The following is a 60,948-nucleotide window of genomic DNA, read 5'->3' as shown; positions in this document are numbered from 1 at the left end:
CCCGCGTCGGGCTCTGTGCTGACAGCTCAGAGCCTGGAGCCTGTTTCAGATTCTGTGTCTCCCTCTCTCTGACCCTCCCCTGTTCATGCTCTCTCTCTGTCTCAAAAATAAATAAATGTTAAAAAAAAAATTAAAAAAAAAAAAAAAAGAAAATTCTGTCCTTGGAAGAGCTACACACATCTAGAAGGACTTTGCGTTCAGATTGCTTCAAAGTGCCGTTTAGTTATTGCTCCACTTTAAAGAAACATTTAAAGAAATTATGGGTGACTTGTGAAAGGCAAGAAGTATCTATCACTCTAAGAAACACTTTGACCAGGGGCCCCGTCATCACAGAAAAAGCCCGAGTCTATCTCAAAAGATTGATAAAGCAATTTACATTTATTAAGTCTTAAGTTTAAACCAAAAAGAGTGGTTTATAATATGCCAGGAACTTACTTTTCTTAAACAAAACCGTGTGCTGTGTAATGCTTTACCATTCTGCATTTTAATTGATTTTTTTCATGTAACAACTAACCACCAGGCCCAACAGCATCAGATAAAAGGGCTTCGGGTGGGTGTGCAACCAGCTTTTCCTCTACAATATATTGAGACATTTTTCATGTGGTTATATATAAGTTTACCTTATCCTTTATAAAACTCGCCTCATAATATTCCATTGTACTGTCCATACATCCTAATTTACTTACCAAAGTCTCTATCCATAACTATTTCAATGATTTTCTGAAAAAATACTTTGAGCAGGCAATTGAGAGGACAAAAGCGGGTTACCATTTGCAACTTCGTGGATGGAACTGGAGGGTATTATCCGAAGTGAAATTAGTCAGAGAAAGACAAATATTCTGACTTCACTCATAGGAGGACTTTAAGAGACAAAACAGATGAACATAAGGGAAGGGAAACAAAAATAATATAAAAACAGGGAGGGGGACAAAACAGAAGAGACTCATAAATATGGAGAACAAACTGAGGGTTACCAGAGGGGTTGTAGGAGGGGGGGTGGGCTAAATGGGTAAGGGGCACTAAGGACTCTACTCCTGAAATCATTGTTGCACTATATGCTAACTAATTTGGATGTAAATTAAAAAAAATAAAAAACAAAATAAAAAAAATAAAAGAAAGTGGGTTAAAATAATGAATCTGGCAGTAGAACATAGAGTGGATTAAAGAGGGGGAATGGAGTGCTCGCTTCGGCAGCACATATACTAAAGAGGGGGAATGGAAAAGGGAGAAATGGTGAATGAAAGGCTCTTGCAATCATCCAGCTCTGAGATTAAACCAGGAAGTGGCAGTGGTTTCCACATCCAACACATGTTCTTGTCAGTCGGGAAGCCCTGCCACTTCTAAAAAAAAAACAAAAACAACCACACCATTCTTTTCCACCTCTATATTTTGGCTCATTTCAGTCCTCCTGCATTTCATCTTTGCCTGTTGAAATCCTGTTTTTCCTTCAAGATCCAGGACGAATACCACACCCTGCCATTATTAACCCTGGCTGCAAGTGATCCCTCACCTTCCATTTCTAAGAGCCGAATCCCTCCTTCCTTTCTTCCCTCCACAAAGCATTTTTCTCCCAAAGGCAGTACGGTTCGTCAGCTGAGTAACCACTTTGGACCCACCAACTTGCTATCTCGGTGAACTCTGCACCTGACCCAAACTCTCAGCGCCTCAGTGTCCAGACCTGTAAAATGGGGAGAAGCGTACACAGCGTTACGAGGATTAAATGTGCTAACAGGGAAAAGGCACACAGAAGAACGTCTGATGTGCAGTAAGCGTTGAATGACCCTGGGCATTCATTTTGATTGATGGTGGCGGGCAGGGGGGAGCGCGCGGTCCGCCCCCGCAGGCGCCGGGTCCAGGCCCGGGGAGCGCGGTCACGTGATTGGGTCAAGATGGCGTCGCCCAGCTGTTTGTGGCTTTTGGCCGTCGCTCTCCTGCCGGGGTCTTGCGCGGCACCTGCACTGGGGCATCTCGGCCCGCCGGTGCCGCTGCCGCTGGTCATCTGGCATGGAATGGGTGAGTGAGAGAGAAGAGAAGCAGGAGGGTTTGGCGACTCCTCTTTCCCAACCTGGGTTCGCATCGGCAGAGTGCGAGGTGGAGAGCGAGGACCGTGGTCGCACAGCACCAGGCTGGCCCGACGTCTTAGGATTTGGGGGGGCTCCTCTGCATTGGAAAGGGAGAGAGGAGAAGGGGCTGTCTTTTGGTGAGCTCTGGCAGAGACCCGTGCGCTGCGTTAGGGTATTTTGGGCGGTTCTTGCCTAATTCTCACGGCGCTGGCGTCAGGGTGCAGCGTCTGGCACTTGAGGCAGTCCTGGCTGTGGCTGCATGACCAGGACATCCATCCTTTTATTCATTCGCATGTAATATGTTTTAAATAAAATGGTGGCAAATGCAATGGAGAAGAGTAAAGCCGGGAGTGGGAGAGAAATGGAGATGGGGGCTTGCAATTTTATAAGCAGGGTCAGGAAAGGATTCACCCAGAAAGTGATATCTGTGCAAAGAGCTGAAGTGGATGAGGGAGGATACCCTGTGGATAGCTGGTAGAAGGAACAGCAAATGCAAAGGCCCTGAGGCAGAAGTATGTTTGATATGTTGGAGGAACAACATTCAGGTCAGCGGGGCTGGAACTGAGTGAGCAAGGAGAAGAAAATAGGGGTTTAGGTTGGGGTGGGTGGGGATGCTGGGGCCTACAAAGGGAGTTGGCTACAATGAGTTGGAAAGCCCTTGAGGGATTTGAGCACATGAGTAACATAATATGACTTACACTTTAAAAAGGACCACTCTAGTTGCTATATTAAGAATAGGTTGTAGAGGGACACAGACATTTGCAGGGAGACAAGTTAGGAAGCAATTGCAACAACTTAAAACAAGAGATGGTGGTGGCCTGAAACAATATAGTAATAGGGGAGATACTGAGAAGCGGTCAAAGTTTGTGTATCTTCTGAAGGTGGAACCAATGGGATTTATTAACGGATTAGATTTGGGATGAGCAAGAAAGAAAGGAGTCAAGGATGATTCCATGGTTTGGGGCTGGACAAGTTGAAGGATGAAGTTGTCATTTTACCAAAATGGGGAAGCCTGTACGATGAGCAAATTTAGGGTAGGGAGAAGATCAGTAGTCTGTTTTTGGACTTAATAGATTTGGGATGCTTGTTAGACATCCAGATGTTGTAGAGCCATTTGGAGTGTGGAGTCTAGGACAGAAATACAAGTTGGAGATTTATGTTGGGAGCCTTCAGTGTATGGCTGGCATTTAAAGCCATGAGACTGAGCAGGATCATGGGAGCGAGTGTACACAGAGGAGAGAAGAGGTGTAAAGATTGAGGCCTGAGGCGCTGCCAACATTTGGAGGTTGAGAGGAGGAGAAACTAGCTAAGGAGAAGGTGGTGGTGGAGGAAAGTCAGAAGAGTGCAGTGTCCCGGAAGTCCAATGAAAATGTTTCCAGAGGAAGGGAGTAATCAGCTGCATGGAATTTTATCAACAGGTCAAGTGAGAACTGCTTATTGGATTTAGCAATCTGAAGATCACTAATAACCTTAACAAACGCAGTTTTGGGGGTGCCTGGCTATCTCAGTTGGTTGAGCACCTGAGTTGTGATTTCTGCTCGGGTTACGATCTCACGGTCATGAGATCGAGCCCGGTCTTGGGCTCTGCGCTGGGCATGGAGCCTGCTTAAGAGTCTCTCTCTTTCCCTCTGCCCCTCTCTCTCGCTCGCACTCTTTCTTTCTGTCTCTAAAACAAATTAAAGTAAGTAAATAAATAAATGAAATCGTTAAAAAAAAAAAAGAAAGAAAGAAAAGAAAGAAAGAAAGCAAGCAAGCAAGCCCTGAAGAGGAATTACAGTCAGCAAATATAAACAGTTTTCTCAAAGCTCTGTGCTGGGTTCCAGGGCTACTACAGTGGAGTTAAAAGAAGTTATTATGAGAGAAATAGAGGATGCTTTAAGCCTCAGCTTTTCCTTCTTTAAAAATGAATTCTTAAAGTTCCTCTTAAGTTAGAAATGGGATGATTAAGCTCAAGATGGAAAATGATCTCAGCCTACTTCTCCAACTGAGCGGCCAGTCACTTTTCTTCCAGTTCTTGGTTTTAGTTCTTTGAAACAGGAAAAGAAACAGGGCTGGGAGTAGGACGAGGCAAAGAGACCCCTACATTGCAAAAGTTAAGAAGGCACTCACTTTCTAGCTCGTAGAAGTTCAGGGTCAGCACTTGCACGAACCTGCGAGTGAGTACCTCCTGAAATTTTGTGCCCTAGGCGTTTCACTTTTCTTTCCCTAGTCCTAGTCCTTGAGTTTGATTCCTAAGTGCTCTTGACTCTACTAACCCCAGATGTTCCAAATGATAAGGCAGGGTAATATGCACCTCTGCTTACTTTTCAGTTATGAATTCGGTGTCCCAACTGTATTGTGTGGGCTTTTGAAGTTTGTTATTACTTGATAAAACACGAGCCACGCAAAAAATGGTCTTTTTTTTGAGGTGAAATTCATGTAACCTACAATTAACCATATTAAGGTATGCAATTCAGTGGCAATTAGTGTATTCATAATATTGTTTTACCAGCGCTCCTCTCTAGTTTCAAGTTTTTTTCATCATCCCAGAAAACACTGTACCCCGTAAGTAACCACTCTATTCCCCACTCCCAACACTTCCTGTCCAATGTCCAATGTCCAATCTGTTTTCTGTCTTTATGGATTTGCTGGTTCTAGATATATCCTATATAAAGGGAATCAAACATTATGTGACCTTTTGTGTTTAGCTTTTTTCACTTATAATAATGTGAATTTAGTGTGAATTTAATGTGAATTTGGGTTCATCCACATTGTAGCATATGTACGTATGTATGTAGCATGTGTATTTCTTTTGTTTTTTATAGCTGAATAATATTCCACTGTATGTGTATACCACAATTTGTTTACCCACTCATCCATTGGTGGACATTTGTGTCACTTCTACCTTTTAGCTATTACGAATAGTGCTGCTGTAAACATTGAGGTACATGTTTCTGTATGGGCATGTTTTAATTTCTCTTGGGTAGATATCTAGTAGGGAAATTGCTGCATCCTATGGTAATTGTTAGGGTTACCTTTTTGAGGAACCACCAAACTTTTCACGATGGCTGCATCATATTACATTTCCACCAGCAATGTACAAGGGTTCCTATTTCTCCACATCCTTGCTTGCTACTTTCCAGTTTAAAAAAATTTTTTTTTAACGTTTTATTTATTTTTGAGACAGAGAGACAGAGCATGAACGGGGGAGGGGCAGAGAGAGAGGGAGACACAGAATCGGAAGCAGGCTCCAGGCTCTGAGCCATCAGCCCAGAGCCCGATGCAGGGCTCGAACTCACGGACCGCGAGATCGTGACCTGAGCCGAAGTCGGACGCTTAACCGACTGAGCCACCCAGGCGCCCCTCCAGTTTTTTAAATTAAAGCCATCCTAGTGGGTATGAGGTGGTATCTCATTATAGTTTTGATTTGCATTTCCTTTTTAAAATTATTTATTTTAGTGTTTATTTTTGAGAGTGGGGAGGGGCAGAGAGAGAGGAGGACAGAGGATCAGAAGCCAGCTCTGCGCTGACGGCATGGAGCCTGATGCAGGGCTCAAAGCTCACAACCGGAGCCAAAGTCGGTCGCTCAACTGACTGAGCCACGAGGTGCCTCGATTTGCAGTTCCTTAATGACCAGTGATGTTGAACGTGTTTTCATATGCTTGTTGGTCATTTGTATATCTCCTTTGAAAACATGTCTGTTCAAGTCCCTTTTCCATTTTTAAGTTAGGTTAACTTCTTGTTGAGTTGTAAGAGTTCTTTGTGTATCCTGGGTATTAAACCGTTATCAAATATATGATTTGCAAATATTTTCTCCCTTTTTATTTTTTTCCTTTTGCAAATATTTTCTCCCATTCTGTATGTTTCACCTTAAGAAAAATTTTTGTTTTTAATCTTTATTTTTGAGAGAGAGACAGAGTGTGAGCAGGGGAGGAGCAGAGAGAGAGGGAGACACAGAATCTGAAGCAGGCTCCAGGCCCCGAGCTGTCAGCACAGATCCCAATGCGGGGCTCGAACTCACAAATCGTGAGATCATGACTTGAGCTAAAGTCGGACGCTCAACCGACTGAGCCACCCAGACACGTCATGTTTCACATTCTTTATAATGCCCTTTGAAGCTTAAAACTTTTTAAAAACTATGTAACCCGGTTCATGAATATCTGCCATTGTCTTTGTTGTCTAGGAGACAGCTGTTGTAATCCCTTAAGCATGGGTGCTATTAAAAAAATGGTTGAGAAGAAAATACCTGGAATTTATGTCTTATCTTTAGAGATTGGGAAGACCCTGATGGAGGTAAGGCCCTTCACAGCTCTGTTCCTTTGAAGGTTTGCTGAGTGATTTCATAGAATATACTATTAAAATGCTTTGTCTTGCATTTTTAGCGGCAAATCTTGCAATGATACTTTAACTCTTGAGTGGCTTGTGTGCAGATAAACTAAACAAATTTGCCTTCTTAGAGAAGACACCAGTGGTGGTTCTCATCCCCATCCTTCCTCTGTGGCTCCTCTTTTAGGATGTGGAGAACAGCTTCTTCTTGAATGTCAATTCCCAAGTAACAACAGTGTGTCAGATTCTGGCTAAGGACCCTAAATTACAGCAAGGCTACAATGCTATGGGATTCTCCCAGGGAGGCCAATTTCTGTAAGTCCTGTTCTGTGATGTCATACGACTTACATGGGATTGAATTTTTTTTTTCTTTTATTCAGATCTAGCCCCTCCTCTAATTCTTTTGAGCTCTTCATCTATCTTGGAAGGAACACTATTCTAAGATGTCTCCATGTAAAAAGCTTTATGGAACTTTATTTTCTGTGAAAGAGTAAGGATTTGTTTGGCCATCTGGGGGAAATCCTGACACTCCCTGGCTTTGGGGAATCACAGAGAATGAAGTAGCTTCATCTGGGAAGTTGGTGGTTGATGATACATTTCCATCTGATAATCCTTTTCTCCCCCAGGAGGGCAGTGGCTCAGAGATGCCCGTCACCACCCATGATCAATCTGATCTCGGTTGGGGGACAACATCAAGGTAACCTTGGCTTCTTTGCCTGCTTTTTTCTGTTTTAATCCACACGACCACTTGATTTTATTTATTTATTTATTTATTTATTTATTTATTTATATTAAAAAAAAATTTTTTTTTAACGTTTATTTATTTTTGAGACAGAGAGAGACAGAGCATGAACGGGGGAGGGTCATAGAGAGAGGGAGACACAGAATCTGAAACAGGCTCCAGGCTCTGAGCTGTCAGCACAGAGCCTGACGCGGGGCTCGAACTCACAGATTGCAAGATCATGACCTGAGCTCAAGTTGGACCCTGAACCGACTGAGCCACGCAGGCGCCCCTATTTATTTATTTTTAAAAGTGTATTTATTTTGAGAGAGAGCACACACGCACACCCGCGTGTGCATGAGTTGGGGAGGGACAGAGAGAGAGGGTGAGAGAGAATCCCAAGCAGGCTCTGCACTGTCAACACAGAGCCCAGCATGGGGCTCGGTCCCACTAACCATGAGATCATGACCTGAACCGAAATCGAGAGTCAGATGCTTAACTGACTGAGCCACCCATGCTCCTTGTTTTTAAAAAACACAGGTGTTATTCAAATGCATGTTGGTAAAAACCTTATTCATTCAGTCAACAAACATGTATTGAAAATCTGTAAGACAGACAAGGTCCCTGTCTTCAGGAAATTAACATTCTAGTTGGGGGGTAGGGAAGAAATAGACAATGAAGCAAGGAAATAAATAAATACAGAGAGTGAAAACTATGATCAAGAAAAAAAAATAGGACAGGGGGTCCCTGGGTGGCTTAGTCAGCTAAGCGTCCAACCCTCGGTTTAGGCTCAGGTCATGATCTCACGGTTTGTGGGTTGGAGCCCCGGGTCTCTCTCTGCCCCTCCCCCAGTCGTGCACATGCCTGCTCTCCTTCTCTCTCAAAATAAATAAACATTAAAAAAAATAGGATAATACTTAAGAGACGGGGCAGCGGTTAAAGGTGTGGGCTCTAGAGCCAAACTGCCTGTGTTCATATCCTGACTCTTAGCACTTCGTATCTAACCTTGGGCAGAGTATTTCATCTTCCTGTTTAGAAGTCTCTTATCTGTAATATGGTACAAATAATGATTTCCTCTCTTCATGGTCATGAAGATTAAATGAATTATTGCCAACATATGGTTAGAACTATGCCGGGCAACCCTGAAAATGTTATTGATGAGGATGATGAAGGTGGAAGGTATAACTGGGGGAAGGGTAGGAATTGGGGTTAGGCACTACTTGAGTTAGGGGAGTCGGATGTGACTTCCCGAAGCTCCGACCTGAGAGATGAAATGAGTCCAACCACTGAAGCAGTGAGAGAGGAAATACATCTACCAGGGAACGGCCGGTGCCAAGGTCCTTAGGCAGAAAAGAGTATAGGAGCGTCAGGGGGAAGCTGGTTATGGTATGCATGCTCTACGTTATTTTCTTTTTTAAGTGTTTATTTATTTTTGAGAGAGAGAGAGAGAGCAAGCAGGGGAGGGGCAGAGAGAGAGGGGAACAGAGGATCCAAAGTGAGCTCTGTGCTGACAGCAGAGAGCCTGATGCGGGGCTCGAACCCATGAACCGTGAGACTGGGACCTGAGCCGAAGTCAGACGCTTAACCAGCTGAGCCACCCTGGTGCCCCTCAGTACATATTTTCTTGAGGAATAAGTGAACGAGATCAGAGGTTAGTTCAGGTCTGTTTTATTCCTCACAGTGCCTTGCACATAGTAGTTACTCAGTACACAATTCTTGAAAGAATGGATATTTGGCTTCTGCTCTTGTAGGTGTTTATGGACTCCCTCGGTGCCCAGGGGAGAGCTCTCACATCTGTGACTTGATCAGAAAAACACTGAATGTTGGGGCTTACAACAAAGCTGTTCAAGAACGGTATGTATGGCTGGCTAAAAAAAGATACAGAACTGTCATTGCATGAAAATATCATGCTGACTTTCAGGGTAGCAGTGATTCCAGGAGTAGGGGCCAGTGATATTCAAATGAGAGGCTTTTTATAAATATCTCTGTGCTATCTATTCAGTTGTATTGTAAACCTAAAACTGCTTTAATACTAATTTTAAAAAGGAAGGGAAGGTATTCTTTTAATACACATATATATAAAGTTTATTTTATTTATTTTGAGAGAAAGAGGGAGAGAGAGGGAGAGAGAGAATCCCAAGCAGGCTCTGCACCATCAGCGTAAAGCTCAACATGGAGCTCAAAGTCACAAACTGTGAGATCATGACCTGAGCCAAAATCAAGAGTCAGGCGCTTAACCGACTGAGCCACCCAGGGTTTTTTTAGGGTATTTTTTTTTAATATAGAAAGAATGTAATTAAAAACAAAATAAATTTCCATCTTAAAAAAACTAACAAAAGAGCCTTTAAAAAATCCCAAGCCCAAGAAATTACCATATATATTTTGGAGGACAGATTCTTTGTGTTGTCAGTAACGAGGGTTTAGCCTCCTATGTCAGTGTTTGCAACTACTCAGGTGTGTTTGGATATTTAAAAATGTACAGAATCACTTTTGGAGTGTATTCTTTTCAATTGTTTCCAAACTTAAATTGTACATCAGAACCCCTGGGAAATTCATTAAAATGGATCCTGGGGCTTCATTCCTGGGATCAGAGATTAGATTTGGATTTAGTAGGTGTGGAGTATTCTAAACGATAACAGATTTGGCATCGACTAGTAAGGCTCTGGTAGCTACCCTACAGGTTTTCTTTTTTTTTTTTTTTTTAATTTTTTTTTTTTTAACGTTTATTTATTTTTGAGACAGAGAGAGAGACAGAGCATGAATGGGGGAGGGTCAGAGAGAGGGAGACACAGAATCTGAAACAGGCTCCAGGCTCTGAGCTGTCAGCACAGAGCCCGACGCGGGGCTCGAACTCATGGACCGCGAGATAATGACCTGAGCCAAAGTCAGCCGCTCAGCCAACTGAGCCACCCAGGCGCCCCTACCCTAGAGGTTTTCAAAGCATATCATTTTTGTCTAATACCAATTCTTCAATACAACACTTCCTTGAAGCCATTTTCCAGGGTTCAGCCTTGCCAGTGACTCACATATGGAAACAACTACGGCTAGCTCTCTCTTCCTTTCCTACCCTTTGGCTACATGCACAGCGACAAAGCTGTGTTGGGTCAGTAGTGCCACCTGGTGGTCAGTGAAAGAAACTAAGATACTTTTTTTTTTTTTTTTTAAGATTTTATTTTATTTTTTTCAAATCCACCCAATGTGGGGCTCAAACTCATGACCCCGAGACCAAGAGTCACATGCTCCACCGACTGAGCCAGCTAAGCACCCTGAAACTAAGATACTTCTATGTCTCCACCCCCTTTCCCATTAGGCATCTCAAACCTCTGCTAAGCTTTACCCCTAACTCTGTTTTGACTAGTCACAGCTCAGTTGTCTGTATTCTACGTGTTCTCTCTGCTCATGGATATGTGTGACTTCTTTAAACTTCATTGTTATTTATTCTTTACTCATTATTCTTCTAACTCTTGCCCAGATGCCTCAGAAAAATTCAACGTTTTCTTTCTTTGTGTTTCTTTTGTGAACCAAATACAACCCTTGGCAATCAGAATTATTAGTGACTATAAATGAGCAGTCATGGCGGGGAGCCAGTCACATGTAACTGATTAAAAGTGGTAGATTGATGTGTTTGTCTTCACTTCCTCCTTTTACTGGAATAATAATCAACTAGTAGCAAAAGAATAAAAAGTAATAAACCCACAAGGGCAGAGAAAACAGGAGAGAAGAGACAGTAAAAGATGTCAACACGTTTTTAAAAGAAAGCAGATGAATGAGTGATAATTGTTTTAGCAGGAAACGTCGAAACCTTGTATTTCTATAGAAGGATGCACTGACAAAGAGGGAACAGGTTCACTTTTTATAGCTCCAGAAAGGGTCAGGAATGAGGTGCATAAGATCCTTTGGAAGGTAGAGATAAGTGCCTGGGGCTAAAAACAGGACTTTTTGTTGGGGAAAAATTTTTCTATATAAGGAATGATCAAACCGCCGTTCCCGTGAGTGCACATCCAAGTGATTGCTCCTCCCCCATTGTGACAAAAAAAGCAAAATTTATTCTCTGGAGCAATTTAACTAGAGAAGTGCCAGCCTCTGAGACAACAGGCACAGGATGGTGGTAAGACACCACATAGAAAACCCACGCCTTCCCCCTTCCCTCCCACTCAGTTCCCAGAATGGTAGCATTGAGGCTTCTTACCTGCGAGGGTGTCGTTCAGCAGCAGGCCCGTCTCTGGAAAACCTGACTGGCCCCAGAGAAAAGATCTACAGGTTGATGTTTTGGAATCCTCCAAGATGATAGGATTCCTCTTGACCCCCCTGAGGTGAAGCCACCAGGAGGTAGGCTCTGTTCTCACATGAGGAGCCTCCAGCCAGCTCTTGTGGTGTCTGTATAAACCATGAGCCCGGACCCCCAGTCAGACATCTGAGGAAAGCTTCTAAGGCGAAAGACAGACCAAAACCAACAAAAAGTATAAAAAGCAACTTAGAAAGAAAAGATGGCAGTTCAAGGAGCCAAAGAAAACCTTAAAAAAAAAAAAAGCCTATAATTATTATCTTTGGAGATAAAGAATTATAATCCAGGGCACCAGAAAAGAATGTGAATAAAATCACCAATCAGAGAGTAAAAGAGAGCTCCTGGAAATTAAAAATAAAACAACAACAACAAAAATGTGTGCGCAAGATGGGAATATGCACTTGAGGAAATCTCCCAGAAATTAGAACAAAACCTCGAAGAGGTTAAAAGGAAAAAAAAAAAGAGAGAACTGACAAAATGAAAGACATTTAGCTGTTTGGGAAGTCCAGTTTCTGACCGATAGGAGTTCTGAAAGTCGCCCAGAGGAAAAGGGTGGATTGGAATTATCAAAGAAACAATACAAGAAAATTTCTCCGGCCGACAGGACATGAGTTTCCAGACAGAAAGGGCTCGCTGAGTGGTTAGGGCAACAGTGAAAAAAGATTCACGTTGAGGTACGCTCCTGTGAAATTTGAGAGCACCGGGATAAAGAGGAGACCCCAGGGAGGCCACCCACAGAATCCGTACTACTGACCGCCCCTCCTGCCAGCAGCACTGCTAGCTAGAAGGCAGTGATGCAGTACCTTTGTGTCCTTATTTATGTACGTGTGTATTTATTTATTCATGAGGGGATGGGGAGGAACAGAGAGGGAGGGAGAAAGAATCCCAAGCAGGCTCTAAGCTGTCAGCACAGAGCCCAATGTGGGGCTCAAACTCACAATCCGTGACATCATGACCTGAGCTGAAGTCGGATGCTTAACCAACTGAGCCACCCAGTACCTTTGTGTTCTTTTTTAATTCTTTAAATGTATTCATTTATTTATTTAGGGAGAGTGAGTGAGCACAAGCAGGGGAGGGGCAGAGAGAGGGAGAGACGGAATCCCAAGCGGGCTCTACGCCATCAGCACAGAGCCTGATGCGGGGCTCGAACTCACAAACTGTGAAATCATGACCTGAGCTGAGATCAAGAGTCAGATGCTTAACCAACTGCACCACCCAGGTACCCCACCCACGCACCCACAGTACCATTGTGTTTTAAGGGAGAGTGATTTCCATCCTAGAATTCTATGCCCAACCTTCAAGGAGCAACCAGATGTGAAGGGAAAATAAAGACCTCTTCAGACATGGGAGAAAAAAAAGAATGCCCCTCTTTCTAGGCACCTGTTGGGAGACACTCAGTTCTATCCCGTCTAGTTACGTGGCCTAGTATGTCTTCAGACCTCCTCCTCTTCCCCAGCATGGAGTACGTGGTAATACTTCCCTGCACAGAAATTCGGTGCCGTGCTCAGTTCTTACCAAGTAGGCAGGTTTGGGCTGTTACCGCTAGTGGTGTTGTGTTGAAAGTATTTATTCAACTTGAACTTCCTGTTTCCGTTATTTATAAGTATTGCAGTGGTTTTGCTTTCTTTTAGTTGCAGTTCTAAAGCATTCCATTCATAGTTCCATCAGCTGTTGCACTGCAGTTTGCCAGGCCCTGTGGTAGGTCTGGCAGATAAAGGGAGAATGAGACCATGACGGTCCCTGCTGTCATGCAGTAAGCTGTCAGTGGGGAAAAGGAGGCTCCAAGTGAACAGAGGCAGGGACCACCCCTAACAGTGCTAAGGCCGTGCTGGAAAGAAATGGCGGAGGGTAGTGGAAGCTGTATCTACTCTGGACAAAATGGTCTTTGGAGAATAGGTATTGAGGCTGGGATCTGAAAGATGAAAGGGAGCACAGGAGGAGCTAAGGGAAGAGCCATCAGGCGGAGGGAGCAGTAGGCACAAAGGCCTGATCCTGGGACACCTTGGGCTCGTTCTAGGCCCTGGCAGCAAGTTTAGTGATAGACGGGAGAGTTGGCAGGGGCTACATCGGCAGGGACGTGCAGGTCACGTCGGCAGTTTGGGTTTCCTTCAAAACATCAAGAGAAGCTACTGGCAGGTTTTAAGCAAGGGAGTAACATGGCCCGATACATGTTTTTGGAAGGTCTCCACTGCTTTGTAGAGAGCAGATTGGAAAGTGGGTAGAGGAAAAGCAGGGGCTGTTGCAGCGTCTTGCTAAGAGGTGATGGTGGTGTGGATGCTCCGTGAGATGGAGAGAAGTGGAATGACACGAGGAAGTGGAATGACACGAGATATGTTTCATAATGTAGCTGAACTAGACTGCAAGCCAGGATACATCTCAGCATGTATCACATGGTTTCCCGGGGGAATGGATTCTGAGTTCTCACCAGTTCATTTACAGATTGATACTTCTCTAATTTTATGGGGTTGCTTTTTCTTTGTAAAGTTTATTTTATATTTCTATGTATATCTCCGGTTAGCAGATGGTCAGTATGAGATTTAAAGAGGCAGGTAGTCCCAGTAGAGAGGCGGGAAGGGGGAGGTGAGGGCGTAAAGGGACAGAAGGAGATTGTGTTCTCCTGGCAGTATGTTCCTAGGCTGCCCTTTTTACCCAGAAGGATTCTCGTTGCAGGCGAATAACCAAATCAAACCAAAGTAAATTTTTAAAGTAGTTCATAGTCTGTTGGTACTCAAGGTTTCAGAGGTTCTAGAATCAAGGAATGGGAGTCACAGACAGCCAGGTCCATCTCTCTCCAGCTGGCATTGCTGCTGCCTCTCTCCACGCACACCAGCCTCTCTGGCCACCCACATGGCGAAAGGTGGCCTTGCCTGGCTTCCAAGTTTTTGGGTTTGTTTTTTTTTTTTAAGTTTATTTATTTTGAGAGAGAGAGTGATTGAGCAGGGGAGGGGCAGAGAGAGGGAATCCTAAGCAGACTCTGCAATGTCAGCACAGAGCTCGATGCAGGGCTTGAACTCACAAACGCTAAGATCACGAACTGAGCCATGAGATTGGATGCTTGACCAATCGAGCCAAGTTGGATGCTCGACCGACGGAGCCACCCAGGTGCCCCAGCTTCTAAGTTTTTAATCGTCTCTGCTTAGGTTATTATCTCAGGCGAGGCTGGAATCTTCTGTCCCAATCCAGATTCTTGAGGAAGGGACCATGGCCCAGCTCAGGTCAGGTCTCTGTCATTGACTGTGGCCACAGAAGTGGGACCTTACATACCTGGTTACATACCTGTAACCAGGAGGGGCAGGGCAGGAAGGATACAGTTCCCAGACAAGGGAGGGTTGATTTTGACTTAGGCAGGGACCCCTCAAGATGTCTTCTACACTGTTGAGATCATTCAGCCTTAGCAAAGCAAATTTAATGGAGTACTCGGGAAGCTAGTGAGGGAGGCCTTTTCCCGCACCAGTCCCTGGCCAGGCTCAGTGCGGGCAGCAGTGAGGAATGGTGAGGGTGACTGTTCTCTCTCACCTTGTGGATGTGAAGTCTGCCTTCGAGTTCCCCTTTGAGAAGCTGGCAGCCCTTCCTGGATTTCTCCTTCTTCCAGTTTCCACCTCGCTATCCTGTGCCCATCCCTGCCCCAGGGAATACTGCATTGTTGCCCTGGCCTCAGCCTTGGCCTCTCCTCTTCCTCTGGGCCAGCTCTGCTCTCCTAAGTGGCCCTCCCCTTGGTCCGCGGCCCTCAGCCCTGCATGCCCAGTGCTTGGCAGGGCCTCTGCCCCCAGCAGCTCTCATAGAGCGCTCATCCACAGGTGTCCCGCTGTCCCCATGCCTTCACCCTCAACTTGCCACTTCCTTTTCTGGAAATACTGAGGCAGCCACTGAAGCTCCCTTAGGCACTTTTTAACTGTTCAAAACAGTATAAAGAGTAATGTAATCTGAGACCTAAAATTAATATTTTGTCATATTTGTTTCAGATATTTTAAGAACTGAAACATTTCAGATAACACTGAATTCTACATATCTCTGCCAGGTTCCGTTCTCTGTCCTCCTTCTCTGGTGACAACCACTGTCAAGAAATTAGAGTAGTAGAAGGGCGCCCAGGTGTCTCAGTCAGTTAAGTGTCCACCTCTTGGTTTTGGCTCAGGTCATGGTCTCACAATTTGTGGTTTCGAGCCCCACATCAGGCTCTGTGCTGACAGCTCGGAGCCTGATTGAGATTCTCTGTCTTCCTCTCTCTCTGCTTCAGAGTTACTAACTCCATTTCCAGCCCCCAGCTCCTCTCTGGAGAATGGGGAGCAGGGTTGAAAATCCCGAGCTTCAGATGGAGGTTTGGTCTTTCTGGTGACCAGCCCCTTCCAGGAACCACCTAGGAGCCCACCCAGAGCCTCCTGAGTAGGACAAAAGATGCTCCCAGTATTCTTACATTAACACTTAGGAAGTTACAAGGTTTTAGGAGCTCTGTGCCAGGAACCGGGGTTGGAGACCAATGTATGTATTTTCTATTACTTAGCAGTCCTCGTACAAGAATTTATCTACTAGCAGAATTCACATGTAGACTTTTAGTGATTCATTGGGTGATTTGGGGAATGCTCTGTAACGTCTCTGCTTTAATTCCATCATCTGTAAAACAGAGCAATAAGTATACCTTACGGATTGTAAAGAAGGTTAAATGAGTTAATAGGTGTGGAGTGTTTAACATAGTAACAGTACTTCGAAAACACTCAGTGCACCGAGCTGCTGTTTTGGTGGTTAGCACGTGCATTTTAGGCTTGACTGGGTATTGCCGAGGTGGTTGTACCAATTTCTATTCCCACCAACAGAGTGTGAGTGTTCCTGTTTTCTCCAGTCTTACTTTTTTTTTTTTTTTTTTTAAGTTTATGTATTTACTGGGGCTCCTGGGTGGCTCAGCTGGTTAAGCATCCAACTTTGGCTCAGGTCATGATCTCACAGTTTGTGAGTTCGAGTCCCATGTCAGGATATGTGCTGACAGCTCAGCTTCAGATTCCGTGTCTCTCTCTCTCTCTTTCTCTCAAAAAGAAACATTAAAAAAAAATAAAATTCTTCATAAACATAATTTTTTTAAAAGTTTATTTATTTTGGGAGAGAGGGAGAGTGAGTGCAAAAGAGAGAGCACATGCGCGTGCAAGTAGGGGAGGAGCAGGGAGAGAATCCCCAGCAGGCTCTGTGATGTTAGTGCAGACAGAGCCCGACGTAGGGCTCGATCCCACGAACTGAGAGATCGTGACTTGAGCCAAAATCAAGACTTGGATGCTTAACTGACCAAGCCACCCAGGCGCCCCTCGTCTTACTAACTTTTGATCCTATGTCACATGTCTGTCAGTCAGATGTGTGTGGAATGGTTTCGCATTCCAATCTGTATGTGCTGTTGGACAGCTTGAACATCTGTTCACATTTGTTGTCTGCTCAGGTGTCCCTTTTCTGTGAATTGCCTATTCTAGTTTTTGCCTGTTTTTCAGTTGGATGCTCTTTTTCTTACTGATTTGTAAGTATATACATGCATGTGCACATGTATTATGAATACTAAGCCTTTCTTTGTTAGGTATGTTACACTTAACTTCTCCCAGCCTGTGGGTCATCTTTTTACTTATGGTGTCTTCGTTTCATGTAACAGGTTTTTTATTTTATTTTTAGTTTTTTTTTAATTTTTAATTTTTTAGAGAGAGACAGTGAATGGGGGCATGCACTAGTGGGAGGGGGCAAAGGAAGGGGGAGAGAATCCTAATAAGCAGCCTCCACTCCCACATGGGGCTCTGTCCCATGACCATGAGATCATGACCTGAGCTGAAATCAAGAGTTGGATGCTCACCTGACTGCAGTTTGGTTTTTTAGACGGTTTTATTGAGCTACGATTCACATACCATACAGTTCTCTCATTTAAAGTGTATAATTCATTGGGTTTGGGTGTATTACATTACTTTTTTAAGTTGTGGTAAAACATATATATGTTTATAGATGTTTATACATAATATATTTATATTATATATAAAACATAAAAATTTGCCATTTGAATCATTTAAAAAATTTGTTAATGTTTTTATTTATTTTTGAAGGAGAGAGACAGAGAGACAGAGCATGAGCGGGGGAGGAGCAGAGAGAGAGGGAGACACAGAACTCAAAGCAGGCTCCAGGCTCTGAGCTGTCAGCACAGAGCCCGATGTGGGGCTCGAACTCTCGAACTGTGAGATCATGACCTGAGCTGAAGTCGGATGCTTAACTGACTGAGCCACCCAGGCGCGCCCCCCCCCCCCCCCCGTTTGAATCATGTTTAAGTGTACAGTTCAGGGGCATTAAGTACCTTCACAGTGTTGTACAACCAGCATCTGGGGCAGTGCCTTCTGACTTGGATTCAGGCCGCTTCATCAGTCCTTCTGACTGATGCACAAAGCTATTCTCCTACCCCATATTTTCCTCTCATTTTTTAAAAATGTTTTGTTTTTATTCTCATGCTCTTCATCTACCTGGGGTTTTCTATGCTTGAGTCTGTTTCTGGGCTGCGCTTCTGTTCCATTGGCTTATTTGTCTATTTCCACCCAGCGACCACGCTACTTCAGTTACTATAGCAACGTTTACCCAGTTCCTCTCCAAGTCTTGGCCGTGCTTGGACTTTTATTGTTTCATCTCGAGTTTATTTATTAAAAAAATTTTTTTTAATGTTTACTTATTTTTGAGAGAGAGAGACAGAAAGACAGAGCTTGGGTGGGGGAGGGGCAGAGAGGGAGGGAGACACAGAATCAGGAGCAGGCTCCAGGCTCCGAGCTGTCAGCACAGACCCCGACGCGGGGCTCGAACCCACAAACCGTGAGATCACGACCTGAGCTGAAGTCGGAAGGTTTCAGTGTGCCCCTCATCTGGAGTTTAAATTATTGTCAGATTCTACCAAAAGTCATCTCGTGATTTAGATCAGACCTTCTTAGCGTCTGGCCATCCCCTCAGCGCAAGCTCTGCTGCATTCCTTTGGCTCCCCTTCAGGCGCTTGTTCCTCTTCCTCTAGGACTTGACCAGCATTTCCCCTTGCGGACTCTGCGCGAGCCTGCTGGTAAGCAGCTGGCTTCAGAGCGTGGGAGAGGAGGGACAGAAGGGGATGGTGACAGGTCTGAGAGCACTACCTTTTGTGGAATTTGTGCCACGCGTGGACACGCTACCGAGCTTTACGGCTCTTGTTTAATTTTCACAACAACCCTGCAAAGAATCCGGCTCAAGGGGCGCCTGGCTGGCTCAGGCAGAAGAGTCTGCGACTTGATCTCAGGGTCGTGAGTTCGAGCCCAGTGTTGGGCATAGAGATTACTTAAAAAATATAATTCTAATCCAGCTCAGAGAGGCAAATACCCATGATTCCAACCTGGGTCTGTGCAATACACGGCTGTGGGTGCTGTGTGCACCCCACAGTCCGCAGAGACAGTACGTGTGTATCGTTAAGAGCAAGGCTTCGGGGCGCCAGACTGCCTGCTAGGCTATTCTGGCTTTATTACCTCCCAGCAGGACGACCTCGGGCAAGCTGCTTAATCACTCTGGGTATGGCTGCCTCATTTGTAAATACGAGGCTAATAATAGCATCTCCCCTATGGAATTCTTGTCAGGATTAAATAGGTTAATGTATGTCAAGTGCTTAGAAGAGGCCCAGTGTATGTAAGTGCTGTACTACTCATGCTTCTACTATTGTCTCTAAGCCACAGTGGCTAGAGCAGGCCTCAGGGATAGAGGCTCCAACTGGGGGTGGTGGGGAGTAGGGGGTGTGGGGGGGTGCCTGGATGGCTCAGTCAGGTGTCCCGACTTTGGCTCAGGTCACCCATCTCATGGTTTGCGAGTTGGAGCCCCACACTGGGCTCCTGGCTGTCGGCACAGAGCCTGCTGTGGATCTTCTGTCCTCCTCTCTCTCTTTAAAATAAATAAACGTTAAAAACAGAAAGATGGAAAAAAAGGCTCCAACTTCTGGGGCGCTGACAGCCTCGTGAGCCGGCTGCATTGGAAAGAGTGTGGACTCAGACAGATTTAGGCTCCTAGCTTACCTTGTCTGTGACTGTGTAGCGGTTTTGAGAGAGGTGCTTAACCTCCCTGAATTTGGCCCTTCACTGGTGCAAAGGAGATAATAATAACGAGCCCATGTTTCTTCTCTGCCTCCTGAAGAACCGTCTGCCTCCCCCCACGTCTCCACCTCCCGCAGCACTTCAGCTTCTGCTCAGCCTCAGGCCCTTCCCCCCGCTGCTGCCTGTGCACCCAGCTTCTCGCAAACCAAATGTCCTTCATTTCTTCCTGTTGCCCCTTCTTAGCTCTGCTTCCTTTTCACACAAAAAGGTGACCTAGGACTACTGCCTTTTCAGCCATTGGGCTCCCCGCTGTCATTCTGGGTGTCCGGAACCTGGTCTGGCAAGATCCAAAGACATTTGCATTTATTCACTTGACATTTAAAAAAAACAAAATTTTGGGGGCGCCTGGGTGGCTCAGTCGGTTGAGCGTCCGACTTCAGCTCAGGTCACGATCTCGCGGTCCGTGAGTTCGAGCCCCGCGTCGGGCTCTGGGCTGATGGCTCAGAGCCTGGAGCCTGCTTCCGATTCTGTGTCTCCCTCTCTCTCTGCCCCTCCCCCGTTCATGCTCTGTCTCTGTCTCAAAAATAAATAAAAACGTTAAAAAAAAAATTTTTTTTTTGAAGTTTATTTATTTATTTTGAGAGAGAGAGCACACACCAGCAGGGAGGGGCAGAGAGAGAGAGAGGGAGTGAGAGAATCCCACGCAGGCTCTGCTCTGTCAGCACAGAGCCCGACGTGGGGCTCGAACTCACGAACGGTGAGATCATGACCCGAGCCCAAACCGAGAGCCAGACGCTTCACTGCCTGAGCCACCCAGGTGCCCCTCACTTACCGTTTTTTGAAGGAACTCTGGCCGCCTGTGTGGACGTGTGTGTGCTCAGGCTCACCGCTTCTGAGCATTTGACACTGTTGAGCGCCCACTCCTGAAGCTTCTTCCCTTGTTCTCCTCACCGTCCTGCCTTCCCTTCTGCTCACATCTCCACATCCTACCCCTCCTTCAGCGCCAGCCGACTTGTTTCGGAGCTTGTCTGGCATCCCTGTCTCAGTCCCTTCCCTTCAGCAGAGCCGTCCTGCTGAGCGTCTGCTGTGTGCCAGCCAGCGTGTCGCTGCTGAGGGAGCTAGTCGTCCTTGGGGGGACAGGGAGCCAACTCGCACAGGGTGAGCAACCACAGTGTTAGACCAGTGTCGATGTCAGTATTTCATAAGTGGTCGGAGTTCATCACATGTTAAAAAATCAGTGAAAACTAAACATTGAGAGCACGTGCAGGGGAGGGGCAGAGAGAGAGGGAGACACAGAATCCAAAGCAGGTTCCAGGCTCTGAGCCGTCAGCACAGAGCTCGACGCGGGGCTCGAACCCACAGACCGTGAGATCATGACCTGAGCCGAAGTCGGACGCTTAACTGACTGAGACACCCAGGCGCCCCACTTCCCAAACATTTATAAAGAAATTATAGAACATCCCTCTGACTGCCGACGGGCTGACAGCGCCCCCCTTTGACCTCAGTCGCACCTGCCCTGAGCGTGAGGAGCGCTGACCTCTGCTGCTTCCACTGGGCTCTCATGCCCTCCTGCTCTGCTGAGTGGAACTTTCTGGATCATCACCTCCGAGGCAGCTCTTCCACTCAGGCTGGAGAGCTCGTGGTGTAGAAGTGTTTCTTTTTTCCCCTGCCAGCCTGGGCTAGAGAGCCCCACCTGTGTTCTGACTCCTCCTTTGCCCCAGAGGACTTTTCCCGTCGGGTTCATGCTCAGCTCCCGGTGGAAGTGCTGCGGTGTGGATCCTGGTGTGGATACAGGAACTGAGTGGAAGTGCCTGCAGGGAGGACTTGGGGAGGGGTCAGCGTGGGTGGGGGAAGGTCCGGAGGGGAGGGGAAGCAGAGAGACTGGAGGGAAAGTAAAAGGACGTGAAAACCTGTCTGAACTAATGCTATAAACAACACCAGATCCCTGCCTTTTGTCTTTAAAAATCGTGTGACCTACCAGAATCCTGCACACTAGTGTCATCGGTCAACGATAGGAAAAACGCTTTGTGATTGAAAGGTTAGACCTCCCTCCCAGCCTAAGGATGGCAAGGGGGGTGAAGAGAGAGCGATGGGATGGTTGGGTGCAGAAGAGACAGAGGTGGTGATGGCTGAGTCTCTCGGGAGGAATGGCAAGCAGAGGAGGGTGAAGGAGGTGGGGTTGTGGGCGGAACAGCCTGTGCCACCCTGACCTGGAGGTATAAGTGTGGTAGGGCTCACGGCCATGGTGAAACCAATATTACTGAGTCCTTTTCCTAACTCTGTGGGGCTCTTGTATCGTGCTAAATAGTACTTCCTTGCCTCCGGTGTCTAGTTAATGCGGCTCTTGAACTGTTTCACCAGTGGAAGGCTTGTCTGCTGTATTTACGGGCCAGGCCTGGGACTTGACGGCTCCGATCTTTCGTCCTTTTGAAGTCTCTTTGTGCACGGTCCCCTAGGCACAGGGGCATGCACCCAGTGCGCTGAATGACCTGTAGCTCGGTCCCCTTCACTCATTCCTTCTTCTTCCTGCAGCCTGGTGCAAGCAGAATACTGGCACGACCCCATAAAGGAGGACATGTACCGCAACCACAGCATCTTCTTGGCAGATATTAACCAGGAGAGAGTAAGCACCCATCCCAGGCTGCCGTCCGTAGCTGTGCATTCATTTTGCTTCTGGGGCAGTACGAACAGATCAGCTGTGACTGTTTACCCAACGTATCCTGGGCAGAACCTGGGAAGCAGAAGTCCTGTTTTTTGGGAGGCAGTGCTTCTGAACTTTGTTTCCTTTTAGGAAGGCTGAGATTCTTCTGGCTTTCTCCCCGTAGGTCCTTTTCCTTTCCTTGTGTTGAAGAAGCAGGGTAAGCTCAGCAGGTTGCTGGCTGGCTTAAGTGGAACTTCGCAGCTGCTGTCTTACTGAGGGAAGCCTTCTGAGTGGGTCCCTTTGGGGTCAGATTTTCTCGGAAGCAAGATTTACTTAGAAGAGAGACTGCAGAGTGGGTCCCAGGCATGAGCTTGGTTTGAGAGATTCTGGTAAACTACATGGCTCAATTTATAGCGGGCTTATCTCGAAATTTTTGGGTTTTTTAATTTTTTTTTTTTTTATTTGAGAGAGAGAGAGAGAGCGCGCATGTGCATGTGAGCAGGGGGACGGGCAGAGAGAGAGAGAGAATCTTAAGCAGGCTCTATGCTCAGCACAGAGACTATGACCTGAACTGAAATCAAGAATCAGATGCTCAACCCACTGAGCCACCCAGGCACCCATTTTTGTTTTTTAAAAATTTTATTTATTTTTGAGAGAGAGAGAGAGAGAGAGCGCGCGCGTGACAGAGCACAAGCGGGGGAGGGGCAGAGAGCGAGGGAAACACAGAATCCGAAGCAGGCTCCAGGCTCTGAGCCTTCAGCTGTCAGAGCCCAACGCGGGGCTCGAACCCACAAACTGTGAGATCATGACCTGAGCCGAGGTTGGATGCTCAACAGACTGAGCCACCCAGGTGCCCCCGATTTTTGTTTTTTATTTTTATTTATTTTATTTTTTTTTTTTAAATTTTTTTTTAATGTTTATTTATTTTTGAGACAGAGAGAGACAGAGCATGAGCAGGGGAGGGGCAGGGAGAGAGGGAGACACAGAATCCGAAGCAGGCTCCAGGCTCTGAGCTGTCAGCACAGAGCCCGATGCCGGGCTCAAACCCACGAACTGTGAGATCATGACCTGAGCCGAAGTCGGACGCTTAACCGACTGAGCCACCCAGGCGCCCCTGTTTTTTAAAAACAAAATTTGAAGGGCAGTAGGGGAGAAACAGAGTAGTATTGCAGAGCCACTCAGAATGTGTAGTTTCTCATTTTGCCTTGGCTTTCTCTGGGTAGTAGCCTTTAACCTGTGTGATGGATGGCTATAGGGTGCAGTGACAGACTCATGGCCGCTGGCGTCTGTGTGCTCTGGTTGGCTGGGGTATTGCCGGTCAGATAGGATGGTAAGAAAAGGCTGTACAAGATACATTCTGGGCAGGGAGCTGGAAAAGCAGTCCATACCATGGAGAAGAAATATGGTGGCCCAGGGTCGGGGAGACCAGAGCACTGAAAGGCTTTAACATCCCTGCTGGAACCTGATGATGTTGTCCCTGAAATACCGCTGGCCTTTCCTCCAGGGTGTCAATGAGTCCTACAAGAGAAACCTGATGGCCTTGAAGAAGTTTGTGATGGTGAAATTCCTGAATGATTCCGTTGTGGACCCAGTGGATTCTGAGGTGAGACACTGTATGGGCACAGCAAAACATGCCAGGAGACCCAAGGAGTAAATGGTATTAAAAAACAGCTGCCTGCTGGGGAAAAACCTTCAGTCTCTTTCCGCCACCTCTTGTGTAGCTTAGGGCGTCTTCACCTGAGGTCTAGAACTGGGACAGTGGGGGCTGGAACCCCCACCACCTGAAATTGTTTGCAAAATTATGAAGTTGTGTTCTCTGAAGAAAGGTCTAATGCTTTTACCACATTTTCCAAGAGACCTGTGACCCAAACCACCAGCCCAAAGTCTGTAAATCCCTGAGGTTGGCACGCAAGGTCTGCCTTGACCTGTCCTTTCAACCCAGTCTTCCTTCATTACCCGCTTCATACCCTAGGATCAAGCCATCTTGTACTTTTTGAAGTGACCCAGAGTTGGCCTGTGTTTCTTTTACGTGCCTTTGTTCATGCTTTTTAGTCTCTAGAGTTCCCTTCCCTGGACTTTTCCACCTGATGAGCTCCTATTCATCTATCAAGGCCAAGCTCAAGTGGTCACTTCTTCCATCCAGGATGCCATCCCTATTCCAAGTAGAATTTGCTCTCTCTTTTGCAGAATCATCACATTATGTCAGGCCACCAGGGACTAGCAAACTACGGCCTGCTGGCCAAATCCAGCCTGCCATCTGCTTTTGTATGGCCCATGAACCGCTTTTTAATGGTTAGAAAAAAAATCAAAATATCTGATGACATAATTATATGAATTCATATTTCAGGGTCCATAAACAAACTTTTATTGGAATACAGCCATATTCAGTTTTAATTTTATTTATTTATTAATTAGTCATATTCCTTTTTAAAATATTGTCAGTGGCTGCTTTTGTTCTGGCCTTTACAGAAAAGTTTGCTGGTCCTTGTGCTACACAGTTGCTTCTGTGCCTCCGTAGACTGTTGAAAACAGGGACTATATATATATATATATATATATATATATATATATATTCGGGTGTGGAATTTAGCACGAGGATTTTCACAGCATAGGTGCTCAGTAATTGTAGGAAACAGGAATTCCGGAGAATTAGAAAGTTCTTGGGAAAGATGAACTCCTCCCTCAGGATCCACCCTGAAAAAGAGATGACTCAGATAGACTCTATTTTTATTCTTCGCTACAACTTTGTGATACTGTTGGTTATCTTAACGACTAGCCAGTCTCAGTCTGACAGTGTGTGCTATGTATCTGATCTGACCTTTCTGCCTCCTCTCCTGCAGTGGTTTGGATTTTACCGAAGTGGCCAAGCCAAGGAAACCATTCCCTTGCAGGAGACCACTCTGTACACACAGGTAACTGGGGAGGAGAAGGGTGCTGTTTTTTTCCGCTCCTGGTTCCTGAAGCTGCTAGGTTCTTTGGTGATAGACCCGGTCCCGTACACCTGGGAGCTGTGGGTGCCCGGAATCGTCCGGCTTTGATACGGGTGAGGCTTGTTAGGGTGCTGATTGTTACACCAGCTTATCAGGGGCCAGTTTACAGAAATGTAGATCCCAAATGAAAGACCTGTACCTCGTGGTTTTCAAGTATGCACAACGGTCACATCATCTCCAGATCCTTCCTTCTGATAAAAAGGTTCAGAACTGGCTGCTTTTGCTGCTGTGCAGGGTGCAAATCCAAGAATCCCCCGTGCATCATGAAAACATAGGAGAGGTGTTACTTTAAAACATGAACAGATACGAAGTCCCATCTTGAAATTTAGGGCGGTGACCAGGGGAGCTCCTGCAGGAGCCCGAAGAAGCGCAGTAGGCCCCCCGCCGTTTCTCAAGCAGAGGTCGCACCATTTCATGACCTCTAGTTCTGGAGCCTTCCATGCTGTTGGGACTCTCCCAAAAGTCACAAGTGCTGTCTGCACCACTTGCCTTCAGAGGCCAGTGGTCTCCTCTCTTAGCTTTTCTCCTGCATCTGGTGCCCCAGCTTGGGTGAGATCAAAGGAAAGGGAAGCTGGGGTCTGTTGAGCTTTGGAAATTACAACTAAGAACCTCCCTATCGTGAAAGCCAAACCGACGGTAAGCTACAAGCAACACTCCGGCACCGTCGACTGCCCGTCCTCCCAGCCGTACGTGTTCTGTGGCACCGTGGGTAATGCCATCCTCAACTGCAGGATGGGAAAGCATCTTGAGGTTATTGAAAGGTAATGTTTTCCTGTCTTTGGCTCAGTCTCACTTAACTGACATTTTGAGGCAGTTTTGTCTGTGGCTTGCCCACCCACATAGGTGGTCCTCCAGAAGCTTTAGGAAAGTTTCAGAAAGCAGAATATAGAACTCCAGACAACAGTCTCAATTACATGTGTGTTTCGAACGCTTAGGAGGAAAACTGGAAGGAGGTATCCTTTTTGGCATTTTCGACAGACAGTACACCTACATTTTACTACTCAGGGCAGAGACTGCTTTTTGGGCATTTATCGCCAATGAACATTCTTTCTTTCTATTTTAACTGTAAAACTTTTCATTAGGCCTCTTGACTAACTATGGCCTTTCTCTCTGCAGGACCGCCTGGGGCTAAAGAAAATGGACGATGCTGGCCAGCTAGTGTTCCTGGCTGTAGAAGGGGACCATCTTCAACTGTCGGAAGCATGGTTTTATGCCCACATCATACCTTTCCTTGAATGAAACCCTTGTAGTTTGCACCAGAGCTCAGGGAGCCCCAAGCGCTTCTAAACCAGTAGGAGACAGTTCCCTTCATGCCTCAGCCTGAGCTCACATCCAGCTTGCAACTAATCCTTCCCTCTACTTATCACCTAACATGCCCTGCTCAGAAAGATCTAAGATTTGAACCTTATCCTTTGCCTCATCCTATCAGCATATGGTGTTGAATGCAAGTTTAATTAGTTAATAACCATGCATGGAGATTATTTTACAACCCCTCAATGTGGTCAGGCTGTCTTAGGAAACAGAGTCTGCTGCAGATCAGTGTCAGAACTGTGCCCAGGCCCAGAAGAGGCTGAAACTAAAGCAATTAGAGCCTAAAGGCAGACACCTTGTTCAGGAAAGCCTAGCCGCATTTCAAGCCAAGAGGTAGCCGGGATCCAGGCCCGAGGTGACCATAAATGCTCTCTCAATTTTGCTGGTGGCGATTCAACCAGCGCTTTTTAAAGTATTGCTTAATGTTTCTGCAGAATTTCTTGAGGCTACTCTCTTTTCTCAGTATATTGTCCTGTGGTAGCATTTGATCTGTTCTGCTAGGCCACCGTCTGGTCTCGGTAGCACTCTTTTTGTCCCTTCAGGTAGTGATGAATTAGGTGCTCTGTCACAAAAGGAGGGAAGTGGCACCCAACTGGATTACTTAAGGGAGGGGAGGGGGGTGTACATCTTGCTTAACTTAGGGGAGTGAAAAAATTGTACAAGCAGCTATAACACTGTTATGTCAACTATACTTGAATTTAAAAAACAATGTACAAGTAGAAATGAAAAATGACAAGGCAGCTGGTTCTTCCCATTCCATCCTTGATTAACCTGTCCTTTCTCAGTATGACCAGTGGTCTAGATTCTAGAGGCACTCTGTTGCTGGTGTTAGCAGACAATGGGAGGAAAAATGGGAAGAGATCAGGCTAATTCCCATCTCAAAAAACCGTATTTATCAGTACGCTAAACTATATCTGATGTATTTGATGAAAAAAAAGGATGATTTGCTCAAAAAGTTTGGGGAACATTGTATACACCTTTTCTCCTGTTGGAGAGCAACTCACATTCGAATATTAATGACTCAGAATTCCTGTTTTTAGAGTAAAGAAAACTAACCTTAATCTACTGTTTCCCACACGGAGCATGGACATCTTGGCCGCCCCCTCCCCACCTGGAGAAAACCTATCAGCACTTCCTGGAAGACTGTTCTTCCAGAATGCCAATTTGAGATATGATAGCTATGCAGGAGGGAAGCACCTTGTTAGTGCTGCAAACTTTACCCTTTATGACTTTCCCCTCACCTTTCTCAAGCCTTATTTCTCAACTAAAAGATGAGGATTAAGGGTAACAAGTGGGGGAATATGAAAAAAAGTTTTATGACATTGTCTAAAATAAACAATAGTTTCTTATCCTTGGTGTCCTTTTTCTTTCTTTTCAATATTCTTACATACACCTCAGGGCACCTGGTTGGCTCAGTCAGAACATGTGACTCTTGATCTAGGGGTTGTGAGTTTTGAGCCCCATGTTGGGGGTGGAGTTTACTTCAAAAAAAGTATTAATCTCTATACAGCAAATACCACCAATAAATACTAAGCAAGTTTGGTATTAATTTTATTCTATTTTCTGTATAACTTTAAGTACATAAAGGTTTATTTCCACAGGCCTCAGGAAATGGGTAGAAGTCACAGGACAATCTCTCTTCCCACCAAAAAAAGTTGCATATTTTGGTAAGTGTCCTAGAGAGAAAAACTGTAATTTACATTAGCAATGCTGTGCAAGATTCTTACACAAGACCTAAAACCAGGCTGCAGTGGAGATTTTAGTCCTTTGTTCAGGTGCCTGGACAGAAACCAAAAGCAGTTGGGCATGACAGGGCAAAGGAGGCAGTGAAGACGGAGGGCAGGCACCTAGCATGGAAGAAGGAAGGAATTCCAGATTCCTTGGAATGGTGTAGTTTCCTTGTTTGTTTTGTCTTGTTTTGTTTTTAAGTCGTCTCTGTAGGAAGGTGCTGGGCAGGGATCCCAGTGAAAGAAAGGGTCCAAGACTCCTTTAGCTGGCCTGGGTGCAGGGCTCTACCCAGCAGCCAATACAGGACAACCTACTCTCTCAGGTTCAGGCAGACCCAGGATGGAATGCAGAATAAAAGGAATGCCTACAGGAATCAATTTTGCTCGGAATGCTAGATGGCCAGGCTTCAGCCTTTGGTCCAGTGCAACCCCTGCCTCGCCTGTCAACAGTGAAAAGTTAGTTTGGTTAGAAGAACCAGCTAGAATCACACCAGCCTCTGCTACCTTCGTGGGCATTGTTAGAAAAAGATGAACTTGTGTGAACATTCTGATCTGTTGCTTCCTGGGGACCGCTTTATTCTTCCCAAATGACTGTTTGTTGGTCAAATAACCCCCAAAGGCTGAAAGCTAAAACACAGCAGTCCTGGTGTGCAGTTCCTTAAGAATGGACTGGTGGTGTGGTTGAGCTGACAGGGAAAAGCCGCACCTTCCTGCAGAAGATCAACTGACCTGCTCTCCCACCCAAATCTCAGCCTGAGGTATATTTCAGTGAAGGCAGGTAGCTGTGCTTCTCAGAGCAGAGAAGCGGTTTAAGAGCAGAAAGGTAGAGGAAATCTAGAAAAGAACCGTCTTGATACAGATTTATCCCACGGTGTAAGGGAGAGGGCAAAGAACCCAGTGGCACTTCGCTTATCCAGCAATTTCTGTCACTGTGGTGACCAACTTCTGCCCGTTCCATAGGGTCTTGAACTGCTCAGGGACTGGGAATTCATTCTGGAAACAAACAAACAAACAAAACGGGTTTAAATCCCAAGTCCAAGCTCCAAAAGAAGCTGGGGTTAAATCTTACACTTTTCTCTCAATGCTTGCTTCCACTAAACTATTAGAGCAAGAAGGCGGTCCTGAGAGTGAAACTGAACTGCCAGTCAACAGGCTGGCTCTGTAACCAGCAGCACCACATCTCCCACTACCTGCCACCCTGCCACCGCCGTCCCGGAGGAGCGGTGTAGGAATGAGAACAAAGGCTCCAAAGCCAGCCAGACAGAGGTTTAAGTTTGTTTCCTACTGTTCCAGAATCAGCAATCTTAGTTACACCCGTGAGGCACAGTGAGCAGGTACAGGACTTCGCGGCGCCAGTCCAATAGGGGGCGATGACTCCGTCCCATTCCTTTTTGCTACCTGAGCATCTGCTCAACCTGGAGCTCTACTTCATGTGACTACCTCCTACTTATGGCTGCTCGAGGTGTGTATTGCTAGGTTGGACCCACTCAGTACCGAATGACCAAGAACCAGCCTCCAGCGCAAGTGATCTTCAGTCCCCCGTTCTGAGATCATATTACCAAAGAGATCAAGGAACTTACAAAGTCACCGCCTTCTGTAGGAATGAGGACATTCATCTCAGAAGATTTGGCACTGACTATCTCGCAGTCCAGGGAATTCTTGCTCAGGTAAACATGGCAGCCATCTGTTTTGTTGATGGAAATGGTTGGCACTTTACCCATTACCTGCAGAGAAAACCCAAAGTGCTGAGTCCCAGTAGCTGTGGAGAACAACAGGAAGTTTCAGGAAGAAGCTTTCACTGTTTCACGTGATTCAGCAACTACATGAAAGGCTCGCAAGTGCACAGCAGACACCGGATACTAGAGGTGGGTTGGGATGGGTGCTGGAAAAGGCCTCGCTGTAAAAGCCAACTCCTCTCCTGCCACCAAAGCAGCTCAGCTTACAGACTCAGTAGAATCAGATTCCCACCACAGCAACATCTGTGGGTCAGCCATGTCTTTCAATTAATTCCTCAGGGGCCAAAGGAAGGAGCCAAGATATCAAGTTACCTGAACTTTGACATCTCTACTATTGATTATCTCCACAATGCCCACCACGTCATCGAACACCAGACCGAGTTTCTTACAGTTATCTAGGAGAAGAAAGGGAGCAGGTCAACAGTACAACTTTAAATTTAACAACCTTTAGGAACAGGGTAGATATGGTTCCAGCTCTCTCAGGCTCTAGGACGGGGCCTAGGACTGACAAAAACTCACCTACTGTAATGGAGTTAATTTTGCCCTTGATTTGCAATGTTGTATTGACACACTTGTATATGTAAGCCACCTGTTTCAGCTCTGTGTCATCGATTACCAGGTTGGAAACATTCTCCTGATTTTCCTGTTAAAGAGAGACCGCTTTTAGGAATGTCATCACTAATACACACTACCCCCCAAAACAGGCTATCCCAAACTTCTGTTCTTGTAATCTAACCCAAGACCCTGCACTCATTTGGCTGTGCTCCATATACATTTACGTATGTGTGTGTGTGTGTGTGTGTGTGTGTGTGTGTGTGTGTATATTTTTTTTTTTTTTTTTTTAACATTTACTTTTGAGAGACAGAGAAAAACAGCAAGGAAGAGACAGAAAAAGAGAGACAGGAAAAAAAAACAGGGAAGAGGCGGAGAGAGAAGGAGACACAGAATCTGAAGCAGGATCCAGGCTCTGAGCTGTCAGCACAGAGCCCAACGTGGGGTTCAAACTCACAGCCTGCAAGATCGTGACCTGAGGGAAAGTCGGACCTTAACAGCAAACCAGTCCTGGCATTTTTAACTCACCACTCTCCACTTCTTGCCCTCCAGTTCAAGTACAGGTGGCTCCTTCTTTGTGGTTGGTTTGGGGGACGGGCTGACTCCTGGTTTAGGTGCAGAGAATGGTTTCGGGCCACTTCGTACTGGACCACTCTGAGCCTTCAGGGCAGGGTTCTTGTGAGTCTTCATGTCATCAGATACATGTTTCAGGGCTGTAAGAACAACAGCTGCCTTGTGCCCATCCTTTGTACCACGGCTTTGGGCTGAGGCAGGAACCAACTTCTGTTCTCAGAATTAACTGCCTTAACAAAAACTTAACAAAAAGTCAAAAGCCAGGGCTCTGAGATGTTCTCTTAAACAAAGGTTTTGGAGAAGCACTTTTAGAATTTCCCTTCTACCCCAAGGTACGATTATACAGTTGCATTAAAAAATAAAATAAAATACAGACTTATGTGCATATGGGAGGAAAGGATATATGAATGCACAGAAAAAGATCTAGAAAGACATACACCAAATATATATTCACAAAATATGTACAGTTTTTAAAGCAAAAGAAGAAAAAATATGTGATAGTAAAGCAAATTTGGTAAAAGGAAAGAAACCTCACCCACAGCTAACCTACCGCACCTCCTACTCAGTGTTTGCATTTGAAATCTCCTTCCACCAGTTTTCCTATTGATAAACGTTTTTTATTTGGTTATAACCATGTACACTGTTAACAAGTTTGGTTTAACGAGTTAACACTTAAAAAAACTTTCTCATGTTAACCTACAGTTATTTTTAAATGTTTGTTTATTTATTGGGGGGGAGGGGCAGACAGAAAGGGAGAGAGAATCCCAGGCAGGCTCTGCGCTTTCAGCACAGAGCCCAACACAGGACTCAGTCCCAAGAACCATGAGATCATGACCTGAGCCAAAATCAAGAGTTGGACACGTAACCAACTGAGTCACTCAGGCGCCCCTAAACCTAGTTTCTAAAAAAAAGAAAAAAAAAATTTTTTTTTTTAAGGAGCAGATTCCACAATCACTTTCCCACTGTAGGCGGATAAATGTCTTCCTCTTAAATATGGCCCAATTTATTTAACGAATACTGACTGGCCCTTTCAGCTCCACCACTCCCTGTGGCTGTAGTATAAGTACTAGATTTTTTCTTAAACACTGCATGGTTCCCTGTAAAGAAAGGCATTAATTAATGGCTGCTTAGTATTCCATTAAGAGCATATACCACAGTTAACCATTTCTCTTACTGTTGGATATTTAGGTTGTTATACCATTTTTAGCTACTGCAAATAATATATAGTAGTTGGTCTTTGTTTTAGATATTTTTACGGGTAGATTCCTAGAAGAGGGCTGTATAATTTAGACTTCCACCTTCTATATATAAGGGTGTCAACTTTCTCTATCCTGACATTGGTAATTATATTTATTTTTTTTAAATGTTTATTTTTGAGAGAGAGAAAGTGTAAGAGCTGGGGAGGGGCAGAGAGAGAGGGAGACAGAGGATCCGAAGCAGGCTCCGCACTGTCAAACACAGAGCCCAATGCGGGGCTCAAACTCATGAACTGTGATATCATGACCTGAGTCAAAGTTGGATGCTTAACCAACCGAGCCACCCAGGCACCCCCCAATATTGGTAATTCTTATGCAAATTTCCATGACTAATATATGCCCCCCTCTCCACCCCCAGGATGACTTCCCAAAGAAAGCATGTGGTAACACAGAAAAGGCTCTAGGGTGAACTGCCAGTACCATGCCTCGGCACACTAGGGTACTCTATATATGCCACTTAATATTAAGTCATCTGCTTATGGGGCAGAAGGCTTCCCCCAACTATAATCACCCACTTTCAATTTCCATTTAAGCCAGCTTTATGTCCCTTTGGGCAACTTGAAGGATAGTGACACCCAAATGAATTCTCCCATACACAAACCAGGGCTCTGTTTTTGCAGACCGTCAGGTCTCTAGTTGATTAGATCAAGCCCAAACAACTTATTGTACCAACTCTTCTTGCCAAAATATTCACTTACCATGTGTGATGCTCTCCCCCTGATTAATCTGCGCAAACAGTGCTGAGCGGGAAGCAGACTCATCTGAGCCAGAACTGGTGGGGACTGGTGGGGGAGGTGGGCCTGGTGGGGGAGGAGGAGGACCCGATCCAGCAGAAGGTCCAGATGGCAATCCACTCAGTTCTTTTGCCACAGGCCCCTGGAACAATAAGGGCAGGTAACACAGCCATGATCTCTTCCCTTCTGTACCATTCCCAGTAGGGTCCTACACATGTTCTAGGACATGGGGTACCCACTGTAGCCCTTGACGCTAGGATTCATGCTCCCTATCCACACCCAAAGGGGTTTTATTCCCTCTTACCCTTTCCCAAAGATCCAATTCAGCTCCATTTTTCAACTTTCACATCATTCCTTTGGCCTCTACCCGATTCCAGCTCTAACCCACAGTTTTGCAAATCAACTTCGTGTGTCACCAGGACCTCAGCCTCAACAAGTCCAAGGCTGATGTCATCATCTCCTGCCTGCTCCTCTACCTGTACAATCACCCCCTTGTTTCTATTTCAGTAAAAGACATTGCCATCCAAGCTTGACTCTTCAATCTTCTTGAGTCTAACGCCCTCAAGCTCATCAAACCTATTACCTTTTATAGCTTCTGCAAATTCTTCTGTACCAGCTCTAGCACCATCAGCACCTCCATGGTCGGAGCAGGAGCCCTTACCCCTAACCTATATACTGAGACTCTCTCAAGGACAAGTCTGATCGTTATTACTCTCTTGCTCAAAAGTCACAATCAACCTTCCTTTCCAGCCTTTTATCCTAAAAATTGGACTCTCTCCCTCAACTGAAGCCAGAGATGACCAATCTGTACATTTACTCTACACGTACTCTGTTTAAGCTATGCTGTTTGCCAGTATTCCCATTTCTCCCACTTCTCACTGTTCTCTATTTGCAATGTCCCAGATCAGAGAACACCTGTTGAAAGTACAGTCTCTTCCAGTGAGACTCACACTCCCTCTTACTCTGTCGTCTATATCTTTATCACAGTATTTTACTTGTTGACTTGTATTTAGGGGTTTTCTGTCTCTGTTTTTAAGCGTCTGGAGGGTTGCGATAATGTAACTCGTTCTTCTGGCTCCCCTCCAGCCCAATCACTATCTCTGACCCATGTGTACTGAAACTGAATAGAATTGGATATTCTTCTCTGACCCTTGCTTTCTTCACACTTTTGTTTTTTCTCCCCTTTTCTTTCTACTCTCCACTGTAAAGACTAGCATTCCTTCTTGGACCTTGGTAGCACCAAAGTCTAAGAAACTTGTGGACCCCTGTCCTGGAGGGATAGAAGGAGGGAAGAAAGGCTCACTAACCGTTTTGCTCCAGGCCAGTCCAGTGGTATGGAACTCCTTAATGTAAGCCTGTAGCTCTGTCCATATACTCAAGTAAGCTTTGACCCAGTCCACGTGCTTCTTATCACTAGGAGAATTAAAGAGAAACTCACCACAGTCAGGGCACATTACCATAGTGATTCCAGAACCCCTCCTATCTGTGAACTCATATCCTCCCACCTGTGGTGTGGTTTTGCTCAATGGCAGCTTTTCTATCACAACTGAGCTTTACTTTTCTTTTTTTTTAACCTATGCTATTACCCTAATTAGACTAAAGTCCATTAGGATAGGAACTCCAGATTATATCTCTTTCTATCTCTTATAGCAGTATTCTTCAAACTTTTTTAAGTATAACAAAACCATATTTTTCAAAGTATACCTTAGGGAGAACCTAATATACAAAACTAATAAAAGCAGGCATTCTGCGCATGAAGCTATATGATAGAAGGTCCCTTGCACATCACTGTGGAACTCTAGGACTTCAAGAAACTCAACTGCCTTATACCATAGTGCCTTATGTCAAAGTATGCCCCTCCCACCAAAAACTTAAAACTTCCCTGGAGGAAACAATCAGCATTAGATTATAGAAAGAGCACTGAATTATGGTTCTTCTTATATATTAGAAGACTTTATGCCTATTTATCACAAGACCTAATTTGCTCAACTGTGAAGTGTGGAGTTTAAAGGCAGGTTAAGTCAAAACACTGCGATGCTTAACTCCAGGTTGCTGGAAGGAGGGATCAAGGAAGTGCCTGGTGTTCTGAGACCTATTTCACACACACGAAGCTATTCCTTCACAGTAGTTACTCAACAAATGTTGGTTGACTGATGACTGACAGAAGAAAGGAAGGGTTTGGGTAATTATGCAGCTGAGTGATAGCTGCCTGCAGTCACTCCAGCTCAAAACCAGCAATGGAGAAGTCAGTTAGGACTGGTGAACATACGTGGTTAGACATACAGAGACTCCCCTCCTCTTACATGATACACGTGCTTCACCAGACAGCTGCCTTCTCACTTTGCCCGACTACGTGAATAGTCAGGGTGATTTCCGAGTAAATCTTACCGAACCTTTTGTCCCTAAGCCAATTAGAAATTCTCAACAAAGGAACAAAATCTACCTTGTCTAAACAGGCAAATTAAAGGGCATTTGTCCATTTTATCTCCAGCAAAACTTCCTAAACCTGGAAGGGTAAGGATGAGAAGACTAAAAGGGGCTCTACAAACCCTTTGGAGAAAAAGCAGAAGTGAAAGGAGAAACACTTCCTGCTTGCAGATGCAGCCTCTATAAGCCAGTATCTATAAAACTTCTGAGAAAGCAGCCCTGGGATGGAGAACCAACACAACAGCCTTAACCCCCAAATGTTACTCCGGCAAGTAATCAGCTGACGTGTCCTGTACCCCTTAAGAAAAGGCTGGACTTACACATCTTTGTATTCCTTGAGGACTCGGTTTGTATAAAACATGGCAGCGTCATTCATTTCTTTCACATAGGGACCAGGCTTGGGAGCCTAGAGAAACAGCAGCGGTCAGTGACTCAGAGCCTCTCCAGCCATGTCCCCTTACCTCTTTCATTCCATCCCTTCCCTCCCAAGGAAGCTGCGCTGCTCACCACAGCCACCCAACCCAGGGCCTGGATACTTTCGCTGACAGCTGACAGGTGGTTGAACAACTTGCTGCCTCGGTTCTTCTCCCGGAAGGTTACCACTTCTTGGATCTGCTCGGAGATGGGTGCCAACAAATCCGAAAGTTTATTCTAGGAAGAGATGCAGGGGAAGATTCGGGTTAGTCTTTCCACAAAAGCTTTAGGCGTTTGTCAACTTGGACCTTGCAGGCAAGAATTCATGGGCTGTATAATGAACACCCAAATAAACTTTGTACTCATCCTGCACAGATTCATATGGCTACAACACTGCTCCTCACCTCACCCTCCTCAGGCTAGATCTGGTGGCTCTTCATGATCAGGACCCTTACCTCATCTATACCACAAAATTCTACCATTTCAGCCACTGGTCTCTTTTCTGCCCCACTAGTAGGAGATACTATCTCATTTCTGAGCCTTTACTCACGATGGTCTCTTCTTTTTCTTCTCATCCAAATATTCCTTATACTTCATGAGGAACAGCCCTTCAACTCCAGCCACACTGGCCTCCTACAGCATTAATTGTCAGCATAACCAATTCTGGCACCTTATCATGCACCAACACAAACTATTAGTGGATCCACGTGAGTATTGTTTTTCAAAATTTCTCATTAACTTTTCAAATACCAGGGCTTTGTCTCAGCCTTCTTTTATAATCTTTATAACCCTCACACATTGCTAGCTATATAGCAGCTGCTGAGCAGAGATCTGATGAAACAAATGCAAATAGAGGGCTTGGCATTTGAGCTGGCAGCTTAGCAAAATGGATGAATCTTGTGTTTCCATGTTTTACCCTTTCTCCAAAGCTCAGTTTCCTGAACATTGCAATTCTCAGATCACAGCATGAAAACAGTCTAACACAGGAGTCCGCAAACTTTCTCTACAGAGCCACACAGTGACTATTTCAGTCTTTGCAGGACATATGGTCTCTGCTACAGTTTCTCAACTCTGCCATTATAGTGCATAAAGCAGCAACAGACAATACTTGAAAGAATGGACATGGCTGTGTTCCAAAAATCTTTCACTTACAAACTAGATGGCAGGCTAGATTTGGCCCGCAGGCTGTAGTTTATCAATCCCTAGTCTAGAACAAGGGAAATATAATTGTATCTCAGCTGCCTGATTTGTTGTGGAAAGTGCGGGTTTGGAGAAAAGGTTTCGAAAAAATGCCTTAACCATTCAAGACAGATTAAGAATTAAAGTCTAATATATTTAACATTATCTTAAACTATTTTTATATTATTTAGGCATGCTGAGGGTCCAGGGGTTTTAAACACAAGAGTCGCAGGAAGACCTGCTTCGTTACTTCTCTGCCATGAAAAGCCAAATGCCTAAAGAAGAAATAGGGACACCTGGGTGGCTCGGTCAGTTAAGCATCTGACTCTTGGTTTTGGCTCGGGTCATGATCTCATGGTTCGTGAGACTGAGCCCCACGTCAGGCTCTGCACTGACAGTTTGGAGCCTGCTTGGGATTCTCTCTCTCTCTCTGCACCCATGCCCCCTGGAGCGCGTGCACGCTCACTCACTCACTCTTTCTCTCTCAAAAATATATAAACATTTAAAAAACAAAGAGATAGAACAAAACTGAAATCTTTGGTTGTGAGAAAAATCTATTTCCTCTAATCGATTCTCACACCTTGGTAGCATAAAATTTTGAGGTAGGAGTACACTTCAAGGGAGATCTCCACCACGGAAAGATGAGGGAAGAAGCAGTACTTTAGGAGTTTTAGGGTCTCCACAGCAGCATTACTAAAGCCCAGTCACAGTGAAGCAAGAGAACTACTCTCTGACCCAAGGCCTTACGGGACAATATGATGAATTTGGCCTCGGCCAAGAGGTTAAAAAAGGCTGTCTATTGAGAGAAGCAGCGAAGTCCAGGAGTAACTACAGTCCCAAGTAAAAAGGATGGGGGAAAAAAACCCAGTAGAGTCCAATAAATACTGAATGGCACATTCTCATATGGCACTTTAAGTCTGACTACTTCTGGGACTTGGTGTGAACGCACACGAGGCTGAGGGTCTTTTTAGCATGTCGCCGTACTTGGCAGAAACCTCTCAACCCATCCTGAGCATCAAGCCACAAGGAAACCAAGTAGCAGTGAACTTACGCCTGCTGGCTGCTGACACTGAGAGGCTGTAACCAAGAGAGCTCGCTCCAACTTCAGGCCCGTGTGAACCATCTCCGCCTGCCGGAAAGGAGAAGAATCAGTTATTCTCGCCACATTACAACTGGAGAGGGTCCTGATAAGAAGAACCCGAAACCTCCACTTCCATGTGGTCTGGTAGCAACCCGGGAACTTCCTGTTGCTTTCCTCAGGTACTCCACTTCCAGGGAGTGGCAGAAGGATTACAGGTACCGCCGTTCCCGTGGCAACTAATCAGGGATACACATCCGGGAAATGAAGGCAATTAGGGTCAGCTTTAGATGAAATCAAGTTAGCAGCTGTACACGCAGTGCGATATGAAGGGCACTGAAAAATCCCTCTTGTCTCGCATCACCAAAAAGGCTCTTTTCTCAAAAACTAGAGGTGGAAGTCAAGGCAAAGGCCAAACTGATGCCCAAATTCCCAAGGTATTTACTCCTTTAGGTTATAGCTGTTTCTCAAAGGTTGGGTCATGACCCATTCACAGATTAAAAAAAAAAAAAAAAAAAAAAAGAGTGCCACGCAAGTAGGTAAGACTGCTTTGTGAAGCTTCTGACTCAGTCACAAATACATTTTTTCTTCCTGACCGTCATGGTCAAAGGAGTTTAAGAAACATAAGTCTACAGGCACTATCTAAATAGAAAATTTCAAATAAGGTAACCTGTTTTTTCTAGATTTGCATTTTTAGAACGTGTACGTGATACATGTTTTTAAATCTTTTAAGTGTGACAAACTGCATAAAGTAAAAAATGCAAGCCCCCACTCTTGTATCTAAGTCCCAGTCCCACTCACTAGAGCTAACACCACTGCCAACAGATGGCACAGGAGAGGCTCAAAATAGACCTTCCAAAGATCAAGCAACCAGTCTTGCTGAAGGGTCAGGAAGATCCTAAACATGGTTATTGCTTATAGAGGACCATTCAGGACTAGGAGAAAGATTCTGGGTCCCAAAGAAAGATACAGAATATATATGTGAGTGTGGGGGTGGTGACGATGTAGGTGGCAGCATATGAAGGGAGGTGGGTGGAGAGGCACCTGTCACTGCCTACTTCACATTCCTGCTGTGAGCTAAGTGTGAAAATAACTCACATTAGCATAACTAATAACTATCGAGCATAGTTTTATAAACGCTAAGTCATGACTATGACTCCTTTGCATAAGCCACCCTAGGCTTGGTTATATAACATGTTGGGATCAGAATGGTAGAATGTTCTCACTATAGAGATGAACCAAGCCATAGTTTATGCACCAAGCAAGTTACCTGCATAAAAGAAGCCCACACAGTAAATGTGATCAAAGCAGAGGGCCTGGAAAAATCTGAGGAACTGTTCCAGTGCCTGGAGTGAGCTCCTCAGTGAAGGTAAAAGGGAAGGAGCCAAGGGACTCTTAAACCAAGAAGGAGTTGGATTTGAAGACCACCACCAGTCCTTAAAAGAGGGGGAAAAGGGGCAATACATCCTTACATGTTTCTGCACATCTCCCCCAATCTCTTTACTGATCTTCAGGTACTCTGCCACAGGACCGGTAAGCAGTGAGTCAAATGCTTGCACATATGGAGCTGCTCCTGCTAGACAGAGACACACACCACAAAGGATCAGTCATGCACCAGAAAGATGATTTTTAAAAAGCACTTCCACATGAAAGTGGAGAAGCAAGGTAATACAGTAGACAGAATACTGGAACACGAGTCCGGAAACCTGGGTTCTAGTTCCAGTACCACCACTAACTGCCTGTGTGACCCTAAGTTCCTTTTCCTCCCCGAGCTTGACTTTATCTATAAAATTAAAATGAAAAACAAAAACAAAAACAAAAAAACCCCAATCTCCCTTTTAGCTCTAACATTCTATGATTCATTTGGTGTATATACAAAATGGCTAATTTGCCAATCATTTGGACCGAGAGAGTTTTAATATCACTTGTCACTCGACTTACACTAGAGTCATTTTGCTAAAGAAAGAACAGGAAATATCACACAAGCAGGAAGTTCTTATGTTAAAATAACCACAGGCCTCCCTGCACAAGTCACTTCCTCTCTTATCTGTTCACAGGCGATGAACTTAGCAGATTAAGCATTTTGGGAAGTTAGCTCCAAAGGAGAGAATACCCTACGACAGAAAAATTTCAGGCCAAGACAGAGTCTTCATTCAAAGTATTCTGCTGTGCTGCACATTGCTTACCTTTTGGAGCACTGTCTCCATAGCCACAGTGCATGTCAGAGGCATGGGATACTGCCTCCAGGCGGCCCACTGCCCTCTCCAATCTTTCTACCAGATTTTGCATGTCAGCCATAATGTACGACCTGCTAAAGGAGATCACATGTCACTTGTGTTAATAGTACATAGCACCTGAGGAGAAAAGACAGAATACTCACGGGGTGAAGAAGATGCCAATTCGGAAGAACAGAATCATTTAATAATAAAACCAGATGAAAAACAGATGAACATATTTGCAAAATCATCAAGACCTCATTAAGCAAGAGAGCTACCCAGGAAAAGGTGTTCACTGAAAGCAAATGTTTCCCCCTTCAAATACTTACTGAATATTTACTATGACAACACCAAGTATTTATGCCAGAATTTAGAATTTACACAGTATGGTCAATATATTATCTCAGTTTGTGCCTCCCAACAACTACTCAGGAATGGGAGGTTAATCACCACACTCTTTAGAGATAGGAAACGTAATTACAGTGAAGTTAAACAACTTACCTACTGTCACATAGCTAGTTAATAGGAAAGCCAGCACTTTAGTTCCAGTCATCTGGCTTTAAATTCAGTGTTTTTTTCCTGCAACATCCTGCTGCCCACATATGGAATGCCAAAAACCAAGATGAATAGGGTATTTATTCTGCCCTCAATAACTCAGTCTGACAGTAGTTATTCGACGTGTACCCTAACAACTACAAATAGAAAAAAATATGTGAAGATAACACAAGAACGTTGCAGAAAATAACAGAATTTTAGGAAGGGGAAGAGCGCATCAGCTGAAAGAATCAAGAGAGGATAGCATGGAGAAGCTGCCACTTGAGCCAAGCTTCACAAAAGAGGATGGGTATGATCCAGATTTGCAGTAGGGAAAAATAGACACATCCAGAAGAGCTTTTTACAGATCTTTCACAAGTACTAATTTATCTGAAATTAGTCTCATTCAATGTCTAAATCCTAAAGAAAGTAAGCTCTACCACAGAAAGGTACTTCTCCGGCTTGTTGCCTATTATCCTCTACCATCCAGACCACTACCTGGCAGGTAGAAGGTGTTCAATAAATATTTATGAAGTTAATGAACCTGAAATATAGCATCCCCAAACTCCAGAGGGACAAATATTCTGAAAGTTCATAATCATTAAATGTTTTCAACACACATCCACATGAAATGGTTGACACCGTAAGTGATATAAAAATCAGTCAGTGACGCTTCAGTCAAAGCCTTGACTTGCAGATTCCACTTCCAAACATTAATTAATTCAGGTAACTGAAGCTGAATGAACCCAACACCCTTGAAATTGCCTAAAATGACCACAGCAATTACAATTTCCCCAAAGATGTCATGTCAGACTATCTCAATCTAACATACCGCCCTCCCTGTGGACAAGATAAGCAGCTGACAAGACAAAGTAAGGAAGACAACACAATCCCTGTCCATTTTTCCCAGTGTGTTGGCTCTGGTCTCTCTGGGCCCAACCAGAGAATGTTGTTTAAAAAAGAATCAAAGAAAAAAATGTGAAGGTAAACCAAACAAACCTTTTCATTCCCTGGCCTGGAGAAGCAGCAGAAGCCTCCAAGTCTCTGTTCTACTCACAAGTGGAGCAGACTAGAAGCAATCATGTTATGCACCGCCACCTGAGTTCTCAAATTACTGACTGTCCAGGGACAGATTCACATATAATCTGCCACCCTCTATAAATGCCAGAGGAAAAGGCAAGGAATGCAATAAACTCCCAAGCTATCTTCCATTAATAGATACCACCCATTCTGGGGGCACCTGGCTGGCTCGGTCAGTGCAGTATGCAACTCTTGATCTCGGGGTTATGAGTTTGAGCCCCATGTTGGGTGTAGAGATTACTTAAAAATAAAATGTTAAAAAAAATAGATACAACCACATAACATTGTACACTTATCTCTACTACACATTTGATATACTGGTTATATTCCTTCATATATCATGGATGCTCCAGGTTGAGGCCAGTGTTAACATGGAAAACATAGTACAAGTGTCTCTAATGGCTGCCAGGGTTGGTGAACACCTAACCATCTTAACAGCTTAGTAATACAGCTTCATGAGATTTCAGTTCCTTTTTTCCCACATTTCGCTTGTATTTGTAAGCTTTCATTGCTGTCTAACTTAAACAGAATGTAAAAGGATAATACGGCTATCATTTATAGGTAATCTCATTCTACCATGAACCAAACATAGAACAGTACTTAGTTTTTTGTTTTGGGTAGAGGTGGGGTGAAATATGAGATGTTACGGGAAAGAATATCCAGAATTGAAGGGACCAAAAGACACACTGCGTCTCATTCTCCACCCCAACACACATATTCGTATTTTTCAGGTGGTCATGTCCACTCCCAAGCCTTCAACTACCATTATCACAGTACCATCCAGCCTCCTTCCAGAGTGGCATGATCACAACCACGGTAGAGACTAACAACTCCCAGAGCAGCATATCCAGCTCAAGCCATTCTTCTGGAATTTATAATGTGAAATCCAGCTTCCACCTAGACACCCCTCCTGGCTATTCCGAAGGGATCTCAAACTGAAATGTCTCAAAAACAACTCATGGTCTTCCCACACCTCACCCCCCGCTGTCTCAGCAATCCAGCACTACTACCAATCACCTGATTGACCAAGTTAGTAACCCGGGAACTATTAGGCCGTATAGTATAGTGGTTACAAGCATGGTCTTTTGAGAAGACAGATAATTGAGGGTTTGAATAACACTACTCATTGGCTCTATGACTAATGAGTGTTAGCAAACTTTGAGTCTCAGCTTCCTTATTTATATAATGGAGACAACAGTACAAAATCCAAAGGGCTAAAGTGAGAATAAAGGGGAAATACATTTGACCCTTGAACACAGGTTTGATCTGCGCAGATCCACTTACACAGGAATTTTGTACAATACTGTAAATGTATTTTCTCCTCCTTATGATTTTTTTAAAAAATGTTTGTTTATTTTTTAGAGAGAGAGAGAGAGAGAAAGTGTATGCTTGCAGAGTGGAGAGAGAGAATCCCAAGCAGGCTCCTCACTGATGTGGGGCTCAGTCCCACAACCATGAGATCATGACCTGAGCCGAAATCAAGCTGGACTGACTGAGCCACCCAGGCACCCCTCCTTATGATTTTCTTAGTAACATTTCTTCTCTAACTTATTGTAAGAAGACAGTATTATGGTATACATAACATACAAAATATGTGTTAATAAACTATTTTATAGTATGGTTTTTGGTCAGTAGTACACTATTAGTGGTTAAACTGGCGGGGGTGGGGATGGGGGGAGGAGTCAAAAGTTACACACAGATTTTTAAAAGAGGTTAGAGTGGGAGAGAGCCAAAGCATTAGAGACTGTTAAAAACTGAGAACAAACTGAGGGTTGATGGGGGGTGGGAGGGAGGGCAGGGTGGGTGATGGGTATTGAGGAGGGCACCTTTTGGGATGAGCACTGGGTGTTGTATGGAAACCAATTTGACAGTAAATTTCATATATTAAAAAATAAAAAAAAATAAAAAAAAATAAAAAAAAAAAGTTACACACAGATTTTTGACTGCACTGGTGAAGGTTGGCACCCCTGACCCCTGTGTTGTTCAAGGGTCAACTATACATGTAGCAGTACTGGACCCAGTCCTGAAAAATAGCAAGAATTCCATAAGAGTTAACTAAATTATCTTCTTCCTTTCTCCCCCAAGTCTAGTCAGTTATCAAAATCCACAGGCTCTATCTTGTTTATCTCATGAATAGATGCCCTTGCCTTCATTCTGATTGTCAGAAATCAGGTCTTCATGACTTTTCCTAGATTACTGCAATAACCTCCTTGCTAGTATCCCCTAATTACAGAAATACACCCTGTTTATCCATTCTCCACATTACCATCATAATCCTTCCCAAATGCAAATGCAATTAAGATAGCCTTATATTTAATATCATTCAGTACTCCCCAGGACATTCAGAGTAAAGTCCAAATAAGGATTTCCATATCTGGTCCAGCTTTATCTCCCACCACTCTTCTCTAGTTTTATCTCTTACCACACACCCTTCTAAACACAGTATAGTCACCCAGGACTACTTTCATTTTCCAGAAAGAATCATGCTTTCTCTCATTTCTGAGGCTTCATGCGATCCACTCTGATTGGTTGTTGTTCCATCTCATAAATCCTACTTGCCTATTAAGATTCAGCTCAAGTGCTACCTTCTCGAGGAAGCCTGTCCAGTTTGGTATGCTTTTCCTTCTTAATCTGTCCCCTCTCTAGAATTCCTACTGCCTTTTAAGACTCAGCTAAGGTACCACCTCTCCAAGAAACATTTCCAATTTGGTCATAACACTGTTCACTTACCTCTACCACACATTTAATATACAGGTTTAAAATCATTTATTTAATAGTTAATAGGCAACCAGCCACCCTAGGGAGGGACCATGTCTTGTGTTTGTAATTCCAGTACTATAAATGTAGTAAGCACTATAAATACAGTAGGTTATTACAGGTTCTTTAACCTTTCTCCCCTCAAAACAAGTCTGGCTATCTCCTCTCTCTCTCTGACAAATCTGGGGAGATTTGTTTTACCTTTCTTTTTTTTCCTCTTTGCCTATCTGCAGGATCTTACAAATACTCCCATCTTTCAAATAAATGCTACCTTCTTAGGCACATACCACACTGATATTGAGATCTTCAAACCAAGTATCATAAGAAAATAACCTTATTAGATTATATAACAGTAATTAAAATAGTCCCCTATAGTTGTAAGTGCTTTACATCCTCAATCTGATGCTTGTAAGACTTAAAATAATTCTCTAGGGTCTGGTATGAAGATACTGATCCCCATCTTTAGAATGAAGAAACTCAGTTAAAAAGCTTTCCAGATATGAAACAACCAGTGGGTAGAGGCAGATAACCTAGGCCATGAACACAAATTTTCTGAATCCTAGTCTGAGGCTCTTCCCACCACTCCACATGGCTTTTAAGAAATTAAGTGACTATGCAATTCATCACAGCATCCAGCCCCGACTGCTTGCTGAGCACATTACTGTGGGTTCAAGGGCTCTTCACCGTGTCTTCAGTTAACATTATTAGCAGCTTTTAATTTCTCTGCTTTCAATTTTCTCTGTGGAGACCAATATTTTTTCATAGGCTAGATGACACATATTTGGAAGGCAAATGTTTAAAATAAGGCTTTTCCGTAAGAATTTAGAGTTGCCAAAGTAGAAAACCATAGCCCTGCCTGATCTTGTTCTTTGCCATTTCTTTTTTTTTTTAATTTTTTAATACATTTATTTATTTTTGATAGAAACAGAGCACAAGTGGGGGAGGGGCAGAGAGAGAAGGAGACACAGAATCCAAACAGGCTCCAGGCTCCGAGCTGTCAGCATAGAGCCTGATGCGGGGCTCGAACTCACAAACCGGGAGATTGTGACCTGAGCCGAAGTCGGTCGCTTAACCGACTGAGCCACCCAGGTGTCCCTGTTTGCCACTTCTGATTGACAATAGCCAATAACTAAAAGTAAGCCTCCATAAATGAATGTACAGAATCCCAACTATTTAGGCATTCATCATAAAAGCTTCAGAAAGGGAAACAGTCCTAATTTTATAAGTCTAAGAAAAAACTAGGATTCAGGAGACCAAGCTTTGAGTCCCAGCTCTGCCATGTATTAACTGTATAACTAAAGGACTGTCATTTAATGAGTCCTTACCTAGCACACAGAGATGTAAGGATCAAAGGAGAGGAACAGTCACTTTGGGAACCTTAAAATACAGTTTAAATGTAAAATGTTATCACTACATGCGTTGTGCTAGAATTCAGGCTTTAGATGGGAATCTGTCCATTCCCCTCCCCCAACCAGCCCCACCAATTCGCAGTACCTACAACAACTGGGCACACAGAAGATGCTTATAAAATGAAAGTGCTTAGTACTGTACTTGGCACTGTACTTAGCAGCTACTGAAGACATAGAAGGCAAATGGCATCTGCCCTCAAGAAGATTTCTTTTTTTAATTAAAAAAAAAAATTTTTTTTTAACGTTTATTTATTTTTGAGACAGAGAGAGACAGAGCATGAACAGGGGAGGGGCAGAGAGAGAGGGAGACACAGAATCTGAAACAGGCTCCAGGCTCTGAGCAGTCAGCACAGAGCCTGATGCGGGGCTCAAACTCACGGACAAGATCGTGACCTGAGCCGAAGTCAGATGCTTAACTGACCAAGCCACCCAGGCGCCCCAAGAAGATTTCATTCTTATTGGGAAGGCCAACACAAATGAAAATGCCAATGGGATAAATACTGGTGACACGTTTTTTAAAGTTCTTTTAGAGATTGTCTAACTCCATTTAGATTAGGAAAAGTTCCAGTATCAGCCTATATACTGGAGCTTTTTCTTTGTAAAATGTTGTATGGTTCTGAATGACACTGTATAAATTACTATATGTTCTGAGAGTTGAGAAGAAATCAGTGAGGACTGGAGATAGTCTGGGGTTTTTTTTCTTTGTTTGTTTTTACATTTTTATTTAATTTTGAGAGACAGAACACAAGTGGGGGAGGGGCAGAGAGAGAATGAGACACAGAATCCAAAGCAGGCTCCAGGCTCTGAGCTGTCAGCACAGAGCCCGATGCGGGGCTCGAACTCACCAACTGTGAGATCATGACCTGAGCCAAAGTCGGATGCTTAACAAATTGAGCCACCCAGGCGCCTTGAGATAGTCTGGTTTCAGGAGAAAGGGGGGCATCCTGATAGAAAAAGTAAAAGGAAAAAGGGAAGACATTCTAGAGCAATCAGACGCAAAGAGGAGAGGATAAGGGGGCTAGGCACATAAAGTATGATATGTGGGTTAATCTGCATAGAGCATCAAGCATCATGAAAAATAAGGCTGGATAAGCAAGGCAGGTTAGGTAATGAAGGGCACTGAAAGCCAGGCAGCATCTGAATCTGATGTTGTGATAAGTGTGAAGCCATTTAAGGATTTTGAGTGAAGGAGCAATATGATGAAAGCAACATTTTTACAAGTACTGTTTGATAAACAATGCAATTTGGAAAAATGGGACAATATTAAGGTCTAGGTTAGGTTGAACTAGGAAGCTAATAGGGTCTAAGGTTGAAAGCTGCTATTCATCCAGCTGTAAAATGAGAGGGCTGCTGAAAAAAATATTTTTTATATTTCCAAAGAAAAAAAATCTACACCATCTACTCTCCAGCCAGATATGGAAATGAAAGGAAAAGAATCAGTTAACCCACCAATAATCAGTTTTAGGTAACTACGTAACCAGCACCTGAATTAAGTGGTAAAATAGTTTTCCTGTTCCAAGGGAATCTAATCTAGCAGGAGAAACAAAGCTACCTTCCACTGAATCCTTCACTGCCAGGATTAGGAGGGATTCTAGAAATCATCTTGTAAAAACACCATCTGATGCCAGAACAATCCTTTCAACATTCTCAGCAATTAGCCAGGTAACCTCTGTTCAAGCACCTTCAGTGTGGGGAAACCGAGACTTCTAGAGGCAGCCCATTCCCTTCAGACAGCTCAAAGTACTAAAAGTTCTTCCTTATATGGAGGCAAAATCTGCTTCCCTGCAACTTCCACCCACTGATCTTAGTTCTGCCCTTGGAGGTCATACAAAACAAGTGTGCATTAAACACAGAACAAGTACTAACTGTGTGGTAGTGACTATTGAGTACTGTAGCACTCAGAAAGGAAGCAAAGATGACTCGAACTGCAAATCCAGGGGCCTAAGAGAAGGATGACACTATAGGCAGAAACAGGTTTCTGGCATGTACTATTTGGGGCAAGAAGATGAAGTCAGTTTTGGACAAGGAGAGTCTGAAGAGGAGCTGAAGCTTCTAAGTGGGTAAGTATTTAGAAATAAAACTTGGGGAAGGACCAAGGCTGGAGAACAGTGTTTGCAAGTTATCCACAAAGAAATATCACAAAGTATGAGAATGGATAGGCTCTTGGAGGGATATCACACACAGCAAAAAGAAACTATGAGGTGGATTCTCCAGCAATTTCTTTTGTGGTCTAAAACCAAGAAAAAAATCAGAATTGGCTAGTGATTCCTGCCAAAGCTGCTTCAGAGTCTCATCATTCGAACAATTCAAACAACCCAATTCCTCCAGCCTATTCAAGGCAGTTGTTCAGAAGTAAATGGAACCAGGCTACTCCTGCAGTTCTTGTCTCATCTCACCAGACAATTAAGCCAGTGGTATGAATGTCTACTTGAGTACGAAGTTGTCACATTTAAATGTTTTCTACTTTGTCTGGTAGTTGTTCCTCTAAGTCATACCCTCAAGTAAAACTGAAAAGCAGCTATGCAAGTCAGCCTGCATACTATGGCAGCCCAAGTGATCTGCTTCAAAATGCTTCTTTTGGCCTTGACTTTGTATTTCTGTCCCTGAGATGTTATCCTAATAAAATAATCCGAATGTGGGGAAAGTGATAGGCAGATATTCACTGCAACGTTAACTTAGACCTCTAATTACAAGGAATGCACCGCGGAAAAAGACTTGAATAGAACACAAAATTTACAGTATTTGTCACATTGGAGTGATGGGGTTTTAGACAATTTCCTCATTTTCCAACCTTCTTTAACATAGTTAATTTCTTTATTAAAAAACAAAACAAAAACAAGTTCCATTATCTCTCCTAAGGTACCACTAAGCTGTAAGACATTAGTTAGTTCTACTCCTAACAATATAGAATTAGAGCCTTGTTCTCATCACTAGGCTCTACTACATCAAAGTAAAACCTAGACATACTAACAGGAGACACAAGTTGGCTGTGTGTTTTTTAATTTTTTTTTTTAATGTTTATTTATTTTTGGGAGAGACAGAGAGTGCGAGCAGGAGAGGGGCAGAGAGAGAGGGAGACACAGAACCCGAAACAGGCTCCAGAGTCTGAGCTGTCAGCACAGAGCTCAAACTCATGGACCGTGAGATCATGACCTGAGCTTTGAAGTTGGATGCTTAACCTACTGAGCCACCCAGGTGCCCCTATGGTTGTTTTTTTTTTTTTAATGTTTATTTTTGAGAGACACACACACACACACACACACACACACACACACACACACACACAGAGTGCGAGTGGGGGAGGAGCAGAGAGAAGAGGGAAACACAGAATCCGAAGCAGGCTCCAGGCTCAGAGTTGTCAGCACAGAGTCTGACATGGGACTCGAACTCATGAACCGTTGAGATCATGACCTGAGCTGAAGTCAGACGCTTAACCAAATGAGTCACCCAGGCACTGTGCAAGTTGGCTGTTTTAACCAGAAACCAAAGAACAGATACCACTTTGCCCCAGTAAAGATACCATCTAAATCTAACCCAAATCAGAAGCCACTGTTCTTCCTTAAGCATTTGGTTTCAGAGGCAACCAATGACATTTTACTGCCTGAGTCACTGCCATCTGAGGTTTAGATTAAAAGAGAAAGATCTATCTTCTAGTGAGGGAAAGAATCCAATCCAATATCAACACTTGTCTCCTGTGCCCTATCTGAAATTCCAGGAGTGAGTAAAGCTAGTTAGAATGTACAAGCTGAAGTCAGACTTAGAACTAGCTGCTTCAACAGTCAGGGCAAAGAAACAACTTTGTGTGGCCATGGGTTTCCCCTCTCTCTTATACCCAAGGAATATTACGAAGATCAACTATGTAAGAGCATTCAGCAGGCAACTTTTACATTGTATAAGGAAAAAGCACATTGGCTGATTTCAGCTGGCTAGTTGAATAAAGATAGATCTAAGGACGCCATTTGTCCCTAGCCAGGATTCAGCTACAAATAGAGATATGAAAAGATCTGTGACTGTAAGTCTATAATTAAACTTAAGTATAGGAATTTTAATGACCTCTGCAGAAAAACAAAACAAAACACAAAAAAAGCAAGCTCACTCCTTCCATGAAACATTTCAACTCTATTTTCTAGTCAAATGGAAAAGTTTAACACAGGTCTCATAATACAAGGCAAACGAAGCTTTATTTATAAATAAGGGATATTTTTAGAGCTTTGATTCTTTTTATTAAGTTTACATGACAGTATGCCAAAAAGAAACAGTTTCATGGTGAAATGTTATAGTCGCATTAAAGATGATTCAACTATAACAACTTAAACAATCAAAATAAACACTGAGCACCAACATCATAAACTATAACAATTTAAAATAATGGCAATTTAAAATAAATTTAAAATGGCAATTTAAGATAAACGGTAATCTAGGGGCACCTGGGTGGCTCATTCGGTTAAGCATCCAACTTCCCCTCATGCCATGATCTCCTAGTTCGTGAGTTCGAGCCTTGAGTTGGGTTCTGTGCTGACAGCTCAGAGCCTGGAACTTGCTTGCGATTCTGTGCCTCCCCCTCTCTCTGCTCCTCCCTCACTCACGCTCTACCTCTGTCTCTCAAAAATAAATACACGTTAAATTTTTTTTTAATTAAATACAATAAAAATAAAAAATAAATTAAAATTTAAATTAAATTAAAAAAAATAATAAACTAAACTAAGCTGTCTAAATGCAGGAACACTGGGGCACCTAGGTGGTTCAGTCAGTTAAGCATCAGGCTCTTGATTTTGGCTCAGGTCATGATCTCATGGTTTGTGAGTTCCAGCCCCATGTTGGGCTCTGCACTGACAGCATGGAGTCTGCCTGGGGTTCTCTCTCTCCCTCTCTCTCTCTCTCTGCCCCTCCCTTGTGCACACGTGGCATGCTCTCTTTCTCTCTCTCAAAAAAAAGTAAAAGAAAATAGAAGAAAAGAGAAGGAAAGAAAAGAAAAGAAGGCAACATGAATAAAACAGGAATGTATATATCCTCAATGTAAGAGATATATAAATCTGCTTACTTGCACTGTCAACTAACCCAAAGCTTCCTTCTGGGTGAGTGCCTAATCAGAGGCATTTCTCTATCAAGATCACACCCTCTGAGGAAAAAAACAAAAATGAAAGTCCTTCAAGGACCCCAGAAATTCCTTTAAACAAACAATGATTCTTGCTGCCTCAATGAAAAATGATTCATTCACTACAGGATATCCAGTGCTTATGATGTGTATATACTGTGCTAAGCATGGTCATGAAGCCTGCCCTACAAAGTCTAATTGGAGAGATAACACTGCACAAACATAGTTATGATACTTTCTAATGCAGTGGTTCTCAATCAAGGGCAATTTCATCCTCCGGGAGACACTAGGCAATGTCAGGAGACATCTTTGGTAGGCACAATGAAGCCAAGTGCTACTGGCATCTGATGGGTGGAGGCCAGGGATACTGCTAAAATCCTACAATGTACAGGCAGGCAGGCCAACCCCACAATGAAGAACCATCCAGCCTAAAATGTCAATTGGGCCAACGTTGAGAAACCCTGTTCTAATGTAATAAGGAGCAAAAGGGAAGCACAAGAGATATAAATAAAATGCCACGGGTTCAGGACTTTCTAAATCAGAATGTCAACCTGTACTATCCAATGAAAGCTAATTAAGGGTCTAATGTGGAGAATTTTGTAAACTGGACAAGGGAATTTAGATTTAATTCTTTGGGAATATGAAGCCAGGGAAGATGAAAATGGTTCTTTTTAAAAGATTAGACTGGTTGTAGGAGAGAAGGTGAAGTATGAAAGCCACGTTAATAGAAAGTAAAAAAAAAAAAAAGAAAATGATGACAATTCAAAGGAATAATCACTAGGAGTGGGCAAGATGTGGCTTGAGGATCGTCAGATTTCAACTTCAGATTAAATTTCAAACCAGACAGGGGCACCTGGGTGGCTCAGTGGGTTATTCGTCCCACTTCAGTTCAGGTTATGATATCACGGTTTGTGGGTTCGAGCCCCGTGTCAGGCTCTGTGCTGACAGCTCTGAGCCTGGAGCCTGCTTTGGATTCTGTGTCTCCTCTCTCTCTGCCCCTCTCCCATTTGCGCTCTCTCTCAAAAATAAATAAACATTAAAAAAAATTTTTTTAATTTCAAACTAGAGAGTTCAACTTCCAATGACACTTTGTATTTGCTCGTTTAAGTAAAATGCGTCTTTAAAAAAAAAAAGTCTATTTTTGAGAGAGAGAGACAGAGAGACAGAGAGTGAGTGCGGGCGAGTCAGGGAGGGGCAGAGAGAGAGAGAGGCTGACAGAGGGTCTACAAAGGGCCTTGCGCTGACAACAGCGAGACTGATTCGGGGATTCCGGGCTCAAACTCCCAAACTGTGAGATCATGACCTGAGCCAAAGTGAGACGCTCAACCGACTGAGCCACCCCGGCACCTGTAAAATGCATCAAGTGCTTCACAGAAAACCGAAAGGAGGAAGTCACTTTTACAAGGCTTAGTTCCTGGTTACAAAAATAATCGCAGCTAAACCTACGTATGTATAACCAAAAAAAGGGGGTGAGAAAAAAGATCGCCCTTCAGATTGGAAACAAACCATTTTGCAAACTAAACAGCTAACCTCCTCAGAGCAAAAATACACGCACTGAAACTTAACATTACCACCAGTCTGGGCTCGCATGACAGGCTGTACCTGACAAAATGCTTTCACTGCTACCATTTTATTTAAGCTCCTCTCAGACATAAATTACGTCCACCTGACTGACAAAGTATTTCTAGTGAAGCAAAAGGTAGGCAATTCCTACAGAAAAAAAATGTCTTCCCTCCTACAGACATTTCTTTATGCTGGACCAGTGCAACTCAAACAGTAAGCAAATTGCCAACTGCTGAATAAAACCCAAACGCGTTCAAACGAGGCATCAAAAGCCCTTCACAACTTGGCAGCCATCTATCTACCTTTCTTCCTGGTCTTACTTCCACCACAAACTCCAGGCGAACTCCGATACTCCAGGTGCTTCACTGAATATATGCCTCTGCACCTTTGCTCTTGTTTCCTCTAATTGGGATACCTTATTCCGACATCTGTCTGGATGTGCTGCAAACACCTCCAACTAAATACGTCCAAAATTCATTTTCTTTCCACGCCACCTCCCCAACTTACCCCCCTCCTCTCACATTACCTACCTTGGTGAATGGTACCACCCAGTTCCCTAAGCCAGAAACCAGGCACTCATCCTAGACGACTTCTATTTCTTCATTTCCTTTTTTAAAAAATGTGTATTTATTTTTGAGAAAGAGAGAGAGAGAGAGAGAGAGAAAGCGTGAGCTGGGGAGGGGCAGAGAGATAGACACACACACACAGAATCCCAAGCAGGCTCCAGGCTCTGAGCTGTCAGCACAGAGACGAACGAGGGCTTGAACTCACAGACTGCGAGATCATGACCTGAGCCAAAGTTAGATGCCCCACCGACTGAGCCACCCAGGCACCCCTCTTCATTTCCATAAATAATCAGCCTCCAATTCTATGGTTTCTATCTTTTAAATACTGTTCAAGGGGCACCAGGTGGCTCAGTGGGTTGAGTGTCCCAATTCGGCTCAGTTTGCGATCTCCTGGTTGGCTGGTGAGTTCCAGGCTCACCGCTGTCAGCCTATCAGTGCAGAGTCTGCTTCAGATCCCCTATCCCCCTTCCTCTGCCCCTCCCCTACTTGCGCTCTCCCCCCTCCCCCATATTAAAAAACAATACATACATACATACTGCTCAAATCCGATCCCTCCTCTCCTTCCCACGGTCACTGTCTCAGTTCAGGCCAAGACTATGGCAACAGCTTCCCAACACTGGTCTACTTTGCCATCATGTCCCTTCTGCCTTGACAAACTAAACTTCCTAAAACATAAATCTGACCACATCATTTTCCTAAGATCCACGTTACGCAGCACAATTTACAAGGTCCTTTATATCTGACCCACCACTTCCCACTTCCTCCGTTTCTCCAAGCATTACTAGAATTTCAGTCACTGCATTAGCCATGGTCTTTCACATGTCCAGATCTCCACGTCCTTGCACTTGTACTCTTTGCCTGGAAATCCTTTTTCCAGACTGACCACACAGCTAAGTCAGTTTTGCAAGACTTATCCTCCCATTTCCTCCTCAAAGCTCGGAAGTCTGGCTCAGGTATTCCTCTCTCTATTCTCCCATAGCCCTGTACTCACACAGTGCATTGTGACAGTGCGTATGGCAAGCCATCCCTGATTTACTTGTCTGCCCCCCTGCACTCCAGGGTAACAGCTGTATTCCTGGCCACCAGGCCAAGTGCCTCATTTAGTATGTACCTCATACATATTAAGGGCTCAATGAATGAGTGGTGAATGATGAATATGCTGGGCTGTCCTGTTTTTCAGCTGAACAGGGATCCCTACAAAGAGCTTCAACTGACACGGTTCTGATACGAACCTCTGCCTGAAAAGGTGCTCGTCCTCTCACCAAGCTTCATGCTGTTTATCCTTCAAAATTCATCTTAAATTCTGCTCTGCAGAAGGGATTTTCCTGAGCCCTAAGTTATATATTTCCAACACTGTTCTTTCCTAACACTCATCACATTTATAATTACTTCTTAAACGTCCCGGCAAAGGTCTGGCTTTTTTTTTTTTTTCTTCCAAAACTGCATTCCCTAGATATGGCAGAGTGCTTGACAGAATAAACACAATTTGTTAGACTGAATTTAATCCTGTGAGATATGCAGAGATCTCCGCTTAAAAGATAAGAAAAATAAGGCTCAAGGAAGTTAATGCATCTACAGCTACAGAAACTTAGCAGAGCGGACAGACCAAACCTGAGCCATCTGATTTCAGGTCCAGAAGTATGCAACACCTTCAATAAAGTTAAACAAGCCTTTCAGAATAGGAGCAACGGATCTGGAGGAAGGAGAGGCTATCTGATTGCAAACACAAAGACCTGCCCCACTCTCTTGTGAAAAACTACCCAGGTATTCCAAACAGGTTGCATTTAAAAAAAAAAAAAAAATTCCACGCAGCGGGCGGTCTTTAACCTGCAGCTGCCCGCCGCGACTCGACACCGACCGGAAGACCACTCAGAGGTAAAGAAAGAGGTTCCTGGGAAACAGTCGTGGGAAGGACCTGGGGCTGTTAATCTAAATAACTGAGGTCTTGAGTCCAATTGTTTCCCTCACTCGCTATACGGTCGTAGACCAGCCTCTCCTCCCCGGGGATCAATTTACCCATCTGTGCAATGGGGACGAGATGGGGCATAGAGAAGAGTCTAAGGTGTCGTTGGTTCCTTAGGAATGCCTAAGTCTGGGCACCTTAGGAATCAGGCCCCCGCTGAGGCTGACGACCAGGACTGCAAAATCCAGCGGAGGGGCCTCCCCAGAGGAGCCCGGCTCCGTTGGTCACCCTGGCCCCACCTCAAGAGACCGCGCCCAGGATCCCGGGTCGGCCTGAGGGCCTCCGCTATGGCCCCTTCAGGAACGCTCACCGTACGCGCATAGGTCGGTAAGACCATTAACAACTCCAGAGACCAGTGAGCCGCGGAGTGGACCCCCGTCCCTACCCGGCCGCGTTCCCTCACCTCAGAGTTCCGCCTCACCTCCGGACTGCGATCAGCCGCTCTCCACTTCCGGCAAGAACCGCCCAGCAATCTTCGCGCGACCCACTTCCGGGCCCTTACTGGGCGCGGCACCCCCACCGGAAATGGACGGCTGCTGAAACGCCGAGCTAGTGGAGGGACCCGGGAGGAAGTCTGGCCGCCCCGCTCGTGGCTCCGCCCCCTATTCTCCACGCCCGGAAGGGAGATCCATGCTAGACCGGAGGGCACGTGGGAGAGGGTCCCGCCCCCAAAGCCGGAGCGGCCCCCGGTGTGTGCTCAGAGGTAGGCCACGCCTCCCTGCCAACTGGCGGAGCCGAGTCGTCCGGGCCAATGAAGGGCCGAAATTACCAGCTAAGCTCCACCTCCGGAGAAGGAGAACAGGTGAGTGGCTAAATTAGTGCTCCTATCAATGCGGTCTCAATTACAGAGGCCAGTGCCTTAGCCTAGCCGTCGGAAGGGGTCTTGGAGGGACTAGGAGTCAGGATTTTCTGGGAATCCCGGACAATCGTCCACTCTCCGAGGAGATTGAGGCGAAGCTCCGCCTCTTTGGGCGTGCATATCTGTGTCGCCGTTTGTGACGTGCGGATGCCGTTGGTCTGAACAGTGTCCTAGGGATGCCTCCCGAGGCCGGTGTGGGGAGGTGGTTGGTGAGGGCGCGTGGGTCCAGCCCTGGGTTTCTGGGCATGCCCACCGTCGCTCGGCTTGCTGGCTAGGAAGGTGGAGGCTCGCCCCACTTCCTGTTTGTTCCGTGTGCTCTGTGACCATAGATGGTCAGGTCTGGGACCGCGCGGAAGCCTCCGCCCCGCGGTTTTGGAGTCCTTCCTCCCCGCACGCAGGGTGTGGTCCCCGAGAATAAGATGAGCGGAATGAGCGAAGATCATCCTCCGCTCCGCTAAAACCGGTTTGTGAGGCCGCCTCGCCCGGAGCTGGGCGTGCCCTGCCACCTGCCACTCAGTCCCGGGGACATTAGGTTCCGTGGCCGCAGCCCGCGGGGGAGAGAAATTTCGCGTGGTCCTCGGGCCTGGGGATCAGAGCTTTGTTCCCTCAAGGCTCACACTTTCCAACCGGTGATTATCCTCCCACAAAGATTTATTTCCAGAAAAAATTGGCGAGTGCAATTGTTCCCACTCCTTTGGCTGAGCGACGGTGACAGCTCCAAGCTTCAAGTTGAATGCAGGCGCTATATGCCAAAGTCACTCGACAGATACAGTTCTTATAATAATAGCCACCATTTACTGCGCACTATGTGCCAGGCCTGTGCTGAATGCTTCAAGAACATTTTCATGTAATCCTAATAGGAACTCTCTGTGGTAGATGCTATTGTGGCCTCCAGTTTTCAAATGGGGAAGCTAAATTACGTGCCAAAGTCACAAAGTAACTTAGAACTTTGAAGTAAACACATCTATATGATGAAATCCCATGAGTATGCCACAGACCATACTGAAATAACATGTGCCACAGTTTTGAGTTAGTGATGCCTCTGGATGGGGAGACATCCTGGGTTTCCATAATTCCTGGCTTGGGCACTTTACTAGGGATTAGACTGGCTAAGTTACCTGACTTGGCTGAACCTGGGCCTCTTTTTAATTTTGTGACTTCCAGTATGTTTAAAAGAAAAATGACCACATGACAAAATAGGGTACAAAAATTTATATTTTAAATATTTACATTTAACAAAAAACACTGTCTTTCTCTCTCTCTCTCTCTCTCTCTCACACACACACACACACACACACATATCACACAAATATATCAAATAATTATATTTGAGTGCTTCATGTTTGTGAAACCTAGGGCAGATAGCCTCCCTGACCCTCATTGTAATCAGCTCTCCATTTAAGCCCTCAATCTCTTTCTGAATTTAGAGACAGCAGATACCTAGACATGCATTCCAGATGTAGGGGAGAGGGAGGAGGAAACAGGAAGAAGGATGAAAGGAAGAAAGTTTTCCTATTTACAAAATGGGGATAATAATTTGTGGGGTTGAAATAAGAAACAGAAGCAGTAACCTATATGAAACTACATTGTAAAGTGATTCTTTGTAAAGAGTGCACACATGAGTAAGTCACAACCCCTGCCCCTAAGGAAACTTCTAATCTTTTAAGGAGTCTAACCACATGTACTTGTAACCCCACGGGAGGCAATTTAAGAGCAGTATCTATCACTTTATTTATTTTGTAACATTTTAAAAGTTCATTTATTTTGAGAGAGAGGCAGGGAGGGGCAGAGAGAGGGAGAGGGCAAATCCCTGCGCTTTTAGCACAGAGCCCAAGGCAGGGCTCTAACCCACGAATCATGAGATCATGACCTGAGCCAAAATCAAGAGTCAGACACTTAACTGACTGGGCCACCCAAGTGCCCCTATTTATTCATTTGTTTATACACTGAAAAAAATGATTGAGTTCATGATTGAGTTCTTCCTCAAGAAGCATCGTAGGCACCATGCTACTTTGCACTAGACACGTTGAGGAGTATGCGAGTGGACAAGTCAGACTCTGTCCCTGCCCTCATGGAGCTTACAATCTATTGTGGAAACAGGTGTTGCCATCTGGGGCAGTCATCAGAAGTACTGACTATTGACTTCCAGCCTTTTCCTCCTCACTGATCTTGCCCAGTTTCTCATCCATGGTGGGCTTTCATCAGGCACATGACCAATGAGTGCCTTGAATTTGGAATCGTCATTTCCTGGGCTGAGATGGGTGGGGAGAACATTGAGAGCAGACCTGAGTAAACGGTAGCAGAGATGGAATCTGTGACTGGCTGAGGTGAGAGGTTCCTATAGAAGAATAGGAGTTAAGGCTGAAGAGAAAGGGGTTGAACAAGCTGTGCCAGGCAAGAGAGGTAAAACCTTAATGTGAAAGAAAGAAGGAGCTGGTTAGATTACATTTTAGAAATATAACTCTAACTGCAGGATAGAGCATGGGCTTGAGAGGAGGGGGAAGAGGCAGAGGGATCTGTCAGAAAATAGGTACAAAGGTAGCATAGGGTCTGAATCAAGGCTGGGACGTGGGGGTACAATGTAGAGGAGACAATGCAGAAGGGACAGGGCAGAAGATGCCATTGTTATAAAGGGGATGGTGAGGAGGAAGATGACAAGGAGAAAGGCAAATGGAAGGGGGATGATCTGAATATGAACCTTTAGGCTAGACCTAGTTCCCCAGGTATACACTCCCACTGAATACTACTTTTCCTTCCTGGCTGGTATCACAGTTCTCATTAAGTAATGATCTGTGCACTTGTCTTTTTCTTTCTTTCTTTCTTTCTTTCTTTCTTTCTTTCTTTCTTTCTTTCTTTCTTTCTTCCTTTCTTTCAGAGAGAGAGCACGAGAGCTGGGAGGGGCAGAGGGAGAGGGAGAGAGAAAAATCTTAATCAGGCTCCATGCTCAGAACGGAGCCCAATGCAGGGCTTGATCTCACGACCATGAAATCATGACCTGAGCTGAAATGAAAAGTCAGACGCTTAACTGACTGAGCCACGCAGGCGCCCCTGTACACTTGTCTTTTAATGTTTTCTTTCCTCGTAAGTACCTTGAGGTCAGAGTCTTTGCCTCTCTGGCACAAAATTGATCCTCAGTAGATATTTATGGGAAAATGTGGCTAAATGAAAGGGTGAGAGGGGCCAAGATGGTTCTGAGACTTGGAGCATGGGTGAATGGAAGGTGGGAAGAAGTCTGGATTAGGGTTTGGGGGTTTCGAGCCTCAGACTTCAAAATCCAGCCTGAGAAGAGAAAGAAGTACAGGGAATCATTCTGCGAGCAAGAATTGCCAACAGAGAGTTGATTGATTCTTACACAATTCCCCTCTTCATGTCTTTTGCCACTTTCATATTTTGCCTGGATTTCAGCACATTCTAAACCTGCAGAATCGCTTTGTCTCTGAGGGTACCACCCAAGATTCTTCCTTATCTCTCAGAGTTTCAGACACAGAAGTCTGGCAGTTCATCTGGAGCGTTTCCCAGCCTGGCTCAGAAGATCGCCTGTATCTGTGCAGCCTGGCTCAGAGCCTGTCTGCATTTGGGCAGATCCTGTATCCCCCAGCCAGAAGGGACTGATAACAGACAACGATCTCTGTGAGCCCATCTTTCTTCCTCTCCCACAGAGGGCCCCAGGCTCCAGCCTGAGTTAGTTAGGGTCTCAGGTCCAAAAATTACAAATTGGCAAAAGAAATATTGGCCATATGATACAGTGGTTAAGATCTGGCTTTGATGTCACTTGGACCTGAACTTGAATCCCAATCTGCCACTTACTGTGTGATCTGAGTCAAGTCAGTTAACCACATAGAAGGATATTAATACCCATCTTGGGGCGCCTGGGTGGCTCAGCCGGTTGAGCGTCTGACTCTTGGTTTCAGCACAGGTCTTGATCTCACAGTTTGTGAGTTCAAGCCCCACATCGGGCTCTGAGCTAAGAGCACGGAGTCTACTTGGGATTCTGTCTACCTCTCTCTCTCTCTGCCACTCCCCTGCTCTCTCTCTCCCTCTTTTTCTCTCTCTCTCTCAAGAGCTGAGAGCACGGAGTCTGCTTGGGATTCTGTCTACCTCTCTCTCTCTCTGCCGCTCCCCTGCTCTCTGTCTCCCTCTTTTTCTCTCTCTCTCAAAAAATAAACTTAAAACAACATACCCATCTTGAATGGTTGATATGAAGACGAGGAGGGAATTTGTAAAACACTTGGTTCCCAGTGAATACTAGTGAGAAGTAACAATTATTATTCAGTACAGAGAGTCTATTATCTGTGTTCCTGGTGAAGGCCACCAGAAAGCAAAATAAGGTGTCAAATGTCAACGTACTGGATGGTGTTACCAGACCACTGCTGCTACTGCCACATCACTGGCAAGTCTCCCCACAGGGTCTGCTTCTTTACATCGCTACCTTTTGATTCAAAGTCTGGGCTTGTACCCTTGGCTGCAAGTAAGACTAGATAAATCAGTTAGGAATACGAATGCGTTTGGCTGCAGAACACTTGACTGTGGTGACTTTTTTTTTTTTAAGTATATTTTTCTCAAGAAAAATGGAGGTAGGCAGCTTTATTGGTTCAGGAAAATCATCTGATATCTCTGTGATTCAATTAGACTTACCTTTATTTTTTTAAGCGTATTTATCTTGAAAGAGAGAGCACAAGCGAGGGAGGGGGAGAGACAGAATCCCAAGCAGACTGTGCGCAGTCAGTGCAGAGCCCAACGCGGGGCTCGAACGCCCTAACCATGAGATCATGACCTGAGCCGAAATGAAGAGTCGGATGCTTCACCAACGAGCCACCCAGGTGCCCCTCAGTAGACTTACCTTTGGAGTTGCAAATTGGCTGTTGTAGCCCAAGCCATTAT

The 60,948-nt window shown here is 44.7% G+C and overlaps 2 protein-coding genes across 6 annotated transcripts; one reads left to right on the top strand and one right to left on the bottom strand.

Annotated features, from left to right (window-relative positions):
• Positions 1 to 1,878: 1,878 nt before the first annotated feature.
• Positions 1,879 to 27,699, top strand: PPT1 (palmitoyl-protein thioesterase 1). The gene is made up of 9 exons (XM_007077399.3): positions 1,879 to 2,013; positions 6,226 to 6,335; positions 6,556 to 6,683; positions 6,995 to 7,065; positions 8,841 to 8,943; positions 21,940 to 22,030; positions 23,553 to 23,651; positions 24,889 to 24,960; positions 26,155 to 27,699. Exons 1-9 carry the CDS (start codon positions 1,890 to 1,892, stop codon positions 26,275 to 26,277), a joined length of 921 nt encoding a protein of 306 aa, XP_007077461.1. The 5' UTR covers positions 1,879 to 1,889; the 3' UTR covers positions 26,278 to 27,699.
• Positions 27,700 to 27,883: 184 nt separating this feature from the next.
• On the bottom strand, positions 27,884 to 55,741 carry CAP1 (cyclase associated actin cytoskeleton regulatory protein 1). Of its 5 annotated transcripts, none has more exons than XM_015535395.2 (13): positions 55,612 to 55,741; positions 40,212 to 40,336; positions 39,498 to 39,601; positions 37,999 to 38,076; positions 35,862 to 36,005; positions 35,675 to 35,760; positions 34,235 to 34,340; positions 32,892 to 33,069; positions 30,893 to 31,077; positions 30,332 to 30,455; positions 30,125 to 30,207; positions 29,657 to 29,800; positions 27,884 to 29,069 (listed from the first exon to the last, which is right to left on the bottom strand). In XM_015535395.2, exons 2-13 carry the CDS (start codon positions 40,321 to 40,323, stop codon positions 28,986 to 28,988), a joined length of 1,428 nt encoding a protein of 475 aa, XP_015390881.1. In that variant the 5' UTR covers positions 40,324 to 40,336; positions 55,612 to 55,741; the 3' UTR covers positions 27,884 to 28,985. The 5 variants fall into 5 exon arrangements, with proteins under 5 accessions (XP_015390881.1, XP_015390878.1, XP_007077462.1 ...); XM_015535392.2 differs by having other exon boundaries at positions 40,212 to 40,333; XM_007077400.3 differs by having other exon boundaries at positions 55,630 to 55,741.
• Positions 55,742 to 60,948: the final 5,207 nt, after the last annotated feature.

This window comes from Panthera tigris, chromosome C1 (assembly GCF_018350195.1).
Source record: "Panthera tigris isolate Pti1 chromosome C1, P.tigris_Pti1_mat1.1, whole genome shotgun sequence".
Taxonomy (NCBI): Eukaryota; Metazoa; Chordata; class Mammalia; order Carnivora; family Felidae; genus Panthera; species Panthera tigris.
The sequence above is the reverse complement of the archived record's forward strand: the minus strand, read 5'-3'. Positions and strand labels throughout refer to the sequence as shown.

Bases quoted from the DNA above. Each gene is read 5' to 3' on its own strand.
- PPT1 (XM_007077399.3), top strand. From the start codon at position 1,890: ATGGCGTCGCCCAGCTGTTTGTGGCTTTTGGCCGTCGCTCTCCTGCCG. The intron at 22,031-23,552 runs GTAAGCACCCAT...CCTTTCCTCCAG, and splicing joins CAGATATTAACCAGGAGAGA to GGTGTCAATGAGTCCTACAA. The intron at 23,652-24,888 runs GTGAGACACTGT...CCTCTCCTGCAG, and splicing joins TGGACCCAGTGGATTCTGAG to TGGTTTGGATTTTACCGAAG.
- CAP1 (XM_015535395.2), bottom strand. From the start codon at position 40,323: ATGGCTGACATGCAAAATCTGGTAGAAAGATTGGAGAGGGCAGTGGGC. The intron at 34,341-35,674 runs GTAAGTCCAGCC...TAATTCTCCTAG, and splicing joins CTCAAGGAATACAAAGATGT to TGATAAGAAGCACGTGGACT. The intron at 30,456-30,892 runs GTGAGTTAAAAA...TCTCTTTAACAG, and splicing joins AGGGCAAGAAGTGGAGAGTG to GAAAATCAGGAGAATGTTTC.